General features: G+C 37.9%; 6 protein-coding genes across 7 annotated transcripts; 3 read left to right on the top strand and 3 right to left on the bottom strand.

Annotated features, from left to right (window-relative positions):
- Positions 1-6120: 6120 nt before the first annotated feature.
- LOC138907186 (uncharacterized) lies at positions 6121-9896 on the bottom strand. Its single transcript, XM_070197538.1, has 2 exons — positions 9630-9896; positions 6121-9105 (listed from the first exon to the last, which is right to left on the bottom strand). Exon 2 carries the CDS (start codon positions 9086-9088, stop codon positions 7526-7528), a length of 1563 nt encoding a protein of 520 aa, XP_070053639.1. The 5' UTR covers positions 9089-9105; positions 9630-9896; the 3' UTR covers positions 6121-7525.
- An 18600-nt stretch (positions 9897-28496) lies between these two features.
- On the top strand, positions 28497-29385 carry LOC104110247 (probable calcium-binding protein CML15). Its single transcript, XM_009619696.4, has one exon. The coding sequence runs from the start codon at positions 28682-28684 to the stop codon at positions 29219-29221; it is 540 nt and encodes a 179-aa protein (XP_009617991.1). The 5' UTR covers positions 28497-28681; the 3' UTR covers positions 29222-29385.
- A 419-nt stretch (positions 29386-29804) lies between these two features.
- Positions 29805-44773, bottom strand: LOC104110248 (G patch domain-containing protein TGH). The gene is made up of 16 exons (XM_009619697.4): positions 44440-44773; positions 43752-43842; positions 43545-43639; positions 43013-43113; positions 42359-42420; positions 42203-42277; positions 40319-40470; positions 39201-39276; positions 39036-39122; positions 38837-38914; positions 37786-37930; positions 36270-36759; positions 35512-35793; positions 35305-35433; positions 32118-32336; positions 29805-31072 (listed from the first exon to the last, which is right to left on the bottom strand). The coding sequence occupies exons 1-16, from the start codon at positions 44572-44574 to the stop codon at positions 30272-30274; spliced, it is 3018 nt and encodes a 1005-aa protein (XP_009617992.1). The 5' UTR covers positions 44575-44773; the 3' UTR covers positions 29805-30271.
- A 2698-nt stretch (positions 44774-47471) lies between these two features.
- On the top strand, positions 47472-51356 carry LOC104110249 (protein Dr1 homolog). The gene is made up of 6 exons (XM_009619698.4): positions 47472-47860; positions 47974-48035; positions 48882-48971; positions 49720-49814; positions 50545-50613; positions 50935-51356. Exons 2-6 carry the CDS (start codon positions 47981-47983, stop codon positions 51100-51102), a joined length of 477 nt encoding a protein of 158 aa, XP_009617993.1. The 5' UTR covers positions 47472-47860; positions 47974-47980; the 3' UTR covers positions 51103-51356.
- A 1035-nt stretch (positions 51357-52391) lies between these two features.
- Positions 52392-53574, top strand: LOC104110250 (protein MIZU-KUSSEI 1). The gene has a single exon (XM_009619699.4). The coding sequence runs from the start codon at positions 52515-52517 to the stop codon at positions 53352-53354; it is 840 nt and encodes a 279-aa protein (XP_009617994.1). The 5' UTR covers positions 52392-52514; the 3' UTR covers positions 53355-53574.
- A 3225-nt stretch (positions 53575-56799) lies between these two features.
- On the bottom strand, positions 56800-62202 carry LOC104110252 (kinesin-like protein KIN-8A). 2 transcript variants are annotated; one of them, XM_009619700.4, is made up of 7 exons: positions 60995-62202; positions 60037-60310; positions 59729-59779; positions 59545-59637; positions 59098-59463; positions 57712-58392; positions 56800-57141 (listed from the first exon to the last, which is right to left on the bottom strand). In XM_009619700.4, exons 1-7 carry the CDS (start codon positions 61846-61848, stop codon positions 57043-57045), a joined length of 2418 nt encoding a protein of 805 aa, XP_009617995.1. In that variant the 5' UTR covers positions 61849-62202; the 3' UTR covers positions 56800-57042. The 2 variants fall into 2 exon arrangements, with proteins under 2 accessions (XP_009617995.1, XP_009617996.1); XM_009619701.4 differs by having other exon boundaries at positions 56800-57075; positions 60995-62200.
- Positions 62203-71442: the final 9240 nt, after the last annotated feature.

The raw sequence follows: 71442 nt of genomic DNA, 5'->3' as shown, positions 1-71442 counted from the left end.
AGGTTGATTGTAAAGAGGTCTCGGATACTGTTAAATTGTTCTAAGTTAGCACGATCAATGGTTGACTCATTAAAAACCTTGCCGAAAAACCCATTTGGGATAAAACCGGTCTAAGGAAAAAAGAGTGCAATGCGTGCTTTCAAACCTAAGGCTTTGCGTTGAATGGTCCATCCTTGTTCTCGATTGAACTCCTGCAAGGGTTAGTTTCAAAATATAAACGAACATGGGAGGGTCGTACCTTAGCAGTAGTATCGTTTTAGGTGTGACACATTCCAATTGCTTGGTAGTTGTTTGCCGTTTATAATACTAAGTTTGTAGGATCATTTACCGACGTTTTCGAGTACTTGATATGGTCCTTCCCAGCTCGGACCCAGTTTTCCTTCGTATGGATTTCAAGTGCTGAGGGTGACTTTCCTTAGCACTAAGTCCCCGATTTTAAAATGGCGAAGATTGATTCTTCGATTATAGTATCTTTCGATCCGCTGCTTTTGGGTGGCCAATTGGACGAGAGCGGCTTCTCGTTTTTCATCCAATAATTCGAGGCTAGTATTCATAACCTCATGATTTAACTCTTCTATTGTATATCGATACCTAGCACTAGGTTCCCCGACTTCGACTGGAATCAAGGCTTCATAGCCATATACTAAGGAGAACGGGAATGCCTCTGTACTGGATTTTGATGTTGTTCGATATGCCCAAAGAACTTCGGGAGGATTTCTCTCCATTTTCCCTTAGCGTCGTTCAACCTTTTTTTTAGGTGATAGTCTTGTTCGTCGATTCGGCCTGTCCATTACCATTAGGGTGATACGGTGTCGATAATATCCTTTTTATTTTGTGGTCTTCGAGGAATTTCGTCACTTTGTTGCCGATAAATTGTTTCTCATTGTCACACACTATTTCGGCGGGTATCCCAAATTTACATACGATATGATCCTAGATGAAGTTTATAACCTCTTTCTCTCTTACTTTCTTGAACGCTTGTGCTTCAACCCATTTAGAGAAATAGTTAGTCATAAATAAAATGAACTTATCTTTACCTGGGGCCGATGGTAGAGGGCCGACGATATCCAATCCCCATTTCATGAATGGCTATGGGGTTAGGATTGAGTGAAGTTGCTATCTGGGCTGATAGATCATCGGTGCAAATCTTTTACATTTATCACATTTTTGAACAAATTCCTTTGCATCTTTGTCCATATCTATCCAATAATATCCTGCTCTGATTATTTTTCGGACTAATGAATTGGCACTAGAATAATTTCCACAAGTACCCTCTTGAACCTCGCGTAGGATGTAGTCGGTGTCTCCTGGTCCTAAGCACACTGCCAATGGTCCATTGCATGACCTTCGGTATAATGTCCCATTTGAAGTCAATGTAAATAGAACAACTTTGGTTCGTAGGGCCCTCGAATTTTTAGGGTCCGATGGGAGATTTTCGTTCTTCAAGTATTCAATATACTTATTCCTCCAATCCCAGGTTAAGCTTGAAGAGTTTATCTCGGCATGACCTTCCTCGATCACGGATCTCGAGAGTTGAACGACAGTCCCCGAGTCGATCTCATCTTCTTCAACCAACGACCCCAAATTTGCAAGTGCATCGGCCTCACTGTTTTGTTCTCGAGGTACATGCTGTAAAGTCCATTCTTTGAAATGGTGCAAAGTTACCTGTAGTTTGTCCAAATACCTTTGCATTCTATCATCTCGAACTTCAAAGGTTTTGTTCACTTGATTTACCACCAGTAAAGAGTCATACTTGACTTCAATCACTTCTGCTCCCAAGCTTTTAGCTAGCTCGAGACCTGCAATTATGGCCTCATACTCGGCCTCGTTATTAGTCAACCTAGTAGTTTTGATAGATTGCCTAATAGTGCTACGTGTGGGCAGCTTCAAAATGATGCCTAGCCTGGACCCCTTCACGTTTGAAGCCTCGTCTGTGAAAAGGGTCCATACCCCCGATGATGTACCCGACTTCAACAGGAGTTCCTTTTCAGCTTTTGGTACAAGGGTGTAACGACCTGACCGGTCATTTTGATTATCACAACCTCATTTCCCCATTTACTGCTCAAATTGTACTTTACAGTTGTTGTGTGAATTGTCGGGGTAATTGGTTCGGGTCCGGTGAGCTTTTGGAATGAATTGGAACCACTTAGTTTCAAGGTTTAGAGCTTAAGTTAAAATAGTGATTGGATGTCGACTTATGTGTAAACGACCCCGGAATAGAGTTTTGATGATTCCAATAGATCCGTATGGTGATTTTGGACTTAGGAGCGTGTCCGAAAAATTATTTAGAGGCCCGTAGTGGAATTAGGCTTGAAATGCCGAAAGTTGAATTTTTGGAAAGTTTGACCGGGGGTTGACTTTTTGATATCGGGGTCGGAATCCGATTCTGCAAATTAGAATAAGTCTGTAATGTGAAATGTGACATATGTGCAAAATTTGAAGTCATTCTGGATTGATTTGATGTGTTTCAGCACAAGATACAGAATTTGAAATTTTAAAGTTCAATGATTTTGAATTTAGGTGTAATTCGTCGATGTTGTTATGCGTGATTTGAGGCCTCGACTGGTAGGTATGTTCGGAAGGGGTCCCGAGGGGCTCGGGTGAGTTTTGGATGGTTAACGGGTTGGATTTTGGACTTGGAACTCTACTGGAATTTTTCTGATGCACCATCTGGTTTCCTTCATCGCATTCGCGAGTGGAGCCTCGCTTTCGCGAAGAGGAACTGAGAGGCTGGCAATATTTGCTCTTCGCGTTTGCGAAGAGAAGAATGCGTTCGCGAAGGGTGGATTGGGTGTGTATCGCGAATACGAGAGGTGTTACACGTTCGAGAAGAAGAGAGGAGGCAACTGAGGACCCCAGACAATTGGTCTACGCGTTCGCGTAGTGAGGGGGAACGAAGCATCGCATTCGCGATTGGTTGAACGCGTTCGCGTAGAAGGCATTGAGGCAGAGGCACTTTGTGCTTTGCGAATGCGAGGATGATGTCGCGTTCACGAAGGAGGAATTTGGACGGGAAATATTTTGTGCTTCGCGAATGCGAGGCAACTGACCGTGTTCGCGAAGAAGAAAAGCCTCGACAGTGAGTTTAAGTTCTGAAAATGGGACGAACCATTTTTGACGGATTGGAACTCGGGAAGAGGCAATTTTCGGGTGTTTTTCAAGGAAAACAATGGGGTAAGTGTTCTTAACTCAATATTGGTTAAATTACCCGAATCCATGATTGTTTTAACATTTAATTGGTGAATTAAGTTGAAAAATTGTGAAAATCCTCTTGGTTTAATTTGGAGATTTGAGGGTTGAATTGATGTCAGATTTGAGTAAAATTTATATGGTTGGACTCGTGGTTGAATGGGCGTTCGTATTTTATAAATTTTGTCGGGTTCCGAGATGTGGTCCCCACTGGCAATTTTTGAGTGTAATTTCGGATTTTGTGGAAAAATTAGTATTTTGATATGGAATAAATTCCTATAATTTTTGTGGGCTGAATCAAGTTTATTGTGGCTATATTCGAGCCGTTCAAGAGTTTATGCACGCATAATGGAATTTCTAGAGCATTGTTTAGTTTGCTCGGCATTGGATTCATCTTGTTCGAGGTAAGTAACTCTTCTAATCTTGGAGCTGAGGGTATGAACCCTGAATATATGTATTATGTGAATTGTTGGGAGGTGACGCACATGCTAGGTGACGAGTGTGTGGGCGTGCACTAAACAATTGTGACATAATTATTTCTACGGAATTTTATAGTTAAATAATCTTGGCATTTTTCTATCCAGTTTTATGTGTTAAAGAAATAGAGCTGAAAAGTATATTAAAAATTATGTTGAGGCTATGTGCCAGTATTTTGGAACCCACAGAGGTCATATTGTTGTGAATTATTTGTATTAAATTGAAAATTCATACTCAGTCATATTCATTTCATTACATATCATATCTCAGTCTCTGTTGTTATTCATTGATACATCATATCATCATTTTTGGGCTATTCTCATGATATTGTGAGCCCATGAGAGAGAGACTGGAGAGATTGATGACTGAAGGAGGCCGAGGGCCTAAATGTGAGGATATTTTTGGGATCGGATTGCACGCCGCAGCAGTCCATGTTGGCTTTATATATATTATTATTATTATTATGTGGATCGGGGCTGCCCGCCTGCAGCATACCAGATTGGCTTATTATAGCACGTAAGTTATCTGTGCGGATACAGATATTGATACTATAGCACGTGAGTTGTCCGTGCAGATTATAGCGTTTGGGCTGAAGGAGCCCCTCCGGAGTCTGTACACACCCCAAGTGAGCGCAGGTACCTACTAAGTGCGAGTGTCGAGTGCTGAGTGACTGGGAGGCATGAGAGATGGTGAGGTATGCCCGAGGGGCTATTTATGAGTGATTGTGAGGTAAGCCTGTTGCAACCAAACACACTCACGCAAGTATACGCGGTCGTCAAGTAATAAAGTGACTCAAAGTCGGATGTCGAACCCACGAGGACTTATGATTAACTATTAACTAAATTAGCCTATCTTAATTATCTAAACAAGAATTAAATCTAAAAATATTTTATTCTAACTAATTAAATAAGAAAAATATAAATAATAAACTTTGAACAGAGGAAGAGCAGATTTTAATGATATCAATGTAATGAAAACGATCTAGGGTTATGGTCTATCTAACAATCCTATTGTATTCTTCAATTGAATTGACCGACTAATTTATCTAGCTTATTGGTTGACAGGGTTAATATTGCTCATAAGAGTCTGTCGAGTTCTTACTCGCCTATTCAAGCTAACCTAACGCCTATATGTCTATGGAGTTAGAATCAACAAGAACGCATTTATAATTCCTGTAAATCAACCAAGCAAGGTAATTAGGTATATGTCTATCCTAACCACGAATCCGTTCCCCGATGCCCGAGTTCAAGAACTTGCCCTACTCAATCCTATATGCAATATAGAATTCCCACTTTCGAGTTCAATTCTAGATTCGTAGATAATATTCAATTGGTGATCAAGCAATTAAATAATTAAGCGCAAGATTGAATAAATAAACTAATATGATAAATCAAGAAGTCAAAATCAATATCCGAATAACAATAGTCATGAAAGAACCACAACCCTAGAACGTGAAGTTTAGCTCCACATAGACATGGTAGCCAAACAACAAATCATACAAAGAAACATAAAAATTACTAAGTTTGGTGGGAGAAAGATGAAACTTGATGAATTCCGGCCTCCACAGCTTTTTCCTGGCTTTTTCCCTCTTCCCAATATGTTAGATAACCTAAAAGAGGCGTTTTTAGCTTATATATTGCGTACAAAAGTCGTGGGCCAAAGCTCTCCCATTCCTAGTCCAATTCGGCTTCAGGGATTGATGCTAAGGTGGATGCGACGCATCCACCTTGTCCTCTATTTCTCAGCTTCGCATGCGATGGTGGACGCGACGCATCCAGCTTCACTTCTACTTCCCAGTTTCGCACGCGATGGCGGACGCGATGGCACAACTTCACTGCTAAGGTTGCATGCAGGATGATGTTTTCCTAGGTTGGATGCGACGCATCCAACCCTTCTTCCTCTAGCTAAACCACCTTTTCTTCATATTTTGTACTCCGAACACCTTAAATCGTCACACATAACTTAATTAGTCATCAAACCAATAATTACACCATGTTGGGTGTTTTAAAGATTAAATAACATCAAAAAGTGGTTAAAGCATGGGTAAAGTAACATTAACACATATCGAAATATGCCAAACATCACTACCCCACACTTAAACCTTTGTTCGTCCTCGAACAAACCATCATATAGTAGACGAAACAAAATTAAACTCTTATCGTTCAAAGCACACTGCACCTATGACCGTGGTTATTTGCTACAATTAGGCTCTAGACTATGCATCAACACACTTCCCTTTTCTTATGCCCTTCTTTAAACATATTCGAACAAAGACAACATGCTCACAACAATCCTAACCTCAAAAACCGACTCAATGTCACAATGCACTCATGGCTTGAACAACCAACATCATAGAGAAGTCTAATAACGTTACCTATCCCTCGTGAAACCATGTGCCCTCACAACAAAAGCAAAGAGAGTAGAATCACTCCACACATTCGAATCTCATGCTCACAAAGAAAATCGCTCACTCTCACAAAAAGAAGTCGCATGCATGCAGTTGGTACCATAGGCTTGCCCTTAATGTAAATCTCTACTAATGTAAGCTCGCTCGATCTAAAATCAATTAGGACTTTTTTCATGGTTGTAATGTGGGCTAAGGGACGGGTAGGATATATTTTAGGAATAGTGACTCAACTTCCTAAGCACTTTAACACATCATCAAATAACTTAAGCGCAAATTCTTCAACACCACTTCAATTTCACAAATAATATCACCCCAACAATATTTCCTCTTTCTTTAAGCACTACTTTAATTCATACCCACTAGCAAGAATAAGACAACAATTTATTCATTTATATTTTTTCCAATTTTTTTTTTTTTCAACTATTTTTTTCAATTTTCGCTAGTAGTATATTATTTTACAAAACAAGTGCACCTTTCTTCCTTTTATTGGTTCCACTCAAAAGCCACCCCACACTTAGTCCCTTCTTACTTCTTTTAGCGCTCATTTCACAATTAAAGTGTCTTAAGAGGTAAAAGGATCAAAACAATGTCAATTAAGAATAAAAAGGGTATAGGCTTGTAATGTGGGTACCAAATAAAAGGTCTACAGGCTCAAAAGGTTTAACTAGGGATAGATTTTATTTGTGATAAGCAATAAGCTCAAAAAGATCAAAGAAAGCCTAAAATCATTTTTCAAACCGAGCATCACCTAAAATTTCGCTTCAACTCACATACCGGGCAAGTTCTAGACACAAGTACATTACATGGACTACACAAAAACCTCACCACACATGGCACATGACTCGCTAAGGACGGTCACATTCCGACTCTCAAACAATGCAAGTATTCACGGAGCAACGAGATATTAAGCATTAAACGCAAAGTGAACACAAGTCAAGAAAAATGAGAAATAGGCTGCAACAAAACATGCTATCCGTTTTAACAAGGCATCATCAATAATTTCAGAGTGAGAAGGGAAGATATTACATATGTAAAAGCTTAAATATGCCAGTATCAACCAAGTCAAGGTCACCTAGGTTCATCATTCTTCCTCCTTTTATTCCCTACATTCCTACTCTACTCTAAAAAGAAAACAAAATTACCCGGTTCAAACTACATCCCATGGAAAAGAACCGAGGCACAAAGAAAAACCACAGGGGATTATTACTATCTACAAAGATACTTTTTTTTACTTTTTTTTTTTTTTTTTTTTTTATAAATAAACTAATAGATAAACTGATAGTTACTCCATATAGATGAATTTACTGCTATTTTATGCCATTAATCCAGTGAATATATTAGTACATTCATCCATACATCAAACATAAATCACCCCCACCCCACACTTAGGATTGTGCGTTGTCCCCAACGCACACAAACAAGGTAAAGTAGGGTGAGAAGGACTCCCTGAAGTCAAGGTGGAGGAGCATCTGCATCCATAGCATTCCTATCATCAACAACTGGTGCTGATTCTGTATCAGGTGTTACAGCGACCTCAATAGGCCTGTTGAGTGGAGCCTCGGTGACTATGGGAGGAACAGGAGTGGATGGTCCGGCAGTGGATGATGCAATCAGCTGGGAGATGTCTGTACCTGCACATTGAACCAGAGCTCTGAGGAGTAATGATATCTCCTTCATCATCGTGGCCTGCTCGGTCTGAACTCGGCTTAGATCCGCACGAGTCTGTCTCAACTCATCCCTGGTGGCACTCAACTCGACACGAGTCGCTATCAGCTCAGCCCTGTTCTCTTGCATATCTGCTTGCATATGCTCAAATAATTGTTGGACGGTGAGCTTAGAAGACCTTCCCTTGTTCGGCTCTAGAACATGAGTGACATCATATGGTCCTGGAGCTTTAGCCTCAATGTCATCATTCTCCTTGTCCCATAGTACTCCCCTCTCTGTTAAAAAAGCCGTTAGGGTATTAGCAAAGAACAGCCTCCACTTGTAATTCATCCTGGTTCGCTGCATTTGATCATGCATGATGGCTCCGAAGTTGAGTGGTATCCCCTCTAATAAAGCATATAATACGAGTGCGCGGTAACGAGGGACATCAGTTTTATGTTGGCATGGCAGCAGTCGGTTACAAATGAAATTTAGAGCCACACGTGCTAACGCACTCATGAATTCCTTTGCTATAGAGTGGTACTCCATACTCCCATGCTTCCATTCTGCATCCTTCCTGGTAGGGCATAGGACAGACTTAATGTGTGCATAATCTGGTGTTTTGCATATGGCGTCAAACCTGTCAGTGAGTGTGTGTGGCACCCTTAAGAAGTTATTCAGAGCTTCAGCTGACACATTAATATCTATCCCTCTTACTCGCACAATGTTTCCCCGTGCGTGACGCCAATTGGCGTAGAGCTCTCTAACAATGGTGAGGTTGGCTTTGCCATGACCTTTCAGAATGGGTCCCCATTTTTGCACCTCTCGAATTGACTGGAGAAACTCTGAGTACTTTGTCTTAAGTGGTCCGATGTTTATCGGCTTTTCCGGAATGTACTTCTTTGAAACCAATATCTTCTTATAGGCTCGGAATGCCTTCTCATTAACAAAGTATTTCTCCCAATCAACTCGGTCTATGGGTTCACCTTCGTCTTCATCACTCATGTTGATCTGTAGGTGGTCATTGTCCGAATCGGAATCGGATTCAGATTCTGTAGTAATCTTCTCCTTCCCTTTATCAGTTGGAGCACTCATTCTCGAAGCTTTTCTTTGGTATGTCACAGGCTCTCGTATCTCTATTCCTTTGCTTGGTGTAATACCCTTCTTCACTGTCCTCCGGACCAATGTTTCCTCCTCCTCTTGCTCTGAATCATCACTTAACTGCCTAGGCAGCAGTTCCATTTCCTTCTCCGTCCGCTTCCTCTTTTTCTGTGGATTTGGACCGCCCGCTGCCCTTCCGGTAGGCTTTTTGGGCGGTTGTTTGTTACCATCTTTGTCTTGTTGCTTGGATGGTTTACTCGCTGCTGTCATTTTACGAATCTAAGTACCTGCAATGCAAAGAATTCAACAATTAGCAGATGAAACAGCGAAGTTCAGCCTGAAAGCAATTGCGACAGCTTGCAGACTTCAATTTATTTGTAAAGTCATGCCATTCACTCTTCATGGAATTGTAGCTCATGACTTTCAGCAAGTATGTGATAACTTTCTTCAAAAACTCAATTTCACATAGCCCCTCACTCGACCCCACACTTATTCTCAAGCATACACCAATGTTGCTCGGTTACTCAGACTTCACCGACGCCTAAATTTTTCTCAGGGACAATTCGTCGAACATGTGGTATGCAACAAGTGTGCCTAGTTCATTCTATCAGTTGAGCAGTGCAACTACCCTCCCAAAGTTGGACGAGATGAAGGGAATTATAGTTTATCATCTCTCAACCATTACAACTACCAAGAACGACAGCCCTAAAAATCTTGAAATTGCAAAACCTACTTGTTGCTACCATTGAAGGAGGGAGGAGAGACGAATTTGGAGAGAAGCCAACGGAAGAACGAAGAGGATGATGCGTACCTGTCGCGTTTGATCTTATTGCGATACAATTTCGATGAGAGAATTCTGTTCTGCGTTCGTAGGCGTCGCCAAAACGAGACGAGTGGATGCGTCGCAAGAAACGTTTTTGTTCGAATAGGTTATCTTAAGATGTGTTAAAATATATATTACTTACCTGTGCGTGCGAGCTTTGACGCGACGCATCCCCTTGTCTTCCTTCAAAAATTTTCGGACGCGATACGGGCGCGATAGGCAGACTTCACTGCCTTGAGCAATTGGCCCGTCAATTTTTTTTGCTGAGGGGGACGCGACGCATCCGCCTCGTTTTCTTGAATAAAATCTATGTCCTACGAAAAGAAGGGAGAAAAAAAAATAAAAAAATAAAAATAAAAAAAAAAAAAAACTGACTAACTTGGGTGGCCTCCCAAGAAGCGCCTGATTTAACGTCGCGGACGACGCAACATGTTCTTCATGCCTCCACTAAATCCATTGTGGTCTTGTGACGTGCAATGTCACCACCCCAATAGTGTTTTACTCTTTGGCCATTTACCAAGAATGTCGTATTGGACCCCTTTTCACACAATTCTATCGCACCATGAGGTTTCACACTAACCACTTCAAACGGACCCGACCATCGAGATTTAAGCTTTCCTGGAAAAAGCTTTAGCCTTGAATTAAACAGTAGAATTTGTTGACCTGGTTCAAACTCACGATGTTGGATATGCTTATCATGCCATCTTTTTGTCTTCTCTTTATACAATTTGGCATTTTCATACGCATGCAATCGAAACTCATCAAGCTCGTCGAGTTGTAGCAATCTCTTTTCACCGGCCAAGTCCATCTCCATATTTAGCTTTTTAATCGCCCAATAAGCTTTGTGTTCAAGCTCGACGGGCAGATGGCAGGCCTTCCCATAAACCAACCTGTACGGAGAAGTGCCTATTGGGGTCTTGTACGCAGTGCGATATGCCCATAATGCGTCATCCAGCTTCCCGGCCCAGTCCTTTCTATTCATACTTACTGTCTTTTCCAAAATCTGCTTGACCTCTCTGTTGGAAACTTCTACTTGACCACTCGTTTGGGGATGATAGGCAGTAGAAACTTTGTGCTTGACTCCGTATTTTGCAAGAATATTATTCAGCAGTTTGTTACAAAAGTGAGTTCCCCCGTCGCTTATCAACACTCTTGGGGTCCCAAAACGTGTGAAGATGTGCTTCTTTACAAAGCCTACCACAACTTTTGCGTCGTTAGTAGGAAGAGCTATGGCCTCTACCCACTTAGAAACATAGTCGACCGCCACCAAGATGTATCTGTGTCCGTTAGAATATGGGAATGGTCCCATAAAATCAATCCCCCAAACATCAAAAAGTTCTACCGCCAGTATATTTTGCAAGGGCATCTCGTGCTTCCTCGTGATAGTTCCAGTTCTTTGGCATCTATCACAATTTTTAACGAAGGCATGTGCATCCTTAAACAATTTTGGCCAATAAAAACCTGATTGTAGCACTTTTTGGGCGGTTCTATCCCCGCCGTGATGACCTCCATATGGTGACGCATGGCAGTCATGTAGTATAGCCTTCATCTCTTCCTCAGGAACACACCTTCTCACCAACTGATCTGCACACTGCCTATATAGGAATGGCTCATCCCACACGTAGAACCTTACATCATGTAGGAATCTTCTTCTATTGTCAGCTGTCCACTCTAGTGGCGTTACCCCACTTGCGATAAAATTCACATAATCTGCATACCATGGGGCTTCACCTGAGGTGATTGCCAATATTTGCTCATCCGGAAATGTTTCTTTAATTGACCCTCCTTCAGCTACATGGTTCCGGCTCTCTAATCTGGATAAATGATCGGCCACTTGATTTTCTGTCCCTTTTCGATCTCGGATCTCTAAGTCAAATTCTTGCAAGAGGAGGACCCAACGAATCAGCCTCGGCTTGGCGTCTTTCTTTTCAAATAGGTATCTGATAGCTGAATGATCTGTGTAGACGATGACTTTGGTTCCCACTAGATAGGATCTGAACTTGTCAAACGCCCACACCACTGCAAGCAACTCCTTTTCAGTCACTGTATAATTCATCTGAGCTGGATTCATAGTTTTGCTTGCATAATAAATGGAGTGAAAGATTTTATCCCTCCTTTGCCCCAACACCGCTCCAATTGCTATGTCACTTGCATCGCACATCAACTCAAATGGTTGTGCCCAATCGGGGCCAATGATAATTGGTGCAGTCACCAATCTTCCCTTCAGCTCCTCAAATGCTTTCAGACATGCATTATCAAACTTGAAGGTAACGTCTTTCTCTAGAAGCCTGCACAAAGGGGAAGAAATTTTCGAAAAATCTTTAATGAAACGACGATAAAAACCTGCATGACCCAAGAAACTGCGAATGCCTTTTATGGATGTCGGCGGGGGCAATTTTTCGATCGTCTCCACCTTTGCTTTATCCACCTGTAGACCATCTTTTGAAACCTTGTGCCCCAAAACTATACCTTCACGTACCATGAAATGGCACTTTTCCCAGTTTAGCACCAAGTTCGTCTCTTCACACCTAGCTAGCACTTTATCAAGGTTCATCAAACAACTATCAAAAGAACATCCAAACACAGAAAAATCGTCCATGAATACTTCTACATATCTTTCAACCATGTCAGTGAAAATAGCCATCATACACCTTTGAAAAGTCGCAGGTGCATTACAAAGACCGAAGGGCATTCTCTTGAACGCATACGTGCCATAAGGACATGTAAATGTAGTTTTCTCTTGGTCTTCTGGGGCTATAGCAATCTGATTATACCCCGAATAACCGTCCAGGAAACAGTAGTATTCCTGGCCAGCTAATCTATCAAGCATTTGGTCAATAAAAGGCAGGGGAAAGTGGTCTTTCCGGGTGGCATTGTTTAGTTTTCTGTAATCTATGCAAATTCTCCATCCAGTTACAGTTCTTGTCGGAATTAAGTCATTATTTTCATTAACTACTACGGTTATCCCCCCTTTCTTCGGCACACATTGAACGGGGCTTACCCATTTACTATCAGAGATTGGAAATACAATACCTGCATCAAGCCACTTAATCACTTCTTTCCTTACCACTTCTTTCATGATTGGATTTAGTCGGCGTTGGTGTTCTACACTCGGCTTGTGTCCGTCCTCCATGAGGATTTTGTGCATGCAGAAAGCTGGACTAATGCCTTTAATGTCAGACATTGTCCACCCAATTGCTCGCTTGTGCTCACGTAGCACCCTTAATAGCTTTTCTTCCTGTAATTTAGACAAGTGAGCAGAAATAATAACAGGTAAAGTGTCAGAACTTCCCAAATAAGCATATTGAAGGTGAGGGGGTAGGGGTTTAAGTTCCAAATTTGGAGCTTTTTCAATTGACGGCTTTGGTGGGGGGCCACTTGGCCTATTCAGGGGCTCAAACGGGATTATTCCTTGCATGTAACCACATGATGTATCTAGGATTCCCTTTATCTCCTCAACCTCATCATCCATCTCCAAGCTATCAAATAGCATGATTGCTTTTTCTAAACAGTCGCCTAGATATACACTCGTGTTAAGAAGTTTCTCATCCACCTCCACCACAGATATCATAGAGAGCTCCTCATAGTGGCGGGGGAGTTGGATTGCTTTGTAGACATTGAAGACTGCCTCCTCGTTGTCCACTCTCATAATCATTTTCCCTTCTCTCACTTTAATTATTGCATCGCCAGTAGCCAAGAGAGGTCGTCCCAATATGATTGGAACTTGTTCATCAGCCTCGAAGTCTAGAATAATGAAGTCAGCTGGGAAGATGAATTTTCCAATTTGCAGCAGCACATCTTCAATCACTCCTTCAGGGTAGGCTATGGACCTATCAGCTAATTGCAACATCACGGTGGTTGGTCTCGGAGCTCCCAGACCTAATTGCTTAAACAAGGATAACGGCATCAGATTTATGCTTGCACCCAAATCACACAGAGCACGTCCCACGTTAATATTACCGATTTGTACTGGAATAGTGAAGCTGCCAGGGTCCTTAAGCTTTTGGGGAAGCTTGTTTTGGACCCTTGATGTGCACTCCTCAGTAAGTGCAACCGTCTCGAACTCAGTCAATTTCCTCTTATGAGCCACTATGTCTTTTATGTACTTAGCGTACTTTGGAATTTCACGAAGTACATCCACTAATGGAATATTTAATTGAACCTGACTCAACATGGAGAGAAATTTGTTGAACATGCGATCGTCATTCCTTTTCTGCAATCTTTGGGGGAAAGGTGGTGGTGGCCTTGTAACCTCCATTCGCTCTGAACTTGCATCATCTTCCTTTGACTCTTGTGTTGCCTTAGGTGTCAACTCCCCCCCAGGTATAGGTTTTTCTTTTATCTTCCTTGGCGCTTCCTCTAGTTCCCTCCCGTTTCTAAGTGTAACTGCATTAATTTGAGGGTTCTTCTCTGTATCACTGGGAAGTGAGCCTGTAGGTCTAGTATTTTGGTTTGCTGCTAACTGCCCCATTTGCCTCTCAAGATTTCTGAAATCGGTCCTGAGCTGTTGATTGTCTAGTAACAACTTTTTCAGCAAGTCATTCGTACTTTCTTCCATTTGTTGGGGTGGCTTCTGAGGTTGAGTAAAATTCCCTTGAGGCCTATACTGATTCTGTTGACTCCCGCCCCATGAGAAGTTAGGATGATTCCTCCAGTTTGGGTTGTAAGTGTTCCCATATTGCGCATGTTGATTCATAGGACCTCTGTTTTGTTGTCCCACATAGTATATAGATTCAGGATTCGTGGGGCACATGTCAATCATATGACTGTCTCCGCATAGTTCGCAACAAATAGACATCTGCTGTACATGTTGCATTTGTTGTGTTGTCATTCTATTCATCTGATTTGCCAATTTTGCTATATCGGCTCTCATGGCGGAAAAGTCATCAAGCTCAATCAAACCGGCGGCCTTCTATTTAATTACCCTTCGTGAATCCCCCTCTCCTTGCCAATTATGGTCATTAGCAGTGAAATTATTTAGCAGGAGTTGTATTTCACTATACGGTCTTGCCATGCAACTACCCCCACAAGCTGAGTCAAGATTCATCTTTGATGCTTCATCTAACCCATCAACAAAAGTGTGACCCAATACCTCATCAGTTTGACAATGATGCGGGCAGTCTCTGAGTAGTTTCTTGTATCTTTCCCAAGCTTGACGAAGTGTCTCGCCATCCCGTTGTTGGAACCCAAGAATTTGGCTCCTCAACGACTTTGTCTTCTTAGTTGGGAAAAACTTGATCAGGAATTTCCTTGCTAGATCATCCCAAGTGTGGATAGAGTTCGCGGGCTCCTTTTGCAACCATTCTTTAGCTTCCCCCAACAGTGAAAAAGGGAATAGTGTCAGCCTGACATAGTCCTTGGAGACGTTCGGATAATTGTAAGTGTCCGTGATTTCCAAGAAGTTCTGAATATGCCTCTGCGGGTCCTCATGAGATAGACCCACATATTGTCCTGTGGACTGAATCAGCTGTACCATGTACTGTTTGAGTTCAAAATGCCCAGTGATATCAGGCTTCACAATAGCCTGAGTCATATTCGCAAGATTGGGCCTTGCGGCTTCGATTACCGGACGCTCTTCATTGCCTGCCATATCTATTGGCTGTGGTTGGATTGCGATGTCCAAATCTCTTTCTATTCTCGTTCTAGCTTCGTGTTCCCTTCTCACTCTATGTAATGTTCGTTCGATTTCTGGATCAAGAGGAATGAGGTTGTTTGCACTTCTACTCCTCTGCATTCGAGAGTAAACCCTGCGTTGACACAAACCAGGCAAACTGAAAATTAAAACTTGAAAACAAATATCTAATAAAAGCTTAACTTAGTCACGTAGCTAATTTCTAAGTCCCCGGCAACGGCGCCAAAAACTTGTTGCAACCAAACACACTCACGCAAGTATACGCGGTCGTCAAGTAATAAAGTGACTCAAAGTCGGATGTCGAACCCACGAGGACTTATGATTAACTATTAACTAAATTAGCCTATCTTAATTATCTAAACAAGAATTAAATCTAAAAATATTTTATTCTAACTAATTAAATAAGAAAAATATAAATAATAAACTTTGAACAGAGGAAGAGCAGATTTTAATGATATCAATGTAATGAAAACGATCTAGGGTTATGGTCTATCTAACAATCCTATTGTATTCTTCAATTGAATTGACCGACTAATTTATCTAGCTTATTGGTTGACAGGGTTAATATTGCTCATAAGAGTCTGTCGAGTTCTTACTCGCCTATTCAAGCTAACCTAACGCCTATATGTCTATGGAGTTAGAATCAACAAGAACGCATTTATAATTCCTGTAAATCAACCAAGCAAGGTAATTAGGTATATGTCTATCCTAACCACGAATCCGTTCCCCGATGCCCGAGTTCAAGAACTTGCCCTACTCAATCCTATATGCAATATAGAATTCCCACTTTCGAGTTCAATTCTAGATTCGTAGATAATATTCAATTGGTGATCAAGCAATTAAATAATTAAGCGCAAGATTGAATAAATAAACTAATATGATAAATCAAGAAGTCAAAATCAATATCCGAATAACAATAGTCATGAAAGAACCACAACCCTAGAACGTGAAGTTTAGCTCCACATAGACATGGTAGCCAAACAACAAATCATACAAAGAAACATAAAAATTACTAAGTTTGGTGGGAGAAAGATGAAACTTGATGAATTCCGGCCTCCACAGCTTTTTCCTGGCTTTTTCCCTCTTCCCAATATGTTAGATAACCTAAAAGAGGCGTTTTTAGCTTATATATTGCGTACAAAAGTCGTGGGCCAAAGCTCTCCCATTCCTAGTCCAATTCGGCTTCAGGGATTGATGCTAAGGTGGATGCGACGCATCCACCTTGTCCTCTATTTCTCAGCTTCGCATGCGATGGTGGACGCGACGCATCCAGCTTCACTTCTACTTCCCAGTTTCGCACGCGATGGCGGACGCGATGGCACAACTTCACTGCTAAGGTTGCATGCAGGATGATGTTTTCCTAGGTTGGATGCGACGCATCCAACCCTTCTTCCTCTAGCTAAACCACCTTTTCTTCATATTTTGTACTCCGAACACCTTAAATCGTCACACATAACTTAATTAGTCATCAAACCAATAATTACACCATGTTGGGTGTTTTAAAGATTAAATAACATCAAAAAGTGGTTAAAGCATGGGTAAAGTAACATTAACACATATCGAAATATGCCAAACATCAAAGCCCGATGGGTTGTATATGAGTGATTGTGAGGTATGCCCGAGGGGCTGTTTATGATTTTATCGCATTGGCATTCACACATGACATACAGGCATAGAGATGTATTTTTCTCATGATGTACAACATCACATCATTCATGATTTTTCACAAAATTTTTTAACATATGGGCATAGTGATGCATTTATTTTTACACGGGTTATCTGGAAAGAAAATGAAACATCTCTTTTATTATTGAAAGGATTTTTGGGAAAATTATTGCTTTCAAACTTATTCATATTTTTGAAAATTTCGATAAACAATTTGAGTTTTTCACTGATGTACTTGAAAGGAAGAACTATTTTTGAAATCATGATTTAGCTGAGCATTTTATTTCTGAGTTATTTCTTATATTATTTACTTTACGTTGTTATGGACTGTGGTGAACTATTGGTTTTGGACCTGACCTTGTTAAAAGCTCGTCACTGCTTTCAACCTAAGGCTAGATTTGTTACTTACTCAGTACATGGGATTTGTTGTACTGATACTACACTTCTGCACATTGCGTGCAGATATTAGCTGTTGTTGTTGTTGTGCTCGATGGTTGCCGGATTTGAAGATGTACTTGCGTTCCTGTTGTAGTTGTCTCTTGTTCATGGTAGCCTTAGATTTATAAAAGTTCTGTTTATGTACTATTCAAACAGACTATGTATTTATTTTATTTCCGCTTTGTAAACTCTATTGTTAGAAGCTCATGATTTGTACTACCAGCCCTTGGGAAATGTATAAGATTAAGATCTTTATTTACTTAAATTGCTTTAATAATTGCTATTGGAATTGGATAATTGAAAGTTGGCTTACCTAGCGGGTTGGGTTAGGTGTCATCATGACTAGTTGGATTTTGGGTCGTGACAAGGGTTGGCGTGAAATCGGCCACGAAGTCCGCTAAAATTTGAGACTTGATGGTCGTCTGGGGTTGATATTCGATATCGTACCCACTGAGTTCGACGGCCCATTTGGCCAATCGGCCTGATAGTTCGGGCTTGTGCAAAATATTACGAAGTGGGTAAGTGGTTAGAACGCATATGAGGTGACATTAAAAGATTGGTCTTAACTTGCTAGAGGTGCTTATCAGTGCAAGTGCCAATTTCTCTAAGTGTGGATATCTAGTTTCAGTTTCCCCTAAGGTTCGACTTACATAATAAATGAAAAATTGCGTACCTTGCTCTTCTCGAATTAGGATACCACTTACTGCTATTTCAGATACCGCCAAGTACAAGTAAAGTTTCTCATCTGCCTTTGGAGTGTGAAGCAGCGGTGGGCTCGATAGGTATCGCTTCAATTCCTCTAATGCATGTTGGCATTCTGGGGTCCAGGCGAAATGACTCTTCATTTTTAGTAAAGAGAAAAATTGGTGGCTTCGATCTAATGACTTCGAAATGAATCGACCTAAGGCAGCTATCCTTCGGGTTAGCCTCTGTACGACTTTTACATTGTCTATGATGGTGATGTCTTTGATGGCCTTGATTTTATCTGGGTTGATCTCGATCCCCCGATTTGATACCATGAAGCCAAGGAACTTGCCCAAACCGACCCCGAAAGCACATTTCTCGGGGGTGAGCTTCATATTGTATTTTCTTAAAATCTCGAACATTTCCTGCAAATGAATCAAATAATCCTCTACGCGCAGGAACTTAACTAGCATGCCATCAATATAAACTTCCATTGATTTACCTATTTGTTCCTCGAATATTTTATTTACTAGCCGTTGGTAAATAGCTCCAACATTTTTTAGCCTGAAGGGCATTACATTATAACAATACGTTCCATACTTGGTGATAAATGAAGTTTTTTCTCGGTCCTCCGGGTTCATTTGGATTTGATTATACATAGAGTAGGCATCGAGAAAAGTAAGGATCTCGTGGCCAGCTGTGGCATCGATCATGCGATCGATGTTAGGTAGCGAAAAAGAATCTTTGGGGCACGCCTTGTTTAGAACCTTATAATCTACACACATTCTAAGTTTGTTCCCTTTTTTAGGGACTACAACTACATTGGCTAACCATTCGGGGTATTTCGCCTCCCAAATGGACCCTATTTTAAGGAGATTGGTTACCTCGTCCTTTATGAATGCATGCTTTACCTCGGACTGGGGTCTTCTCTTTTGCTTCACCGCTTTCAACCTAGGGTCCAGGCTTAGCCGATGCATCGTTATATCTGGTGGGATCCTTGTTATATCTAAATGGGACCAAGCAAAATAATCTATGTTATCGATAGGAAATTGAATAAGCCTCCAGTTCTTCAATCGTTGATTAGGTAGTGTCGGAATCATCGGGGACCACGAAGGATCGAGGGATCATTTGATCATCATCTTCGTCAATCTTCTGATTTTCTAGTTGGGTTGAAGCTGATGTCTGTGATTGCTATTTGGCATCTTGTTCCCCTTTTGAGTCCGACCCCTGTATTGATGAAGGTGAGGATATCAGAATTGCTTTTTTGACGGCAAACATTTCTCTCGCGGATGGTTGTTCTCTGTAAACTGTTTTAACTCCCTCCGATGTTGGGAATTTAAGAACCTAGTGGAGGGTCGAAGGCACAGTTCTCATATTGTGGATCCATGGCCTTCCAAAAAGGGCGGTGTACCTCATGTCGCCTTCGATTATGTGGAACTTCGTTTCCTGGATGGTCCCGGCCACGTTTATCGGTAGAATTATCTCTCCTTTGGTGGTTTCACGTGCCATATTAAATCCATTTAGAACCAGGGTTGCTGGTACGACTTGGTCCTGTCGACCGAGTTATTCTACAACCTTCGATCTAATAATATTGGCCGAGCTACCTAGATCAATTAACACACGCTTAACTTTAGTTTTATTCATAAGTACGGATATTACCAGTGCATTATTGTGAGGTTGCATGACTACTTCTGCATCTTTATCATTAAAGGACAAGGTTCCTATGGGTGCGTAATCCTGAGTTCGAGATCGCTTTTTTCTCATAACCGATGTCTTAGTGCGTTTAAGCACCGGCCCCTGAGGGGTATCGACGCCACCGATGATCATGTGGATGATATGTTGTGGTTCTTCCTGTTCATTTTGTTTACCTAAATCCCTATTTTTGAAATGGTTTTTGGCCTTGTCACTTAAAAATTCTCGAAGGTGCCCTTCATTGAATAATCGGGCTACCTCCTCTCTTATTGGGGTTCCTCTGGGCAGGATCGGTCTGCATGGGTCGAGGCCACTTAGCGTCTTTGATGCGTCTGATAGCTGACACGATGGCGGATGCATCGATGCTGAAGTTATACTCTGATAACCGTAGTGCTTCCTTAGGTCTGGTAGGCCTGTCAAACCCATTTCTGTTCATCAGCCCTCGAGATTCCTTGACCTCGATCACTCATTTTATTGCCTTATCCGGGGTTACGTCTCGACTCATTAATCTTGTGGTTTCCACTATATGGTCGGTATCGGTCCCTGATCGGACCTTGTTCTCAATTGATGTCCCTTCTAGCTGCGGGTTTAGAACTCGATTGATCATCTTCGAATCTAATTTTCGACTGGTACCGATTATGCACATCGTCCCAAGTAATAGCTGGCTACTCGATCAGGTTATGCTTCAACCTCCATGAAGCCGTCGAACTTCATTCATTCAAACCTTGAGTGAAAGCCTAAACAACCCAATCATCTGTGACTGGTGGCAGATCCATCCGTTCTATTTGAAAATGAGATACGAACTCCCTTAACATCTCGTTATCCTTTTGTCTTACCTTGAACAAGTCCGACTTCCTGGTCTAGACCTTTATGGCCCTGGCGTGCGCTTTTACGAAAGAATCTGCAAGCATAGCAAAAGAATCGATAGAATTAGATGGTAAATTTTGATACCATATCATTGCTCCCTTTGACAGGGTTTCACATAATTTCTTCAATAATACGGATTCGATTTCATCGTCCTCAAGGTCGTCCCCTTTAATGGCACATGTGTAAGAGGTGACATGTTCGTTGGGGTCGGTAGTTCTGTTATATTTAGGAATCTCGGGCATGCAAAATTTCTTTGGGATCGGTTTAGGAACCGTGCTTGGGGGGAAAGGCTTTTGTACGAATTTTTTGGAATCTAAGCCCTTCAATATCGGTGGTTCCCCCGGGATCTAATCAACCTTGGAGCTATATGTTTCCATTTTTTTATCGTTTGCCTCGATTCTCCTTTCTCCTGACTCTATTCGTTTGGTCAGTTCTTCGAACATCTTAGTAAATTCGGGATTAGTCCCCGATTCTATCTCATTTGACCTTACTACAACTGGCTCCGTTCTGTGGGTGATTTCTCAAGGTGGACTGGGCTCCGGTCTGCTTGGTACCTGGGTTTGACACTGCAACTGAGCTATCGCTACCTCTTGAGCTTGAAACATTTCAAAAATCATACGCAAGCTGATTCTGTTTTCCTCAACGTTATGGGTATCTCGAGGTACAGATCGAGTACCTCCATGAATTCTATTTTCAGGCTCAGAACGTTGGTTTTTCTCAATATCCACATGCGAATTAACGTCTAATGGTACTTCGACTCGGGCCTCAACGACATCGACAAGCGGCCTTTCGGCCCTGGTTGTCAAGTTGTTATTTTCTCCTTGAAGGCCAGCTTCGTTGTCGATAGGTAAGGCCATTAATTGAGAGTTCGTTGTTGCTAATTCAAAATCAAAGACACTTTCAGCAACAAGTGTAAGAAGGTGTGTTTAGCAGATTCATACCAAATAATCACTGTTATCCTTAGCCCCACGGTGGGCGCCAAACTATTTATTTAAAAAACGGATAGAATTAAATTTATACGTAGTTCTAAGGGTATGTGGTATAACTTGACACAAATCGTAAGAATGAATAGAAATATCGAGTGTTGATTGTAAAGAATGAAAAATAAGCAAAGTTGGAAAGAATATGATTTATGGATTAAGCAAGATGAATCAATCTATGAAGCTAAAAAGAATAACTCTTCAATATGAGAGTGTATAATATCTCAGTTACAATGTATGCCAAACTTGATCCCTTACAGAAATAATAACAATCCCATTTATAGTGGGGAATCCTACTTTAGATATAATTAAAAATACATAGTGGGAGACCCATGATAAATCAGCTTTTTCATAATTCCTTCGAGGATTCTCTCCTCTAGTGCGGTTGCAGCGGCTCTTGTCTATGAGCTCGATATTGACTCGAGCTCGATATCGACGCGAGCTCTCGATCTTGACTCGAGCTCGATTCTGATTTGGAGCCTTGTATTGATTCGGGGACAGTGTTGGTCGGTCTCTGCCTCATAATCTCGATAACTTCACTTCGTATCATAGTTCGATTAGGGTTCGAGCTCGATAATGATATCGAGCTCGACATTGATCAGTCCCTAGGGCTCGAAACTTGATGACCTGACTTCGGACCCCAACCTGATATTATGAAGACGCTCTTCAATCCAATGCATTACCATTTCGACCAGTTCGTACGAAGGACTAACCGGTTTTGACCGTATACAATATTGTTGGATCATCTACTCCATCGACCGCAAGAGTTGTCCTAGTTTCCGCCCTAACTTTCTCGCCAATGACTGAAACATATTCTCAAATTAAGTAACCATCGTCAGTTTGGCTCTTTGTTGGGGCAGGCACATGATCGCCTTAGAGGAATTTGATTCTAGAACTAATAATCAGATTAAGGTTAAGAGTGGTGTGTTTAATGTTTTTGACACCTTATTAAAAAAATATGGCAAGTCTACTCTCACATTGTGTTATCATTTTGTTGAAATGTTAGTTTGGGTGTTAGAAGGTACAGCTGGATACCAGCTGTATTAAGTTAGTGGAGCATTAGTTAGTTAAGTAGACACTTAACTAATAGCTTACTTAGTATATATATACATCAATGTACAGTGTATTAGCCAATTTTAACAGAAAATGAAGAGAATCACTTTCTCCTCTATATCTGCGTAACTGCTTCTTCATTTCCATAGTTCAGCAGTTCAATCTAGATCTAGGATTTCATCATGGTATCAGAGCACACGTTGAAGATCCACGCATCGTTATCAAATTCCTAGAGTCTTAGCTGCATCCAGTAATTGAGTTGGAGCAAGTTGAAGCAATTTTTTGATATTTTCGAAACTAGGGCTTAATCGACAATCAACGACTGCATTTCCTCTGTTCTTCTTCATCTAAGCTCGATTATTGTTCAGCAATGGCGATCGAGAATGAAGAAATTGATACAAGTGCAGCAACAGTCGGAGGATATCCTATCCTAATCGATCAACATCATCCATTGTTCCTTCAACCATGCGATACCCCAGGTAGTTCTCTAATTTCAGTGAAATTAATTAGACCTGAGAATTATACACTGTGGAGTAGTACAATGCGTGTGAGTTTACTAGGAAAAAGTAAGGTAGGGTTTGTGGATGGTAGATATCCTAAGGAGAAGTTTGATATAACTCTTCATGAATTGTGGGAAACATGTAATGCCATAGTACTCTCATGGATCATGAATTCAGTAAGTGCTGAATTGCTAAGTGGCATGGTGTATGCCTCAAGTTCTCACAAAGTGTGGATGGATCTCATAGAGAGGTTTGATAAGGTCAATGGCTCTCGTGTGTTGTATCTCCACAAACAGATTTCCACTTTGACTCAAGGAATATCCTCTGTGTCATCTTATTTTTCTAAGTTGAAGGAACTTTGGGCAGATTTTGATACTCTTATGCCATGCCCTGGGTGTGGCTGTGAGGAGTCAAAGAAGTATGTTGAGCATTTACAATATCAAAGGCTATTGTAGTTTTTGATAGGGTTGAATAAGTCATATTCACAGTCTAGCAACCAAATATTGAACATGTTGCACATACCTTCTATTAATAGAGCTTATTCCATGATTATTTCTGAAGAGAGCAGAAGATCTATGTGTTATACATCTCAAATTGCTGAAGCAACTGAGGGAATTGCTTTGTTCAGTAGCAAAAATATAGGTATACCAAACAACATCACATGTCTATTCAGTGGGGAAGGTCATAATAACTTAGGAGGCTCTACAGGAGGAAATAACTACTCTAGTGGACAGGTCTATGCTGGAGGAAGTAATTATAGACAGAAAATGAACTCTTTATATTGTGATTATTGCAATTTTAAGGGATACACCAGGGAGAACTACTACAAGCTAAATAGATATCCATATGACTTCAAGAATAAGAAACAATTTGGCTCAGGGAATGCAGTACATCATCATGTTCAGGAGCATCAAATGATACATGAAACAGCCAAACTGCTACTGCTGCTAATTTTGCATGTTCTTCACAGGTACAACATAGTACTACAACTGGACAGGGGACTCAAAATGTGATGCTCAACATTCCTCAATTCACTCAGGAGCAGTATCAACAGATAATTCAGCTACTGGGTAAAGGAAGTGAAGGCAACAGTACAAGTACATCAGGATCAGCAGGTATGGCATCTTGTGTAATGAACTCAGAAATGTTGGCTAAGTGGATAGTAGACTCAGGTGCTTCGAGTCACATGGTGCATAGCCTCAATCTGTTGATTAATCCTAAGTTGATTGCTAATAATAAGGGTGGTACAGTTTAACTTCCTACAGGAAACATAGCTCACATCAACCATATATGATCCTCCTACATTGTTCAGGGTCAGAGGATTAGTAATGTCCTGCACATACCTTATTTCAAATACAACTTACTCTCTATCTCAAAGCGAACTAAGGAGATGAGATGGGTAGTGATGTTCTTCCCTGATTTCTGTATTTTTCAGGAACTCTTCAGTGGACTGGTGAAGGGGATTGGTAGAGAAGATGATGGGTTATATGTGTTCTACTGTGGAGATATCAATACAACTGGACTTCAAGTTCCTAGTACAATTCCTAAATTTGTAGTTCATAAACCACCACCTATAGTAAATATGATCACAAATCACATAATAATGGATGTAGCCTTGTGGCATAAGAGATTAGGGCATACACCTGAAAAGACTTTGAGGAGCATTGCTGTATTTCAGAATTGTGCATGCAAAAACACTACTGAGTCTTGTACTGTATGTCCTTTAGCTAAACAAACCAGGCTTCCTTTTCCTTTGAGCACTACTAACACTAATGTTTACTTTCATACATTGCATGGTAATGTGTGGGGACCATACAAAGTTCCTACCTATGATGGCAAGAATTATTTTCTTACTCTTGTAGATGACTACTCTAGATACTGTTGGATATTCTTGCTGCCTACTAAAGTAGAAGTGATTGTTGCTCTTAGATCCTTTCTTCTAATGAATCAGAATGTGTATTCAGCTTCTGTGAAGATCTTTAGGTCAGATAATGGGAGTGAATTTCTTAACTCTCAAGTGGCTGAGTTATTAAGATCTAAAGGAATTATTCATCAAACCTCTTGTATATATACTCCACAGCAAAATGGAGTTGCAGAGAGGAGACACAGATATATTTTAGATATTACCAGGTCTCTAAGGTTTCAGGCAGTTGTTCATCTTCGATTTTGGGGGGGAGTGTATTACCACAGATGTGTATATCATCAATAGACTTCCCTCAGCTGTGATTCAAGGGAAATCTCCTTTTGAAGTCTTACTTGGTCATGCTCCTTCCTTAAAACAAATGAGAGTGTTTGGCTGTCTTGGTTATGTTATAGAGGTGAGGAAGTGTGGTAAATTTGCTCCCAAAGCAGTCCCAGTTGTCTTCCTGGGCTATTCTATGACACAAAAGGGTTACAAAATGTATGGTATTCACTCCAAGACCTTCACTATCAGTCGAGATGTAGTGTTCAAGGAAGATGTGTTTCCTTTCAAGTTTGCTCATACTACCTCCTCTATATTCCCTATATTGGATCTTACTTTTGTTCTCCTCTCTTCTCCTGAAAATAATTCATCCTCTCAGTGCTCTCAGCTTTATCCTTCTCATTTTACACCTTCTACTCTTTCATCTTCTTCACTTGGTGGTGAGTTTCCTCTCCACACCACAACAGGTGAAACTGCAACAAGTACTGGTGAAACTTTATCTGCTGGTGATCATGATGTTTCAGTGTCTCTACCAACTGAGCCAAGCTTGCCTTTATCTTCACCATTGCCTTCTCCTAAGGCTCCTCTTACCAGAAGATCCGGCAGAGATAGCAGACCTCCTATTTGGATGAAGGACTATATCACTCACAATAGAGGGAAGGCTCATTGCTGCTATCCTATTTCCACATGTGTCAGCTATGATAATGTCTCCTCATCCTTTGGCATTGCCTTGGCAGCTTATTCTGCCATTATTGAACCAAAGACATTTGCTGAAGCTGTCAAAGATCCTAAGTGGGTTGCTGCAATGAAGGATGAAATTTCAGCTTTGGAGGATAACAACACCTGGAGTATAGTTGCTTTGCCTCCAGGAAAGATGCCCATTGGCTGCAAATCGATTTTTAAAGTTAAGTACACTTCTTCAGGAGAGGTAGAAAGATATAAGGCTCGGCTTGTAGCCAAAGGTTACAGTCAACAGGAAGGTCTAGATTACACTGAAACCTTTTCTCTAGTTGCTAAAATGGTCAATGTGAGGTCTATTATGGCCATTGCTCCTACCAAGCAGTGGTTTATCTATCAGATGGATATCCACAATGCTTTTTTGCATGGAGATTTGCTTGAAGAAGTCTACATGGAAGTTCCTCCTGATTTTGCAAGCTAGGGAGGGAAACATATGGCTTGCAAACTTCATAAGTCTTTGTATGGACTTAAACATGCCCCTAGACAGTGGAACAAGAAGCTCACAGATGCATTAGTTCATCTTGGATTCACTCAAATTCATTTTGACTATTCATTATTTACAAAAAGGGTGCAGACAGAACTGGTACTAGTACTAGTCTATATTGATGATCTACTGGTAATAGGAAGCAGTCCAAGTCTGATTTTAAAAACTAGAAATGATTTAAAGCTCAAGTTTAAGATGAAGGATCTGGGTGAACTTAAGTTCTTTCTAGGGATAAAGTTTGCCAGGTCAAAGCAAGGGGTTGTAATGAGCCAAAGGAAGTATGCATTGGAGTTAATTGTTGAGCTGGGACTTGGTGGTGCCAAACCTGCTGGTACACCCCTGGAGACCAGCTTTAAACTTACCTTTGTTGAGTTTGATATTTTCATGAGCAAAAGCCCCTCTAATGAAGCTGATACAGAAGACAAAGAACTTAAGAATGCTTGTCCTTATCAGAGGTTGATAGGCAGACTTATGTATCTTACCATGACTAGAATTGATATCTCATATGTAGTTCAGGTACTTAGTCAGTTTATGCACAGACCTAAGCAGTCTCATATAGATGCTCTAGGAGTTGTCAGGTACATCAAGATAGCTCCAGGACTTGGTCTGCTGATGCCCTCAGAAGGATCTGGGAAACTTGAAGCTTATTGTGACTCAGATTGGGGTGGTTGCTTACAAACAAGAAGATCAGTAACAGGATATGTGGTCAAGTTTGGTGATGCATTGATATCTCAGAAGTCCAAGAAGTAGAAAACAATTGCTAGAAGTTCAGCTGAAGCAGAGTTTAGAAGCATGGCTTCGACTGTTGTAGAATTGACTTGGCTTACAGGATTATTCTCAGAGTTTGGTGTGAAGGTTACTCTGCCTATAGACCTACACTGTGACAGCAAAGCTGCAATTCAGATTACAGCTAATCCTATTCTCCATGAACGAACCAAACATATTGACATTGATTGTCACTTTGTGAGAGAAAAGATTGTACAAGGGTTGATCAAGACACATCATGTACCTACCGAAGAGCAACAAGCTGATTTGCTTACTAAGAGTCTTGGGAAAGCACAACACGACTATCTGATATCCAAGTTGGGGTTGAAGGGTCTGTTTCAACCATCAGCTTGAGGAAGGGTGTTAAAATGTTAGGTAGGGTGTTAGAAGGTACAGCTGGATGCCAGCTGTATTAAGTTAGTGAAGCATTAGTTAGCTAAGTAGACACTTAACTAATAGCTTACTTAGTATATATATATATACATCAATGTACAGTGTATTAACTAATTTTAACAGAAAATGAAGAGAATCACTTTCTCCTCTGTATCTGCGTAACTGCTTCTTCATTTCCATAGTTCAGCAGCTCAATCTAGATCTAGGATTTCATCAAGCGAGTTATAATTTTAATATCCAATCGCTACGTCATGGTATGTGTTAGCTTTTCTAATCGAAAGATAGGAGATACATTTTAAGCTTGTAAATTTGTATTAAAGTTTATATATGATCTCAAAATTAGAAAAAGGTTATGGTGTACTTTGTGTTTGAGTTTAAATTCTATTCATTGATAGTGTAAAAGGTATTTACACTATCAGATATTACATGATAATTACTGGTAAATTTTCTTAGTAGCATCAATTAGTAACTTATAAAAATAATTACTAACCTGCAACCAGCTTTTAGTAGCATGCTAAAATGGTGAGCACAAAATTAAGTCCAGTAGCAGAAACAGGCCACCTCATGGACACAATTGACTTTAGGAAAATTCAAAGAACTGACATACGAACGGTTCTTTCAATTTTTTTCACTTTTTATTTTCTTTAAGGACTGAACTAGGAACGTTCTCCTGAACGATACATTGAACTTCACCCCTCCAACTTTAGGTTAAAAATAAATTAAATTAAATCCACCGACGCCCAATTCTTTAATACAAAATAATCATTACATGGAACCCATATATTGCCTTCCAATTCTAACTGACCAACTCTACGCCTTGACTGAACTCACCTCTCTTTAACACTGCACAATCTCCTCTCATCACCACCAATTTTCTCTTCCTATTTTTATCTCTTTTCCTTTTTCGTATCCTCTTTTTTAGCTTCTCATTCTACTCTCGTTTAGCTAAATAATACTACCAAAAAATATGCAAATGATCAAGCCATTATTATTAGAGGGGGGAAAAGGAGGAAATCAAATTATGTCAATTCTTCAAGTTGATCAACTTGATCAATTAAGAGACATATTTTCAAGATTTGACATGGACGATGATGGTAGTCTCACACATTTAGAACTGGCTGCACTATTACGTTCGTTGGGGATAAAACCATCTGGGGATCAAATTCATGTTCTTTTAGCCAACATGGATTCTAATGGAAATGGAGCTGTGGAATTTGATGAACTTGTCAATGCCATTATGCCAGATTTAATTAATGGAGAAATATTAGAAAATCAGGGACAGCTTTTGGAAGTTTTTCGGTCGTTTGATCGAGATGGCAATGGTTATATTACGTTGGCGGAGTTGGCTGGATCAATGGCTAAAATGGGACAACCGTTGACGTATCGGGAACTAACTGAGATGATTAAAGAGGCTGATGTTGATGGAGATGGTGTTATTAGTTTTAATGAGTTTGCAACTGTTATGGCTAGGTCTGCTGCTGAATTTCTTGGCATCCCTATTTCATAACAATGGCGATGCTTTGATGGTTTAGTATTTGTATCAATCAGCTAAATGTACAAAATCTGATAATTGTCTTGGTATTAATGTTCTGATGACCATCTTAAAATGTGAATATTTTTGGGCTGTTTTGAGTCGATTAATGGGATATTCTTAGACTTTGTTTTATTTTATGGCAAGTGAATATATTAAAAGAAGAATGATGACAGATTGTCAAATTAGAAAGACTATTAGCAATAATACAACGGAGTTTTGGAGGTAACAGGAATTATTTCGACAGTTCGTCGAACTGATCATTATAACTTGTAAAAAGTAAAAACATTTCACCAATGTAAGGTAATATACTTTCTAACACGGATCAGCTTGATATGGAATCAATTACTCTATCAGAGGTTTTTTTAATTTTAGAGGATGGAGAATGCACAGCTCTTTCAAGTAATGCGCCATCAGCTTAACAAGCTAAACTTCCGACAAGAATAAAACCGTTTGTGATGTCCTTACCAGGTTTACATTTGCCATTTTCAGGGCAACTTCCTAAGAAGAAAAGAAAGATGAAAAGGAAAAAGAGGTATCGAAAAATTGAAGCAGAATAGATAGAGAAATCCATTTGCTCATAGAGTAAAAAAGGGAATCACATACAAAGAATGTACAAACCAACTCCCAAGACCCCAGAAAGAAATATAGCTGGTCGGCTTTACCATTAAATAAGTCTTTAAAGCATGAAACAGATATTCAGACCAACCCTACAATTATACACTGTACAATCAAAAGCTCGATAGATGAGATGAGCCGGAACAAACCGAATGAAGATCATTTCTTGCAAGTCAAAGGATTTTCCTAGTGAGATCTTTAGCATCCTGTCTCTTGGCACCCATTGATTGACCAAAGAGCACGAGCTCTCTGCATAGCGCTCAAATGGGCACAAAGCAGTCAATCCAAGTAACATGAACTGATCCAGTAGAAATAAACCATTTATCTGGAATATCGTACATATTCATTCAGCAATGAATTAAAGTAATTCCTTAGCTCCATTTCAATTGGTCAGATAATAGAAATCTTTCAGTCCCTGTATCTACGCTTCTCTCTCTTAGCTTCTCTACGTTCTTTTTCTGAACCACCGTGACGAGAATGTCTACTAGGACTCCGAGAGTCTCTCCTATGTTTATGGTGCTTTGAGTGGCTTCTACTACTCTTTTCCTGAGATGATTTTTTCTTTCGTGACCTTGAACGATGACGGTCTTTATAATCTTCGGAAGAATGAGAAGAGGCAATCCCATCTGGACTGCTGCTTCTGTGAGCTCGCCTGCGCTTTCTATCAATTTCATCTTCTGATGAACCGCTACTCTTATTGTGGTGCTGATCTCCTTTAGCTTTTGCATATACATGTGCTTGAGTTTCCTTTTCAAACCTATATTTTTCAACATCATCCCTGTATCTTTCAGTTCCAGTTCCTCCGCGCCCATTTCTCTGAGAGTTGATATCTATCGTTCCTTCTCTACCCGATCTACCTTCTCGAGAGATGTTCTGATTGCTATTTCCTACTGCCAAAACTGGATCTAAAAAATCCGCATCAACAGTGTGGGAAGTGGATGATGTACCATTACCAGATTGGTTAATGCTCTTTGCTCCCAGATCTACCAGAACAGCATCCTTTTTTGATGGGTTACTGGTTTTGTTTTCTGGCAAAGGCATATCGACAGGAACCTCCAAACCTAGTTCTTTGCCCAATGATTCTAAGAAGTCACCAGCTATTAAGCGATTTAAAGTTGTATTAGCAGTTTCAACCTTCTTTTGAGGATCCTCTGCAACATTCTGATTGCTAGTTTCTGCTTCATCATCTGAATCGTCAGAGAATATAGCCTACAGATGAATATTGAACAATACGATAGGCTGTAAGCTTATGCAAAGCAGATAAAGCACATAAGGTAAATCAATTCATACTACTTGCTCAACAGCAGATTGATCTTACAATCTCTAAGAAAAGGACCCAACCCCATCCCACCACACACCAGGGAACAAAGCACATTAGATAATTGAATTCACACTACTCGCTCATTAGCAGATTGATCTTAAAAACGCTAAGAAAACCCAACCCCATCCCACTCCAACAACAGGGAACAAAAAAAAGAAAAAAAAATGAAGAAAAAACATATCTGCTAGAAACAATAGTAATGCAGTTGCAAAATGAACTACTACTTTTTAAAATAATCAATATCAGCAAAAAATCCTTCTTCAGGCAATGCACTAGGAACTGAACCAACTAATCCTAGCATTAGCTAAGTTCATGAGATTTTCCAACTTGATCCACAAAGCAGGGAGGAATTCCTGAGAACAATAGCCCCAATCAGAAAGCAATAGAACCCTCCACTCACCCATTCGTGGAACTAGAAATTGGGAAGAAAATAACCCATCCGAACCCTTCATCAATCAAAGAAAAATGAGAGAAGAAACATTCCACACTTATGATGAGATTCCATTGATACAGAGCCAATTCCAATAGACTTATTGGAGGGTCCCATTGGCACGGGTAACAAACAAGGTTTGGAGAACAACCTAATTACGAAACTATCCCTTTTGACCTCCCTAAAAGTACCACCTATCCCTTTTGACCTCCCTAAAAACACTAAGTAATCAAAAGCACTAGTTTTTTCTAACCTAATCTAAAAGCACTAGTTTCTAACCTCATGCTTGTAACCTCGAGGTTACGATCCATCACATACATCTGATATACCGCCTCATCAAGGAGCAAGTAGAACCAGCTTATCGCAGATATATTATCGTTGTCCCAATAGCAAAATCAGTATTGTGAATATCCCAAATAAGAGAGAACTTAGCAAGAATACTCTCCTTTCAATAAGGAACTACAGTATACTTTAACAACTGATTTGGACAAGAAGACAAATACCTTGTACAAATCAACAGGCCTTTCAATATTTTCTGGTTCTGCCTCAACCTCAATTTCCTGGTCAACCATTTCTTTTCCTTCTTTACGGCCTTCCTGGAGTCGGAGAGAGGATTCGCTCCTATCCCCAGAAACATCATCTTCAAGCTTTGCAGCTTTAACAGAATCAGGCAAAAATACAAGTGAGTCCAATTTGCTCCTCGAGCGTGGAGCTGGGGGTGGCTGCATAATACAAGATAGAACTCAGTCAACTTTGATGATATAAGACAAAAGAATTAGATAAGGATGTACTGAATGACTTCAGAATTAGATAATTACAACTCACTTATTTATATATATCTAAACAATATGCCTAACAAGGACAATATCTAATTTAAAAACTTAACACTTCTAACATTTTAACACTATCACTTAACAAGCTAACACGCTCACACTAATCTTAACATTGTAAGATGCCCCTCAACCTCAAGGCGGGATACCAAATTGAGTTTGCTCATTCTGCAACCGCAATAAATTAAACGCTTGAGAGAATAACAGAGTAGCCAGTATTTCAAAAAAGCTGCTAGAAAAGTTGTCAGACAAAGGCAGGAAGAGCTGCCAAAAGAATAGCAGGAATGGTGGATGGAGAGAGAGTGACTGGAAAGATCACCAGAACAGTGAGTGGTAGACCACTGTCTGATGACAAAGGAGTTTTTTTATTTTTTATTTTATTTTGCTCTTCTTAGATGAGATTCAACATAATCTTGTATTCTCCATCCCTTTCTTTTCAGTCTTTGTAAAAGACATTCTTATGTCAAACAAAGCCTAAATCAACTTCCAGAACAGAAAATTTAAGAGGTGTTGAATGCAAATATAGCAATGACTTTTTTTAATTGATAAATAAAAAGGGACTTTTCGTTTTCGAGAGCTGAAGAAAAAGTTAAAAGATTAAAAAAGGCCACATACAAATAAGGTAAATTCTCCCTGGAAACTTGACTCCCTTGAATCTTGCCATATCCATCAAAAAGGAATAATTTTACTAGGAGGTAAGGCTGTCCAACGGGACGGGCCGTCCCGTCCCGTCCCACTTAATTCTAAACGGGATGGGCCCATGTTAAATGGGACACGGAATGGCCATTTCGTCCCGTTTGTCCCTTCCCGTTTCGTTCCGTCCCGTCCCGTCCCGTCCCGCCTGTCCCTGCTTTTGTGCATTATATACAAGAAACTTATAATCCTGTTTTTCAAGGTTTTTCTAAGACCACGGTTAGAAATGATGTTTTTAAATTTCAAACCAAATATCTTCGTAAAATTTATGAGAATTTAGCAATTCAAGAAAATAAACAACCATCTCTCGAAGACTGCCAAGCTAACATATATTCTTATGTTAGATCAATGTTTGATAAATATAAATCTATGGAAACAGCAGGTGGTGAAACTGCTCCTTCTACTTCTAAATCTAAGAGTAGAAGTTTTATGGGAAGATATGGATGATATAACAGGTTTTGATTCCTCTATTGATGATAAACTTGATTCTTATCTTAATCAAGGATTGGAAAGTATTAAAGACGAAGAAGGCAACGAACAACTTTTGGCACGGTGGAGGGAGCGTGGCAAGACTTTTCCAACACTTTCAATAATGGCCCGAGATATCCTTGTTATTCAAGCATCATCAGTAGCATCGCAGAGTGCTTTTAGCGCGACAAGATTTCAAATCGGAGATCATAGACATTCACTAGCGGAGGACAGCCTAGAGATTTCCGTATTATTCAGAGATTGGATTAATTCAGAAAGAAGAAATCTTGGTTTTGAAAAATTAACCACTAGGGAAGAAGAAGAATACAATAAGATACTTAGCACTGGGAGCGATGACGACATGGAACTCATGGAACATCAATCAACATTGTCAATTCCAGAACAATGTCCGAGAGAAATTATAGATAAGTTACAACGAAGTTATATAAGAGCTTACAAATATTAGTATGATAATTTGTAATTGGCTACTAAGAGGCCTAGTTCAAACAGAACCCTTCCTAGAAAGAGGCTGCGTAGATTAGGTGCTCTTCAAAAGAATTATATTTATATGTGAGATTTGAAAGTTCTATTAATAAAATAAAAGGCTCTAAGCGTTGAATTTTCTTTATGAATTGTCTTACACTCTTACTTAGTTACTTAATGGCTTGAAATTATATTAAATAAATTATAACTCTATTATAAATTTATAATTACTAGAATATTTCATTACAAGTCTTTTGTTTTAATATTTTATAATTCTTTACTTAGTTTCCTAATTTCCGGTTTAATTTTTAAGTTTATTAAATAAGTCAAAAAACTAGTTGTTGCAAACTTTAAAAACTTAGTCATTGTCAAAAGAATAGTCGTTGCCAAACTCAATGCTTAAATAATTATTTTTTTTAAAACGGCACTTAAGGCCCGCGAACCCGCCCCGTCCCGTTCCGCCCCATCCCGTTTGTTCGCGGGACGGGATGGGCCTACCGTCCGTCCCGTCCCGTTTGTTAGTGGGACGGGATGGGCCTACCATTTCGTCCCGTTTCGTCCCGTCCCGCCACCGTCCCGGCTAAATGTCATCCCATCCCGCCACCGTCCCGGCTAATTTGTCCCGTCCCGTCCCGTCCTGTTGGACAGCCATACTAAGAGGCAACTAGGTATCTGCGGATAACAAGGAGACCCTTTATCTTTCCAAGTTATAATCACAGCCTACATCACAAGCAAAAGCCTAAATATATCAGATCCATTAAATTCCATCACTTAGACAAGAAATTCAGAAAATTCCTACACTCAAGAATGTTTACTGTGACAATCAATTACAGTAAAAAAATAAAAATAAAAAAGGAAAACAACCCGTATCACAATCATCTGTCAACTGTCCTCTCATCTACCAAAACCAACCTCACTGCTAGCGAGAAGATGAGCTTAACTCTTAGTGAATTAGTAGGTACATGTGTTAGTGGAAGGTATCAGGTACCCTGTGGATTAATCGTCCCGGACACCACAGTTACCAAAAAAAAAAAAAAGGGAAGGAGCTTTCCTGAGAAAACACAGGAAGCCCAACTGAACTTTCATAAAAAGAAAAAGTTGATGACTTCAACAACTGCAATTTCTTCAGGAGATACCAGTGCCCAGCCAAAGTACAGGGGTAGAGTTTGATAGATTGATACATAACAATCATGAAATATACAGTAATTGTTGGTACCTTGCCCATATAAGGGTCATTAAGATCATAGCGCTTGCAAAGAAGAGGTGAAGGTCGCCACTGGAATTTCTCCCGTTTTGGGTACATTTTTGCTGCCGCTAAACCATCATCTTTACCAAATTTAGGTAGCTGCAACAGACAGCAGTTGAAATCAGGATAAACTGCCAACTTCAAACCATTCACTCAGAAGTTAGATAATGTACGTACCTCAACTCCAGAAGTGAATTGCAATCCTGCAGTAGCTAATGTACTTGAGAAAAACTCATTAGGAGGAACACTTTCTTTTCCCCATTTTCCTTTATTTATTGCCTCGGCTACAGACTCAAATTCTAACCTTTCACGAGCACGGGCAGCTTCTGACATATTACTTGCTCCACTACCATCTTTAGGGCGAAGACCTCCGTGGTATTTTTCCTTCAGAAACTGCTCGAACCTTTCTTGCTTAGCAGGATCATCTCGGAAAGGCTTTGCAGCTTCAGGAAGTTCAGTCTGCAGAAAGGAAGTTCAGAATCAGCAATCATCAAAACAAATTCCAGTGTACGCTGTGGCAAAACTAACCCATGCATGCCTTTCTAACCTCAAATGCATTTTTTTTCATTTTTGAGGTCTTAAACACTAATCTACTAGTTACTCAGCACTAAATCTGAATACAGCTTGCTACATAAACGAGACAACTCTTGAACTAAAAGTGGCCAACTTTGATGATCACTATACATATGATGACATTTTTAAACTTAAAAGTCGAGGCCAAAAATTAAGTTTTAAAAAAAAGGAACCAGGCTCCCAAGTATACCAACCTTTGTCTTGGACACCAGAAAAGACAAACAGTAAGACACTACCATGACCGACCCCTACCAAAGTTGACTTAAAATGGTGCCAAGATAGTTCGTGAAACAACCAAAGATTTATTCAGCCGAAAATGAGTATCAAGCTATACTAAAGCTATCCCGTAGTGAACTACTTACCACTGAAGCAGGTTTAGTAAATGTATCTGAAAGATTGGATGGGAAATTGATCGCATCAGCAGATATACCAGCAGTATTTGCATCTTTCAAACTTCTTTCGATAGGCTTTTCTCCTAATATCTGACCACGGCTTTCTGCGGTCATCTTCTGCACATTCCGAGACATTTTTGCATCCACCTGTTGTTTGCCTTGATCATTACGTTTCTGTCTCTCCTCCCAAAGTTTCCTTGCATAATAGTCATGACCCGTTCCTCCATTCAGGAAACAAAATAGAGGGTTGAACTGATTTTTTTCTCTAGAAATGTCCTCAAGTAATTTACCGGAACGAGCTACTAATGTAGCCAACCCTTCAATCAAGATTCTAAGATTATTATCCTCCGGAGATGGAACATCAGGGGGAGGGATATTGGGAGTTTTGTAATCAAAGTCAAGCGGAGCTGCAAACTTATGATGGGGAACAAAATTCTGTGGAATCACTGGAGGATCAAATCTGTTGATATTGGTGAATAAATTTGAGTTAGAGTTGGAAAAAAAAGTTGACAATGTTTCTATCATATGCAAGTATGCAGCCATACACCTTAAATAACTTAATTTCTTGATCGCATCTAGAGAAATAGCAGCTGTAGAATATATGAGGAAACAAAAAAAACGGATAAAGGAGTCATTAAATCCTTCATGACCACAACAAAGCAAAGTGACGGCCCTTATTGCAGAGAGCTAAAAATTGTTGTGGAAGAACCAAAAATGGTCTTAGGAATTTTGCTATTAAATTTCTTTATCAATGGATTTTTTCATTTTTCTCTTCTTTTTTTTTGGATAAAGACTTATCAACAGATGATAACTTCTCCTCTAGGCATTACCTTCTGTGGGTGCTGAAACTGAAGTCCCACAGTTAGGAGATAAGAACATCTGGCCTTTATCATGTCACCAGCTCTCTCATCTTAATATCTACCTTCGGTTTGTTAGCTCTATTGCAGCCAATGAATGGCGTACAAAACATTCCTTCGAAATCTCATTCTAATAAAAAAAGGGGGACGTTGTAAATTATGAAAGGCATATTTGTCCAGTGGAAGACCAAGACACGGCTTGTTTATCTGCATAGTCTGGTACTAAAATGGACAAACCAAGATAGAAAACATGGGGTATAGCTATAGACAGTAATTTGAACATGTTGGGCCATGCATAATAGACATTAAGTGTACAAAATAAGTCCAAAAATTATTCCAATTACTGTATTACAAAAGCTTTTTATTTACTTCAATAGTGACATATTGGCTGTTTTTCTTGTTAGTCCATCTGGGTGCACCCACAGATGCAGATCCTCTGCTCAAAAACATATCCTTCATCCATCCAAGGAAAAATAAAATGGCATGCTTCAACATTATATACACCATCTGATTTTCTTTATCTTCTAGATTGAACTGCGTTCAAGCGGGCGCAATGAGATAATTAAAGGTGGAGAAGATACAAACAGCTTGAGTTTCTTCGGATAAAAGAATAAGTGTCATGAGAATACCTTTCCAGCTGATAATCGGACTTTGAAGCAGCACTAAAACCAGGTAAAACATCATGCGCCTTCCTGTCCAACAGTTTCAGATTCTCCACCTTTGGTCTTGAAGGCTCTTCAACTTCCTCGACATACGTCTCTTCGAAGTCATAACCTGTTAAGAAATTATAGCCAAGATAAGAAACTTTCACGCACAACCACGTTGCACTATTACGAGCTGGAGGGGTGCGAATAAAGACATAATTAACAGGGAAGTTATAAGATCACCCGACATTAGAAGATAGAAAAATAGTGTTTATACTTTGCAGTTTCCAACCTGCAAATTGGACCAAACGAGCATGCAGGACAGCACTTGACTGTATTCAGGAAAAGTCTACTTAGAGAGGGAACAAAAGTACTGCAAATCCAGGATGGCAAAACGAAGCTATAATCTCTAACTTATAAACACTACTTCTTTCTTGATAAGTACAAATGGGGAAAGAAAAATAGAAGGTAGTAAAGACATTTTGCAAATACAAAAGAAACTTAAGAACGGAAGGGACTTCAATAAACTTACTTGAAAAGTGCACCAGAGTGCATTTTGCACCCCCTATAAACGGACTTCTATTAAACCTTACTTATGCCTTTTGCACCAATGAAATTCCCCATTGATAACATATGAATTTCAAACTTTTTAAGCCTCAATTTCCTATCCCGAACTTTTGGTCACCAACCACTACTCCCTCCCCCCTCCCTGGGGCCAGTCAATGAGCATAAACTTTTTTGATAACTAATAAAGAATTTCATTAAAGATCAATGAGCATAAACTCAGCGGTGGTGCTTGGTATAACCATAAGGCATAAGCTGCACCAGAGTTTCTGCAACAAAACAAAGGAATAGACACAACCGAAAAAATGGTCTTGTCTTCATAAGAGAAGAATAAAAGAAGGCAGCAGAGGAATTTCCATAGTCCATATTCCTAAAACTAATTTACTGATTCTTGTACTTATCAATAAAAACCTGACTTTATTTGTTTACTTTTGCGAACTTGATTATGCAGCCAAAAGAAGAAGACATAAACCTGATGCATACACATCTTCATCTTCAACATCAAGATCTTCAAGTGCCCCAATACCAAATCCAGGAGCAACCCTTCCTGCTGATAAAATCAACCCAAATAGTTAAAGAGCCTACATAGATAATGCAGTCTTTGAAAGAAGATAAAAGGTACTATATGGAAAGCAACCCTAAAATCTGAAAACACGTGGAGTAAATCTTACATTTGAAACCAAAGAGGCTGTCCTTCAAGACTTGAGGTTGTCGATGCCCCATTTCCCTACTCTTAGACATCCGTGACCTCTTCTTTTCTGAAATAAGCAAAGCACTTAGTCTGACACTATGTAAGAGCTCAGCTAATGTTTTCTCTATATTGAGACAGAAAGTACCTCTAAACTCAGGAGCATGTTTGTAAGGATCATAGCCTAAACCATGCAAGTCCTCCTTTGGGTTTAGCACATAAACCTAAATAAGTAAAGAAACAACCCCCAGAAAAGTTAGGGAACCAAGTATCCCAAAGCATAAATTAAAAGAGAGAGCATATAAATTTCTGTAAGAATACAAAACCATGATTTTTGTTATCAAAAAGAAAAAGAAAGAATGCAAACAAATGACAATCTTCTGATCTCGCTTACAATCATGTAGTAGGAACGAATGCATCCAACCCAAATGGAGAAATCCCATTTTGTCTTTATCAGTTCTCAAATATTGAAAACTCAAAAGATTTCATGAAAAAGGAATGTATTGAGAAAGAGAGTTTCTTGCCATTGAATGGCATGACAAAAAAACTGTTTCTTGAAGTAACCAATCTCCAAAGGCCTGTGTGCACTTCTTTTTTAGATCTTTAATTGATTTACATCTTATAATGTTGTCTATTGAGGACAGCTTTCGTTCTCCTTTTACTTTTCATTTTCTAAGAAAATTATTTTTGTCAGAAAAAGATGTCGGGCAGAAGAACTATGTTAGGTCGGCAAATACATGCAATGAGTTAGTATGTTGTAATCTAAATTCCCTCCACGTGTAACATGTTCATAGAAGATGTTAATACTATTCATTATTTAGGGTAACATAAGTCAATCACTAGCTTCAATTGACATTCTCTTCTTTCACCAAACAAAAAAGTGAATAGAAGAAACTTGAGAAATCATACAATCAAAAAGTTCGGCAACTGATAACCTGACTTTGTTCTAGTTGAAAGAGAAAGAAAAAACTGAAATCCGCACATCAGGCACTCCTAAAAGGTTAGGGGCATAAGTTATAAGAAACGAATGCTTTAAGAAAATCGATAGCATCATTGTATCGCCCCCCAAAAAAAAAACAGCAAAATCTCGACAGTCTTATACTCACACTGGCCACGCCAGTAACAAAACATACTAAATGAAGCATTACCATGAGGATGAGATGCAATTAATAAGACGGTGAAACAGTCAACTTTCAAAAATTGTAACAGAAATTTAAAGCCCTGGATGATGAAAAAAGACTTGAAGATATAAAGTATCAGACACACCGGTGTGCTCTTCGAAAACTGACTCCCGTCATCAGTTGGTAGATCCACAATATTATCAGCATCATCTTCAACTAGCACGGAGCGCAAAGGTTGTGTGTTGACATCAGCAAAAGAAAATGCAAGAAAAGCTTTTCTTGCCTCTCTCCTAGCATCTACAGATCAAAAGAGAGACGCGTTTACTGAATATACATATTCCAACAAATCCACTAATTTTTATTTTCTTTTGAGAAAGTAATCCACTCAGTTCATAAAGCATGAGAAATATTTAACTTCAAAATAATTGGGTAACTTTTTTGAACAATGATCAAACACTACACCCAAAAAATTACGCCAAGAACAAAGGCAAACAGGTAACCCCAATTCTCTATGAAGGTATCCTTGAACACCAAATATGTACCATAAATGTACAAGAGAAATGTTAGGCGTCATTAAAATAACTCTCAAGAAACAAAGGAAAAGAATTCTGATGAAACTTGTAAAATAAGTTCACACTCAGCACCCACGGCCTAGTGGTTAATTAAGTGGGAGGAGAACCATGGAGTCTCTACTTCAAGTCACTGAATGATTTCTTCCTATCAACCCAAGCTTTAAAGGGCAGAACTACTGGGTACTTGTATTCATGGGAGGTAGCAGGTATCCAATGGATAGTCAAGGTGCGCTAAAGTTGGCCAGACACCATTGTCACTAAAAAAATAAGTTCACACTTCCTTCCAGTCTAAATAGCTTTCTTAAACCAGTGCAAAAGTACTCTAGTAAGGTCAATTTGTCAACTCCGATATTTTTGCTTCTGACAATCTGTCAAGAACTGATTGGACTATACAAAATTTTCAATATCTAACTAAAGTTCTACCAGAGCCAAACAACTAGTTAAAGCATTCTGCAAAAACTAGTGGAAATTCATGACGGCTTCCTCCCGGTCTTAACAGTTATCTTCTAGCAGCTTAAAAGCTGCGCCCAATTAAGTCATTGCTAAAGTTCTTTTCGCGCTTGTTTTTCAAAAGCTCAATAACATACTGGTCTAGTATGTTTAAGTGTCCCCGGCTGTCTACTGAACTCATCAAGGGACTCAACTACTAGATTAAACTTCCAAGGACAAGAATTGTAAATTCATACTAAGAGAATATAAGGATACCGACCAGGATTACATCAAAAATTACCAACCCGCATCACCATATACACATTTTGACCACCAATGTTCCCTAATGAGGGCGATATAACCAGCAGAGAGACAAGAACATGGTCCCGAAAATCAGTCACAGCTTAGTTGAACAAACTTTCACTGAATTTCATTGACTAAAAATGGAAGGACCTCTGAAGGATCCTCACAAAAATAGAGATGCATAGAACAATTGTGGTTTTTGCTGGAGCGGTACATAACAAAGTTCACAAATGTTCCAAAACCTCAAGTTATGAATCTTTAGCTAATCATGTCCCTTTGGGTAATGACTTTAAACCGAAGCTTTCTATATGAAAACGTGAGCATAAAATCTTTCTGGAGTCCAGAAAAAGAAGCCATAAGAATATTTATCACTTGATTGAGCACCACACTAAAAAGACCTAAATTACATTCAAATTCCGAAATTTTCAAAAGCACAACTAAGGCTATGAAAATTGAATTTTCAGAATTCAAAAGGAATACCATCTTCTAGTTGGATTTTCCACTTCATATTACCTTCCTATATACACATATAAATATGGAAAATAAATATCTGTAATACTCCCCAATCTTGCCCAGCCAACCAAAAAACATAAACAATTTGAAGCACGTATGGCTAAATTACACCTGAGCCCAATATTGCATGCGGGGAAATGCACAGTACATTAAAAGTATTCAGCAGACTAAGCATGACATAGGGAAAAGGGATTTTTAATGTAGACGCATACTATATATCGAATCAGTATGTGAGTCCTTAATTGAGCGACCACGTCGCCATCCCATCTTCTGCAGTAATTTGAGCCCTGCCCAAAAATAAGAATACACAGTGAGAAATTATTCTCTTCACGAACGAACGGCACTTCTCAATGGGCATAGAATCAGACCAATGGACTCTGGCGCTGGAAGTACCACTTCGTCCGGAACTGGTCCAGGTATAGCAGAGGGCCTGCAGTACAAGCAAGATTTTAGAAGTACCAAAAAAAAAAAAATGAAGGAAAAGAGTAATTAAATTAAAGCACAAAGAAGGGAATTTAAACATCAAAGGTTCCTTGAATCTAGTTCTACTCGAGTGCAGATGGAACCAACACTAACGAAAAACAGAGAATAAAAGTTTTAACACAACTATTAACTGAGTCATGTTGAATAGGGTAGGCTGGCACGGACAGCATAGGTAAAAGCAGCAAATAAGGGAAGCTATACTCCTGGTACATCGAGAAAATTATTCATTTGCAATGTCATCTACATCTGTTGCTGAGAATAATATCTGTACATCAAGGAGGAGACTATCTCACCCATTATGCGGTCATTTAATAATCACAACCTTAAGGAAGATGCAAAGCATATATGATATAGTAACGAGAGAACATGCCTTAATGTAAAATGGACATAAAATCCTTTCAATAGTGATAAAAAATTGTGCAGAAAGAATGCAAGAAACAGGGTTGCACTTCATGAGGTAAGGATATTTAGATTACAACAGTCTAAGCTAACAGACTAACAATTTTATACATACGAATCAGCTAAACACAATAGAACACCTCTGATTTTGCTCCTTCTCAGCTTGTTTACGAGCAACTTCAGCAGCAGTAAACCCAAATGTATCATATTGCATCGAGGTCCCCAGACGACCCTCCATTTCCTATGATGTAAAACTAGAGTAAGCTTATAGGGAAACAGAAACAATAACGAACGGATGATCAGTACCAGCTCAACTCAAAAACATGTCATTTTACGCTTCCACACAATTCACAAAATGAGCACCATGAAGCCGTAGAAGCTAGAATTGCCAAGGCAACAGTGGAGATTGTGTGATTAAACAGTAAACGGATATTCTCTCAAAAATTCTCTGTCAAAGTAAATAGACCGAGTTTGTTTTTGCAAGAGGACGTTAACTGATAATAAATTATCTTTTGAGTAAGCATAGCATCCTTCGCTCTCTCATATTTCCAGACAAAAGCTGATGTTTTGTCAGCATTTATTGAAATTTCTAGGTGTAACATAAATGCAAAATAATATACCATTCAATATTCTTATTATAACTATGATGAAAGTGCAAGAAAGAGAACATACATCTTTCTCATCATCATCCAAGAAGTTAAAGAGACTCTGTTGTTTGAATTCAGCTCTGTTTTTCCTGGACGACGTAAATGACTGCGGAGTCCATCCTACAACATTGTTATAAATGGTTCAAAAGGAATCTCACATCAGTAGGTCCAATAAATTTATCAAAAGTCACTGAAATGAAGCTCAACAATAAAATGGGAAATTACACTCTACCCTCTTTAGAGCCAACTGTATTGTAGTATCCAGCAGAAAAACCGCCAGTAAATGCCCCATGAAATCTCCTCCGTCCCTCTTCATCTGTGACCTGAAAATCAATTTGTCTAATAAGTAAAAAAATCAGATGGAAGCAGATAAACAACAAAGCTTGTGCGGATGAACAACTTTGATCAAGCACCTATTTTAATCGGCATGGACATGTGTTTAAATGGGTTACAGGTATTAATAAAGTAGTAGGTCATTTGGTTATCAGGATAAGGATACTAATAGCGGAATAGAATTTGGGATTGTATTTATCCCATGCTTGGTTATGGGTATTAGTTAATACCGGTATAAATTTTATACCAAAATGGTGGTATTAGCTATCCCATATAGAGGTGGGATAGCTAATCCCATGAGATATCCTTGTCTATCCCACAATTGAACCAAACGACCCTAGGTTAGGCAAAAACGTAAAAACAAATTATCAACTTTCTTATACTATCAGTGAAAACTACCTTAAACTCAACAAGGTACACATGATATTTACACCCCCCCCCCCCCCCCCCCCACACACACACAAAAAAAAAAGGTGCTGCACAATGTATAAAAAACGAGGTTACATTGCTAAACTGGAACTCAAGTAATTTCACACAAGAAACGAGCAGAAAAAAATTGAAACTCATTAATCCATCAAATCGAGTACCTCTTGTTTCCATGGGGCAAGGGTTCGCAACTGGCCAGAGGCCTCAGCGACGGCCTTCTTCTTGCGGCTGGTCACATCTTCTTCTCGTTCTATAGGTGTTCCGTAGAATACGAAATCTTCCTCGTCGCCGTCCATTGATTCAAGAAATTTGCCTCCGATGTGCGGATATACAGACAACGGCGTGAATTCTACAGTCTACTACGGGGCTCAGGGCCTCGGGCGGTTCGGTTCTGTCACATTACTTGACTGGTCTTTTATAATCTCTACTAGTACAAACAAATTTGGAAATAGAATATGGCTTTCTGAATTGTTAATCAACCTTTTATACGTTTGGCGTATTTTAATTGGGGTTTCCCCTCCTCTACCGAGCACAAAATGCTTCTCTCTTTAATAATCGACAATCACCCTATGTAGTCCTTTTTGTATCCTCATACTCTAATACAAGAAACACATTTTGATATTTTATGGCAATAAATTAATACTTTTTTCACCTTAAGTGATTTGTCTATAGTTCATATTATAACATATTTTATTTAAAATTATATTCTTACGATCATTCAAATATATATGAAAAAGTTATTTGATGAATTTGTTAAATATGCTATGGATATTTCTAAATGACTGTTGTTTAATATTACGTGTATTATAGATGAAATTTTGAATTTTGATTATCACTAGCAAATTGATGACATGAGTAGTTTTTTAATATTTTATTATTATTTTCTTTAATTAGTTAGATTTATTGACCAATAGCATTTGAAATTCTTTAATCAGAGTTATATTTCATTATAGGCTATTGCCTTATTTTTACTCCATGAATATAAAATAATATGTTATATAGGCAAATACCAATAATATAGATTAAACAATTGTGATAATAAATTATACAAATGCAAATGTTGGTGATCTAGATAATATAACAGATGTTGCATTTATAAATTCACCAATCAATTACATTTGAATTAAGATGTGCCACCAATTTTGTTGGTACATATTCACAAAAAGGTTAATAATTTTATGCCAGTTATATGAAAGCTAGTTCACAATTGAAGGCATTTCTAATTCTAAAATCTATTATCCATCAACATGTAATACAATTTTGATACTAATAAGAAATGCACAAAGTGGGCAAAAATTGTTTCTCTGTTGACATACTTACAAAATTTATTGTCAAGGCAAAAACATATTAAATGTAGTGTTTTAAAAGGTGTGGATATGTGGCGAGACGACGAGACCTAAGCCTTGTGACGCAGGGCTAAACTCCATGGATATTTTGGTTTTAATATATTATAAATTAATAAGATAAATATATAAATAAAAATGCAGTAAACTTATAAAAAAAATCCAAAAATTATAAAATTAATAGAAAAATAATATATATTATAAATATACCATTATGTGCACGAACCATACAAAATAATATTTTATTTAACTTCACAAAGTAAAAGATGTAAAAATGCCTATAGCATGACTATGATAAAACATACTTGAGTTGTAAAACTGAATTTCTGGTTGAAATTACCTTTTCTTTTTCGGTCGTTCTCTAGCCGTGGATCTATCGGAAACAGCATCTCTGCCCTTTTAGGGGTAGGGGTATGACTGCGTACATTTTACCCTCCTCATACCCCACTTGTGAGAAACTACTATTTTTTTTGTTGTTGTTGCTGTTGAGTTATAAAAATAATATTCTAGTTCCTAATAATCCTAGGAATGAAAATGAAAATAGTATAACATAATTATTTAAAAATAAAACTTATTATGTGCGACATAATAGAATCTTTAAATGAATATATAAACTAGAACGAAACGTCTTCTAAAACACTAATTAAACGAATACTCTAAGTTTATTATGTTTGATTCCTTATTCACTATCAGATTTAGCTATTAAAAATAAATGTACAAGCGGAAAGTATAAATATTTTTCTTATTTGAACAAACTTTATTTATGATTGTCAGGCTGCATATGTAAAACTTAACACTTTGCAGTATTGACATTTCGACAAGTACTTTTCCAGTAAAGACTTATTAATATAATTAGTAAAAATAAAGCTAGTTTTTTTTTATCACAAACTTTTATCGATAGAACTTGTTCAGCGTAGAGCAAATATTTAATTAATTAAATATGTGGCGCTCAAATAGGTTGTGTAATGTATACTTTGAAACTAAATCTACGTTTTAATCATACATTTAACTTATGCAATTGACCTAGTGGTGGAATAAAGCTAGAAACTTATTACAACTAGTTTTCGATCGATCTTGAAAGAGGCAAAAGCTTCTCTATTTTTGTGTGTTTTAGGACTAAAAATGTTCACTTTCTCTATTTTTGTGTGTTTTAGGACTAAAAATGGTCACTTTTCACATACGTTGAAGACTATTTAAGTTAAGAATATATATCAAGGACCAAAGTAGTCCAAACTCTATATATTAAAGACCATTTTGATCATTTTCTCAAGCCAAAAAGGTCTTAGCCGAAATGACAGATTTGAAAGAAGAATTAATTTAGATAGCCAATCATTTAGCCACTTAAACTAAAAAGCAGGAGTGTATAATTAGTGTATAATCTAAGAACCCGTTTGGACATAAGAAATTTTTTCTTTTTTCCAATTTTTTTTTTTTTTTTTTGAAATCAGTGTTTGTTCATAAAATTTTCAATTTTCACTTGAAGATGCATTTTGAAAATTTTTAAAAATTTGATAAACTCCAAAATGTTGTTTTTCAAAATTTTCACTCAAATCACTCACAAAACTTCAAAAACAACCCAAAATTATATTCATGTCCAAACACAACTCTAAATTTTAAATATTATTTTCACTTAGAAATTTTTTTTCCCCCTATTTTGGAATTTTACAATTCTTATATCCAAACGCCCACTAAATATATCAGTTAAAAAATGTAAACAGTAAATTCGTCCAACTATTTGTGTAATGATTCTATTCCAAAATGGAGCCCCGAGCCCAACTACAGAAGGCCCATATTGAGCGAAATGGGGTTGGCATCACATAATTGGCAGATCCAGCAGAGTCGGAAAGTTTCTCGTCTCCTCTCCCTTTCATTGGCAACCACTAACTCCATCCACCCGACCTTTTTTCGTTTTGCTGAAAACTATATAAGCAACATACGTCACATGCTATCCCACACACTTCGCTCATGCGTGCGTCCCACGCCCCATTTAGCATCCACAAGAATAATGGGACCCGTGGATTATACACGACACCTCCCGCTTCGCGCGTGGAGAATCCCTCGTTGAATGCGCTTTGCCCTAGTCGTCTGCGGACACATCCTTCTCTCTATATCCACCATGAACCACCACCGTCAGCGACTCCGATCACCTACTTCCATCCCTTTCCGATTTCTTCCAATCGGCCGATTTGCTGCTCAATTTTCTCGTCAATCTGCCAGTTTCGCAGTGTCTCCTTGTAAGGTAAAAATAATTGTTTCATATTTGGTTTCAGGTATCAGCTGTTGTCGATTTCGTTTATTTCTAAAAATTTGTGAATTTGGTATTAAATTCGAGATTTTGATTTGGTTTTGAAGGGTTAAAATGGATCCGATGGATATCGTTGGTAAAACGAAGGAGGATGCTTCACTTCCCAAAGGTTTTCCTTTTCCTTCTCTATGTTATCTATGAATATGTCTGGTATATATTCATAGAATGATATATATTTCTCTGTTTTTGTAGCTCTTGTGATTATGTTTTTTGATGGTTTTTTTGGTGAATTATCATGTTTTCCCTGTTTGGTTGGTGTTAAATCCTAATATTACGAGATTTTGAGCGGATGTATAGGGAGTAAGCAGAGAGTGATATTAATTTCTCTTGGAGAAGGGATTAGGGTTACCAAAAGCCATCCTAGCAATTTTACAAGGCTTGAATCATATTGGCGGAGCCAGAAATTCATACAAGGGTTTCAAAAAAAATTACTGAAGTGTCATACCTCAGATATGAACCTGTGACCTATAGCAATTTTTGAACCCCCTTAAGCCCTTTACCACTACACTAGAATCTTCCCTCGGGTCAAAGGGAAACAGTTTATATGGAACAAAAAAAATTGTTTTTGGGTTTTTTCACACTACAATTTTCTGGAAGGGGGTTCAATTGAACTGTCTTGCCTCCCTTTAGCTCCTCCCCTGCTGGGAAAGGGGATTTTGTGAAATATTTTCAAAGAGGGTAAAAATTGACTTGTGGGTGACTTAAGTGATACTAACTGCTTCTGAAAAAAAATCTAATTTATTAGATAATGAGATTGATGATTTCAGTTGCTAAAGCCAAACAGTGGCAATATTGATTTTTTTTGTTGCTTCTGGTCTCACCTTATGCCCTGAATTTTTTTTTGTTTAAATCACGTGGTTCTTTTTATTTGATAAATATGTGAGTTTGCCTGATGGCTTACTTATCTGTTTGATTTGCTGAATATTGTACTGATAGTACTATTTTCTATTCTCAGCAACTATGACAAAGATTATTAAAGAGATGTTGCCTCCTGATGTCCGTGTTGCTCGAGATGCTCAGGATCTTTTGATTGAATGTTGTGTAGGTGAGTTGATTTGAATGTTGTCTGATATAATTTTTGAGTATAGTTTAACGTTATGTTAGTGTGCTAAGCTGTTGTCAGTAGCGTTTGCTTTTAATAGCAGCTATGCTTCTCTAGAATAGTTGGGGGAATAATTAATAATCTGTATTTGCATTGGAGGGCAACAGCTGACTAGGAAACTTTTGCTCTAGTTGTTTGTTAGCTCTTGGTTGTCACTCTGCCGATTTAGTGTTTTGAGACACAAGACAGGGGATGTGATAAGCATAAGTTTAGGACATAGTTGTATAGTACTAGTAACTAAAAAGGCATTCAAGTTCTTCTTAACTCATCTTAAGTTGTATTCCGTAGATTACTCCTGGTAACTCGAAAAGAGAGTTCTAATGAAACTTGATACCTATTCCTTAATCCTTTTTTATAAGACAACAAATCTTTTTGTTCATTCAAGGTCTATTGGGATGTGGTTGATAGAAATGCAATGTAATAATTTGTTTTGTTATACTGCTTTTGTTTACTTACTTTGATGTATTTGATAAGCATATTTCCGTTAATGTTTTGGTTGGTGATGTTTGTTTGCTATTTGAACAGCACTGAAGTTTCTCCTATCTTCTTTCCTTCTACTATATTATATAATATCATCTCTTTACATTCCCTAAAAAAAGGTCATTGCTTGACTTCATATATTGTCGAATCTTCTTAATGTGGTTCTATTTTTAATTTGCATGGTGTCCTGCCTTTCATTGTTATTGTGCAGAGTTCATCAATCTTATCTCATCAGAATCAAATGAAGTTTGTAATAGAGAAGATAAACGAACAATTGCACCAGAGCATGTACTCAAGGCTTTAGAGGTACTTCTTGATCCTGCAGTTTCTCTATTATGGTCATCATCTTCATCTTGCTCTGTTTGCATTTCTCTGTCTTTTTCACCTATAATCACTCTTAGCATGAGTTCATTTGAAGGTGATTTAAAGAAGTTCAAATCTACTTCTCATCCTAGCTCACGAAGTTGCACAATGCCAATAAGGATAATGAAATGCAAATGTTGTTAATTACTTTCATGTTTGGGTTTGCTAGTTTGTTTCTCCCCCGACATGATGTTAGGCCACATCAATTGCAGAAATCACATTCTAGTTTCTTTTGGTCTCTGGGAACAACATTTCACTGTGAAACCCATTTACCAGTTTTAACTTTTAACAACAACAACAACAACAACCCAGTATAATCCCACTAGTGGGGTCTGGGGAGGGTAGTGTGTACGCAGACCTTACCCCTACCATGAGGTAGAGAGGCTGTTTCCAATAGACCCTCGGCATCCTTCCCTCCAAGAACTCACCACCTTGCTCTTGGTGTGACTCGAACTCACAACCTCTTGGTTGGAAGTGGAGGTTGCTTACCATCAGAGCAACCCCCAGTTTTAACTTTTAAGTGTGGTACAAATACTTCTTCAATTGTTAGTGTTGAATAGCAAGAAACTTTAATTAAAATAGTTTACCTTTATGTTATTTTAAAATGTTAACCTGTAAAAATTTGTTGGATTCTTCCGTTTCCTTGGAATTATGAACAACTTTTGTCTTTCAGGTTCTTGGTTTTGGGGAGTATATTGAAGAAGTTTTTGCCGCATATGAACAACACAAGCTGGAGACTGTGGTACGTAAGGGCTCATTTCTGCCTTTTCACATGAGTTGGAATCTATGAGTGGCCTAAAATTAGGACGTTTTAATACATCCTTCTGCTGTTGAAAGGAAGTATCCGACCTTTCTTGGATGCGTCACAAAGTGTTATATTCATTCCTCTTTTTTTCGCCTCACCTTTGATCCCTAAACCTCTGCATATGGCTAGAGAATTTAGCCAATCGTCTGCTAACCGACAGTTATTTTGAATCCGACAATTTTTGCAACCATGTGAAATGATTTAATGGTGAAAAGATTTTCATTGACAATTGCCCTTTGCTTTTTGTTTCTTCCACAGGATACTGTGAGAGCTGGGAAGTGTAGCAATGTAGCTGAAATGACTGAAGAAGAAGCGTTGGCTGCGCAACAGAGGATGTTTGCTGAAGCACGTGCTAGGATGAATGGAGTTGTTACAGCTCCGCCCAAACAGCAAGACTCAGAAGCAGATCAAAGATTGGATAGCTAACTTTAGGACCTTTTTTTTTTCCCTGTAGGCAAGCATCTTTCAGTCGTTTTAGAGGTGGTTTCTCTTCTATCATGTGCAAAAAGCTCCTGGCACCTGCGCTGGCTTGTGGACTCGAGCTCAATTTGTACACTTTTAATTATGTCCATATGTTCTGTAATTAGTGAATTTGCTTTAGAATGTCCTCTACACTCAACAAGTGCTTTTAGTATATTTATATTAGTCAGAGTGGAAATTGCTAGTGCTCTTTGTCATCAGTTGGCTCTTCACACTACCACTCAGCCCCCACCAGGACACCATTGTCCGGGTTTGCATCTTTATTACTTTTACCTAATAAAAATTGTAGGACGAATGATGAATGTGATGGTCGCTATACACTTAATTGGTCATTGCTGTAGTGGCTTTACAACTCAACTTAGTGCTCACGGTTACAGTCCTTGTAAGTTGCCTAATTGGTATTCGTTTTGATCCACCTTTATACCTAACTGTCTTCGTTTTTACTGGCATTTGAATCTTAATCTCCTATAGTTTTCACACACTTCTTTGTCTGCTGGGTCGCAACTCGCAAGTCTTTTCCCTTACCTTGGACTCTTGGAGATGGAAACTAAAAGAAATTAAACACTGAAATGAAAATAAACATGCCTCTGTTTTCCCATTTCATTCAGGCCCACAATATCAGTTCTGGAGGTTGGCCTGGTGATATCTAAAAAACAAAAGGAAAGAGGATGAAGGAACAGTAAATCCTGATCAGATTGTCAGCTTTGATGCACTGCGTATCGCAGGTTACTGTGTCTTGAGTCGAAGCATAATATTTCATGTTTTTTGTATGGTATGAGAATCTAAGTGATTGCTGAGCTGAGGCAAACATCATCACGGTCTGTTTCCTTTTAGATATGGGGTGCAGGTTTATCATACGAAACAAGACATGAAGCAGAACGTTGTGTTGGGAGGATGTCTACTGCAAATAGTGATGTTTCTTTGGTTCTCTCTTTCACTGTGATTTTTGTGACCACCTCCTTTTTTTTAAACATTGTTCTTGTTCAGGTCAAAAAGAGCCAGTCAAGCTACTTCTTTCTCACCATACCCCACAAGAAAGTGAAATAACACATCTTATGTCTCCCTTAGATTCCTTTCTTTATTTCAAAACATTTACCTTTCTCTCCCCACACCCTCCTCAAGCCTTCTGCCCTTTCCCTATTGTTTTGACACTCCTAAGTCCCAATTCCCACGACAGTATGTGGGGACGCTTGTGTCAGATTCTTATTTGCTCGAACAAAGTAGTAGAAGGGAAAACAAATTAGAGAAAGAAAAAGGAAATCCATTTAATAAAGAAGAAACCAGAATCTTTCTACCCCTCCTCAGCCCTCACTCTCCACTTTAAAGGTGCAGCCTACTCTTGATTTTTCTTTTCTCAGATGAAGACAATCATGGCAAAGAGTTTCCAAGACTTGTCTTCTAAGAGGCAGTTTCACTGGACAGCTAAAGTCAGCAATGAAGAAGAAGAAGAAGAAGTAGCACTAAAAGATCCATCTCCAAAACCCTCCTCAGACATCAACAGAAATGAAGAAGGGAAAACAGAGAATATAAAGTCTTCTACTTTGAACGCTATACATGAAAACAAGACAGAGGACAACCAGTTAAAACAAGAATCAGCTTCAGCTTCAGCAACAAGGAGGAAGCTGCAAACTATAGCAGTGGCCAGGCTAAAATCTGTTCTAACTTCATTCGGACGAAACAGAACAAACTTCCAACAAGGCCTTGGAACCAGAGTTGTAGGTACCCTTTTTGGTCACAAGCGTGGACATGTACATTTTGCATTTCAAAAAGATTCCACTTCACAACCAGCTTTCTTAGTTGAGTTAGCCACTCCTATAAGTGGATTAGTCCGAGAAATGGCGTCAGGGTTAGTTCGAATTGCATTGGAATGTGACAAAGAGGAAGAGAAGAAAGCGACTAGACTTACAGATGAGCCTATATGGAGAACTTACTGCAATGGAAAAAAATGTGGTTTTGCAAACAGAAGGGAATGTGGGCCAAAGGAAATGCAAATTCTAAAAGCAGTGGAGCCAATATCAATGGGTGCTGGTGTTTTGCCAGGGAATGGTGGAGAAGAGAGTGCTGATTCAGGGGAGATAATGTATATGAGGGCTAAGTTTGAGAGAGTTATTGGGTCTAGAGATTCTGAGGCATTTTACATGATGAATCCTGATAGTAATGGAGCTCCTGAACTTAGCATCTACTTGCTTAGAGTTTAAGGTCTTAACCACTTATTAGAATCTTAGATTAAGTCCTGTTCAACTGAATATAATCTTTTCTTGAGCCATGGTTATGGGGGTTTAGCAATGTTCTATGTTTTTTATTTTCTTTTTGTCTTTTATTTGGACAACAAAATCTGGTTGGAGAATGGAAACTGGGTTACTGTATTTTTCACTTTCTTGGGTGGAATGGAAATATATGTTACTTATATTACTGAAATATATTAGCAGGTTCACTGGCATAATATCCCCGTATGATCAGATAAGACAAATATTTATTCTTTTTGTCTTCTAATTCTCTGTTGATGCCATGACATTTTGGCTCAATATTTGTTCTTGTATCCATCAAAGTTGGCATTTTGCTATAGTAATTGTTTTCATTGCTTTGTGGCACGGCGAAGGGGAGGTTTGGAACATCGATAAAGTTGTTTGAGCGTGATTTTTAGGTCATGTGTTCGAGTAGTGGAAGCAACCACTACTGTTTGCATTAGATGTAGGTTGTCTGTATCACACCCCTTGGATTTGGATTCTGGAAGTTCTAATGACTAAATAAGTTCTTGAATTTTTTACCACAATCATCTCTTTACTAACTTCTTCTTCATTTTTTTTTTGAATTGTGATAACAAAAGTTATTCCCAGCAGATGAGAGACTGTAATAGGGGGCTTTGTTTTTCTTTTTCCTTCTTTTGTTGACTGCTTTTTTCCTCAAAACTTTAAAGATTTGTTGGGTTCCTTTTCCTGGCAACTAGCTTGATAAAATACCTCATAATTTTGAACTCCATAATTTTCTGTATCTGATCAAAAGGGTATAAAAATTGCATGTTCCAATCATTGGTTTTGGTGCATATCTTTGGTCTGGACTTGATCAAAGTAACATGAGAATCCCAAGAAGTTAAACTACTACTACTAACGCTCAATCATAGAAGTCCTCAAAAGCAAAAATCAACTCAAACTTCCTTCACTGACTGACATGTTACTCAGCTTCCGAACTTAGCTTTCCCTTTACACCAGTAGAAGTTTCAAAAAAAATTCCAGATTTTTGTATCTTTTATTGATAGACATCTAATAAATAAGGATTAGATCAAAATCTTGACAAAAGAAGAGCATAGAATCTAAACCGTCCCTCAGTGTTTAGGAGCTCAATAAAGAAGGTTAAAAAAGGTAGCACGATACACTGAACTCTTACTATGCGTGGAATTTGGGAAAGAACCGAAATTACATTAGGTATATGTATGAAAATTATTTTGTATTTATGCGAGAAACTATTTTCGCAACTCGATTCCGTGACTTTTGGTCACAACAAGACAACTCAATTGTTGCGCCAAGATTCATTTGAAAGAGAAGGTTAATATCATGTAACTAAAGGGGCAGCGCGGTGCACAAAGCATCACGCATTAGGATTCGGGGAAGGGCCATACCCCAAGGGATGTAATATAGACAATCTTCCTTAATGCAATCATTAGTGACCGTTTCCACGGCTCAAACTCGTGAACGATAAATCATACATAGACAACTTTACCGTGACTCTCCTCGTAATGTAACTAAGGGGTAGGTAATATATGATGCTATTAGAACTTAATTACGAGGAGAAAAGATATATTCATTCAAACAAAAGTTTGTTTACAGTATGCAATGATTATTTTCCTAGTTTCAAGGCTTTCTATTCATTTGTATTATTTTTGGTATGCTTTACACAAAGTGAAAAAGAGAAGGTTGATGTCTGAGGGGCCATGATCTTAGTGGATGTGTTATGGAGTACAACAATCAAAGGTAGAGAACAAATTAAGATTATTACATTTCACAGTACCCGAGGTTTTCCTTTGATCATGTTGTTATCATTATTCAAAGTTTCAACAGTTGTTTGATACACATAATTTTTTTGGTTGCTGGCGTGCTGCTTTACTTAATCAAATCAAATTTTAAGGAGGATAAGCTCAAAAATTGCTGAGGAATTCTATTTTTTGCAGCATGTCCCATCTAATCATGTATAATAATTTGCAAATTCTATTGCAATTTGATATATATATATATATATAAGGGAGAAAAATACTAACAAAAATGAAAATCTCAAGGATTTCAGAGGTCCTAGCAAGATATGACACAGTTTGGAGTGGGGCATAAACATCATTTTATCCCTCTTTCCCCACCAAGTAGGTATTTTGGGTATGTTATGATTATTTTCAGCCTGCTACTAATTCTTCAATAATTAGGAAAATGTACAGTGCATTTTACTTTTATTCATTTGGGTCATTGCTTGTTAAAAAATTGCTTTTTTGGTGCTTATGCACCATACTGTTTAAACATTTCCTTTTTTTTGCCTTCACACCAAAAATAAGTGTGCCATGTAGGGCCAAAAGGGTTTTAGGACCGTTGATAAAAGATCATTCAAGAATTTAGGTTTAAAAGGGGAAAAAAAAATAACGTCGGACCAGGTGATTAGAATTCAAATCTCACCACAAACAAAAAAATATTTGGTTATTTCTTTTCATCTGACTAAACTTTACTGTCAGAATTGCCTAATACACGTCGTCCTTATGAGAGAAGTAGGTAATGGTAAAATAATCACATTGTGTCCCATCCAAGCACAACGTTACTAAAAAAAAAAGGATAAAAGAGGAAACATCATTCATAATGATGTCAATGGGTTAACCAACTCCTAATTAGGCTTACACCTGGTATATTAGCTGGATAACTTTCTAAGTTTTAATTCCTGTTAATCTTATTATTGTTCTTTGACAATAACCATTTTTTTCCCTCTCTTTAACTGGTTGTAGACTTGGTAAGTAATATTTCAACGTTAAAAAGGAAATACGGAAACATGAGGAGTTAAATTAACTGCAAGTTGGTTGGTAAGCACACATCAAAAGCAATTGATTGTGGACCATTGAACAATAGTAGGCAGCTTACCATTTCGGTCGGATCATTGCCAAAAATTCTGAAAATAGGTTCTCTTTTATTACCTTTACAAACTTATAGTAGTAAATTTTAGTAGGTAACCGTGGTTAGTTAGCTGCTGCAAAATTAAAGACCACTGCTCTCCAACTTAAAAGTGAAGAATAATTTGTGGTATTTCGTACTCCGCCTATGTGAGCTTCATAAGTAATAGGTTGATGGCAAGCTTAAAATATTCTGAGTAATTTGTTTTGTGTCCAAATCACAATTCACTTCGAGTTAAGTTTGATAGACAGGGCCCTCTAAGAAAATTCTTCATTCAACAGCAAGATCCATGTTCAATATCTTCACAAAATCTTTTTTTGGTTTTTGTTAAATTATTCCAACACTAAAACTCGCCTTCTAAGATCACTCAGAGCTAGTCCATAGTATGTTAGGTGGTGCCATTGGTCAAGTTTATAAGACATCTGTCAAGAGTCAAGACATGGTCAGCCTCTAATTTGGGTGGACTTGGAAAAACACACAATTCACAGAAAAATGAAAAAGACGGAAATTTGAAGCAAATGCACTTCAAGTATTTCATAAAAGACGAAACAATGAAATAATATTAATAGCATGACTTCAATAGCCCACGCAATCTGAAAGAAAAAGAGAGAAAAAAGACACAAACAACTAGAGATATAATCACTGTTAGATACAAGTGTCTGCTGTCAAATACAAAGTGAATGCCTCCTCCATTGCCTTGCTCCGCGTGAAAGATGTAGTTTGATTGAAATTGCCAAGTGATCTGCCTTCTTTAATGCTTTATATTCTGGCGAGCAAACCCTGGCTGAGTGGTGCAATTGAAGACATGTGGCCCAAACATGAACACAAACCAGAAACATGGATATGCAAGCTGCATCAGTTTGCAGAAGATAGAAACTCAAAGGTACACTTTAAAGCATGATTATGATGTTGGTTCTTGTGCCAATAGAACATGCAGATTAACTACTAGTGCAAGAGAGACTAATGTATTTATAATATTGCACTGAGACGGGCTTAAAATGTAGGGACATGGACTGTGAGGATTCATATGGCCAACCTCACTTGCTTCAGATTGAGGGGTAGTTGTATTATTGTTGTTGTAGTATGATGCTGGGGATTTTCAAGAAACATGTAACCTTTTCTTTAAGCTCAAAAATTAAAGTCTATGGATCATTGTTCAGCTGTTTACTTAAAAGAGTCTATATCTAACACATAACTCGAGTTGATGAGCTCAAAAATTAAAGTCTATGGATCATTGTTCAGCTGTTTACTTAAAAGAGTCTATATCTAACACATAACTCGAGTTGATGAACTAATATGGCCATGTGAAATGAATGTAGACGTCTAGAAGATATGAAAATATACCTAAAGAAGCATGGATAACCAAAAACTCGATGAAATAAATGCCATGTGAAATGAATGTAGAAGGTATCATATGTACCTGGAGAAGCATGGATGGAGCAGCTGTTGTTTCGGTGTTAACATGGCTTCTGGTCTTTCTTCCATTTAAAGTGACAACTGATGGGCTATTAGCTGTTGTTATATCCCAGAAGCTGCGCTTTTTAGCTGTGGGAGCTGGAGACTGAAAACGATGACTTGGACTCTTCAAATCAGCATCACGTGCTTCCTTAGGCCGCAAGCTTGCCCTTGTGATGATCCTTTTTACACCCACTTGTGCCCCTCCTGCTGGCTTTGCACTCTTTCGTGACAGCTCACAGATTGTATCATCTTTCTGCTTTATCTCCAATGCGTGATCCTTTTTCAGTCTCTCAATTTCTGCCTCCAATCCCTTAACTGCCTTTTTAAGATCTCTAACGGACTCATCTGGACCTCTTCTCTTGGATTCTGGGGTAAAACAATTTCCACCAAAGAAAGAGGGTCTTGCTTTTCGTCTTTCATTTAGCTGAGCAGAAGACGGTGCTGGTGATAAGATAGAGGAAACTGTAGATGGGCTAGGGGAACAGTTTTCAGCCAAATTTTCCTTCTGGATTGTAATCAGTTTTTGCTGCTGACGAGCCAAACGCATTCTCAATTCGCGATTCTCTTTTTGCAGCTCAAGCAATAACTTGGCCTGATCTGTTCCAGAATCAGGCACTTGTATTTCCTCATGCGCATCATAAGCCTGCAATTGTTAGAAGGAGATATTAGGACAGTAACAAATCCCTAAATACTTAAAATTATAGATGCTTCACAACTAATGTATATGTGTCAACAGCATGTCATTATAGGCTGCGCCGCCTGTGAAAAATTTGGAGTATGAAATAACTTCCAGAAACACAATATTCGTTTTTTAAAAAAAAAAAAACTCATGATATTGCATGAAGATAAGTAGCATTACACACACTGCAATGTATTAGAGTACATAGTAAGCTGCAGAAAGTTAGTGCGACCTCAAAGGGCCAGGGATTTAGTGTCTAGTAACTTCTAAAATGATAAATTGCATTAGAGGCGGTAAACAATGAATGATAAAGCAATCAATCACACCTTAATATCTTCTCAAATAAATAAATAAATTAATTAATTTAAAAAAAATCAATCACGCCTTAATTCCAAACTAGATGTTGCATAGTGAAGGCAAAATATCATGATGGCCACTAAGAGCACTTTCCTTTTTTTTTTTTTTTTTAAAAAATCCCTCCCAATTTAGGAGGATCTATAGTGTTTCCACACTTCCCCTCCAGCGTGACTCGAACTCGGGACCCGACGGTCGTGGGTGGAGGTGCTTTACCAACTGAGCAAGCCTCACTTGTCACCAAGAGCACTTTACTTATTATGAGAACCAGGCTGCAAAACAATCTTGCAGAGGAGTAGTTTTGAATGCTCTAACCTTTGTTCGGATCTCTTTCGCTCGGTCAGCCCAGTGCAGTGTATTTTGGGTCTCACTAAATGAATGACTACTTGGGCTAATATTGGCAATCATCACAGTGTTGCAAGCACCACCCAGTGAGTCCTTGAGCAGTTGAGTGAGCTTAGAATTTCGATAAGGAATGTGTTTTTTTCCCTCAACAAGGGCATTGATGCAGCTGCTCAGTGCGAGAAGTGACTTATTTATATTAGCACCTTCAAGTGACCTCAAGGTTCTCTGATCAGTAGCTAGAGCTCTTTCTGATCCAGCAAGGTCAATAAGTGACAGCTTTCCAACTCGGTTTACAATGTTATTTGAACTATCTTTGACAAGGTATTCAAGCGCAACCTGTGTTGAATAAAATATTCATTAAAAAGTCAAAAAATGGCTGTGGCGCATGATTTAATAATATGCGAAAATTGCAGTGACCTGAAGAATAGCATGAGAGCGTGACGACGTCTCATTGACCCGGGTGGGCTCTGTGGTTCTGTTTCGGTTTCCTTGTTGGAGCAATGCCATTACCTGTTCTCATAAAAGAAATACAGGTCAACTACTTTGATCCAGCAACTAATACTCTACTATGACCAATCTAAAAGAAAACTAGGATACATACTTCATCTGTGGAGTATGCTCTATACTGAGTTAGCCCTGCTGCCACTATCCCCTGCATTATAAGCAGCGAGAAAATCTCATCATCCTTTTGCTAATTTTTTATCTTCTATATATGTTGAAGAATCAACATTTCAAAAAATGTCTCTCAGAAAATCTGGTGGAGAACTACTACAACTACTACTCGACAATTATAAAAGGTGCACAATCAAAGGGAGTACATATCGAGCAGTATGCAGTTTACCATTTCAGAAACAAAGGGGAAACACTAATGTTTGTGAGGATGATCATTCTTTAAAAATAAGCACGGACCTGTTTATCTTCTCTTAAGACCAGAGGCCTTCCCGGAGACAGCAAATCTCTTACAGTTTCATTGTAGACCTCTAGATAGGAAAGGTGAACCACATGATTCCCATCAAAGCTCCTTTGCCTTATCTTGCTAAAGAGATCCTTTATTGCTAATACCATTACCCCTGGGTTCTCAATGGTACCGAGCATTGTGTATGTCTTTCCAGCACCTGTGGCACCATAGCAAAACACAGAACCATTCCTTCCCTGCAAAACTGCTTCCACAAGCTCTGCTGTTCTGGAAAATACAAGATTCCAAGTGTTCAGTTTTATCTACATTTTATCAATGAAGAGGAGTTAAGAGTCTTACCTCTGATAGCAAAAGATTGATCCCAAGAAAATAAAAGAAAAGAAAATCCCTTCTCACCAAAGAAGCTATTAAATCTCAGAATCTGTCAAGCTTTGACTATTTTGATGATGTCTACTTTTTCACTATGTTGAATGAATCAATCCCTATGACTCATTACCAAATCAATTGGGGTCTGATATGTGAATAATCTATATTCATTCCGCTCTCTATTTAAATCCATTTTATTGCAATAGTTCAGTGTAAAAAGCCTTAATATGAGAGTACTTAGCCTACCAAAAGTTACAACTAGTAAAATCTGCTAGACAGACAATGTACTCCTATTGCAAGAAAAAACTGCTTTTTGCTCAAGAAAGACTACAGAAAGTCATAAGCCTTAAACAAATGCCATCTCTATAATGCTAGAAATGATACTAAAAAGATGCCTACATAAGTGAGATGCCTTAAACAAACACCTAGAAAAGATACTAGAAATGACACAGCTGGCACAAACTATCAAGTTACTGCGACTAAATTAATCATAGTACTGATAAATTTGACAATTGTTCAAATTTTTTCTTGATCAATGGATCATGGAATTAACAAAAAAAAGCTTGTTAAGATTTTCGAACTCACGTCGTGGAATAAACATCATGCTGAGTAGCGGTATCAGCAAAGGAGGCATCAAAAGTGAAATGGCGACCCCTGAGCCTCTTTAGCCTAAGGTAATCATTCAGATCAGTAGCAAACTCAGTGAGATAAACATCTCTTCCATCCACAATTTTCACACAACAACCTGCTCCAGCTTCTCTCTCCTTTCTTGAAATTGGCCTTAGCCTTACAAATACAAGAATTCTACTACCACCACTATCATCACCACTACTTCCCTTGCTGCTAACTTTCTCAAAAATTGTATTCAACTCTTGTACATTCTCTCTAGTGTTCCTTCTAGTTGCTTTAGGCTCTGTATGCGGTGGCATTGCTGAACTTCCCATTGAAAGCTTTCTTGCAACAGTACTGGACGCATTCGCCCTTTTGGGGTAAGAAAACCCTACTATTCTATCACCTCCAGCCGCCACCGCGACATTCTCCTTCGCATCCTCCGCCACTGAAGGCGGCCGTGGCGCCACGTAAGTTCTGGTCACAGTTGAATTATTATGCATAGTGTTTTCCCTCATCACATGACTAATAATGGGGTTTGATTGTTTTTGCTCTTTCTCAACTTTTCTACCGGAGCTGAGTAGGTCTACACTAGGATGAGTCGAAAATCTTGGCTCTTCAGGCTTGAAATATTGATTCTTGGTAGCAGCAGCGGCTTGTTTTTGCTGTTCATATAAAAGGGTAAGTGCTTTCATCTTCTCTTTCAAACCATGGTGTGGATTTCTCATATTTCTAGACATTTGGGAATCTTCTTGATCTGTTCTTGGCCTAATTCTTTGATCATTTTTTACCTGAGAGTCAGTAATCTGAGATCTTGTGGAAACTGGCATTTTATGAATAAAACCTTCCTATTCCAAACATGCTCTTGCTGATTCCAAGTAATTTACTAGCTAAAACTGTTTGGGTTGTTAAAAAGCTGAGATTTTTACTAAGAAACTTCAAGATTATTGATTGAAAATTGAGGAATGGAAGCTAAAATTGAGCAAACAGAAGAAATGAGAAGTTGGGAGAGAGGGAAAGAAGAAGATTGTGTATGATTTTGGGGGGATAAACATAGGCCGTTGATTTGAGAGAAATTGACGGTTGACAGTAAAGCGAGGGAGTGAGTTTTATGAAGAGTGATAATAGCAATCCTTTTGTTACTACTCTCACTCCGGATTCTACTTTCAAAATAAAACAAAGGAGAACATTGGGTATCTGCTCAAAGCAAAAGTTGGAGTGGCAATAATGTGGGCCAAATTTGAATCATTTTTAAAAATTATAATTTGTAACGGTCAAATAGTGTCAGATTGTGAAAGGTCCGTTATAGCGAGTATTGGGGTCCATCACGGAAAATCTTACCTTTATTTATTACTATATGATACCTATATTAAAACAGAGGAAAATTTTACATTATATGGTGTTGAAGAATAGAATTAGGTTAAAAAATTGAGTTGTTATAAGGTAGTAATCAAGTTTCAAGGACGTAGCATATTTCGTAACACTAGTTAGTATTTATCAACTTGGTTTCAAAATTATAAAAGATGAGTAACAAGAGCATACATTAACAAAGTTTCTGGATTATAACGAGTTTTGATGTGGCGTGTAAGGATATGAGATTTGATATTTACAATCAAATTGATCTTAAGAATTAAATTACTAGCTTAGATGATTCATTTCGTTTGTACTTAACTTTGACCATTTTTTTTTTCACAGTACAAACTGAGCGAATTCAAAATAAAAATTGCTCAAAAATTCTTCTTGGGCTTCAACCATTTACTTGTTCTATTTCAATCATTCTTAAAGTCTCATTCTTTCATTTCACTAAAGCCAAGAGAGATAGTTGTGATAATTCAAACTCATTATGACGCTTTTGCTGGCTTAAATAAAACGCCAATATTCTGCTCATGTCTACTCATACATATATTTTTAAAATCTTTGATATAAAACTCAATAAAGAAAAATCACTAATATTCAATCACAATATTTGAAATCATAATTTTGATCTCTCTCTTTATTGTGCAATTTAACAGTTGTCCTCCCACATATTTATTGTATAACTAGTTTCTGGCACGTGTGTCCCATGTTAATTTGTAAAGACTTTTTAAAACAGTAATTTAAGGTGCTGCCAAATTATGGGTTGGTCGGAGCAAGATGAGTTGACAGCGGCCCATATTTTTACCCATGCATGCAATGTGCTGACATATTCTTCCTTAAGGTAAGCTGTTTTATAACTAACTATTTGTAAATAATTTCTTGTTCAGTTAGCTCGATAACTTAAATATAAGCATCTTTTGTAAGACTTTATTGGGCACAGTAGAGGCACCTCCACGTGGCATTGTAAGAAAGTACCCGGGAGAGGTGATTAGGTAAGGCAAGACATGTCATTGCTTCACTTCACCGAGGATATGACTCTAAATAAAAAAGTGTGAAGGTTGAGAATTAGAGTTGAAGGTTGATAGAGAGCCGAGGGTGTTTCTTAGTGTTACTGATAGTATTAGTAATATTATTATTTCCTGTTCCTAGGCCTTTTTATTATATATATTTCTTTCTAGCTTATTGATAGTATTAGTAATATTTTCTTATCTCTAGATATTTGTTAGTATACGTGAGTCCTTGTTTTTATTTTTCTCTTCTTTTCTTGTTATTGTTATGGTTGATTGTTTCCTTGTCACTGTTTCTTGAGCTGAGGGTTTATTGGAAACAGTCTCTATCTTCACAAAGTAGGGGTAAAGTCTGCATACATACTATCCTTCCCATACCCCACTTGTAGGATTACACTGAGTTTGTTGTTGTTGTACTTTTTTAAAACAGTATAGATGATATTAAAACATGTAATAGTGAGTATTTGAAAATTTGAAAGGGAAGTACAAACTAGAATGGATGAACAGTAAGCCTATTCGAATTATCGAATGGCTTGATTGTCACTCACTATCACAATTCGTAGCTGTAAAAAATCAACTGAATTGTTACAACCCTTTTTTTTATGAAGTTCCTCTAACGTATCAAATATTCAGGTTGACAGTTTTCATATTTTTTGATATCTCATAATATCTTATAGCAATATATATCACTTTTACTGTTTAAGTTATGTAGAATAAGCATCCAGAAATTGCATATTTTTAAAAATACTGTTCATTTAACATGAATCATCTCTCTCCTATTTTTTTTAAACATGAATCATCTCAATACACCATCTTATATATCAAGCTGATACTAAGAAAATCTTTCGTATAGCCTAGGCATTAACCAATTGGAAAATTAACAGACCTAAGAATGTATGTTTAAAGGAAAAAATTAAAGGGCAGTGTCTGCCTTAACTTCGTAAGCCCTTTAATATATTGTAAAGTAGGACCTACTCCTCTGTGGGAAATAAAATAGAACAAGGAGGCTCTAAAATATAATGCAATCAACAAAAATTGAATTGGTCTAGCAAAAAAATAAAAAAAATTTACCTATCAAGATGGTGTTGAGCAAAACACACATCAACCGGTTTTTGAGATAAAGAGAATTTTTTAGAAGGAGAAGAAAAAAGAATAAAATGATTTGACACTTTTGTTGAGCACTATTATATAGTGCAATAAAGGTGTGAAAATGCTACATATAGTTGTTATTATCGGTGGTAACTCAAAGGACAAAGCAAATAAAGCTTAGAATGTGAAAATGCTACAGTGTAAATAGTATAACAATTACTGCAAAAACCTGTTAATGGAAGATGAAACAATTCTCTGCATTATTCAATTCAAATGCAGCTGAAATTAACACTTAATAGAATGATTTTTTGTTTTTGTTTTTTATAAGGATAAAATTGTCATTTAGTTTTTGAAGGATATTTTAGTAAATTAACTTTACCCCAAAGTGTTCATGATTATAATATAGTATGATCTAACCATGATAACATTCAAATATGCCAGCAAATATGGATGTTGTAATCTAATAGCCAGCAAAATTCAGGAATAATAATGTAAAAAGAAGTTATTTAAATTAAAAAAAAAGTTGGGTATAACGCAGAGCCTCTATTTTCGTTGGTCCTATTTTGAGGATCATTGGTACAGAAAAATATATTTCAAAAGTCGAACAAAATGATCGACTTCCAATAAGAATATATATCATTGAAGCATAAATAACGCAGAACTTAACGAGTTTTGGGCCATGAAATTTTTTTTCGGGCAAAGTACACAAACTGACTTTCCTATTCAGGGATTAGTTAGTATTTATCATAAAAATTTGAACTAAAAATGGTAATATCTCGACAATCCAAGCCAAAAACTTGAACACGTTTGACTAATTTCTAAATAGTAACTCCTTAGAGTGACTACAAAATGTTATTTGTACGTTTTTTTGCACGGCCCATAAAGGTTTATTGAGCTTGAGTTTTGGCCCATAGGCCCCTAAACTGATTGTTTTGCTGTCTAATGCTATGCCCTTACTTTTCAATCTCTGTCGAAAAATCTTAAGTTTTGATTAAATTCCATTTTGGAAAAATATGTATGAGATTTGTCATGAAAAGCTTATAGAAAAGCTTTTGACGATAAAGTGCTTGGGTTATTTCTTTTGTGAAAATATTTTGACAATATCTTTTGGATAAGTTTTGAATTTAAAGGCGAAATCTGATTAAATTATGGAAGAAGGTTCACAAACAAATCTTCAACTTTGGAACACTTTTCGATCTTTTCGAAACAATTCTTCTTCCCTTTGATCAAAATAAGTTGATTTTAGATTTAGAAAGCGTTTTGTACTTCAACAAAATTCAGACACCAAATATCTCATCCTACTTATTTGTTTAGTATCTTTCCATTTTATTGTTAATTTTGCCAATTCCGCCTTCACTTTATCTTTTCACTAGTCATTTTCTTCGCACGATCTAAAGATGTTAAAAAAGTCTATAAAATAATTAGTTGGTCATTAACAAATTTAAATACTCTCTCTATTTTCTATGAAAAACACACACACTCATAAACACCATGATTTCGGGGTTATTTAGAACATATATTTTGTAATTTATAACAATTAATTTATATATTACAGATAAAGATTTTCTAAGCTTATCTATGTATTATCTAACTAAGAAAAATTCAAGGAGTATAAAAAGAACAAATTCTTAAAAATAAATTACATAAATTTGATATTCTAACTGCTAATTACCATACAATTAAAACCATTTAAATCATTAGTAATTGTATATCGAGAAGATAAAAATTTATATAAATAAAACACAAACATTTTGATTAATAGCCAGAAAAAGTTTTCTGAGGAAACAAAATCGGGTCAAATTTTCGTAGAACGCCACCGTGTGCAATAGCCACACCAGCAAGACATATTCCAGTGGCTCATCCTTCCTCACAAACAAAAGAAGATGTGTTGAAACAATTATGTCCTTGTTGATATTAGGGTTAAAGTACTTTAAAACACAACTCCGTCATTTTCATTTGCACCGAATCTCGAACTCTTAAATCAGATAAATTTAAAATTTCATTTTTTCCCTTCAACCAAAACGTTAGCTTCAAAATAAACTTCAATAATTTCAGAATAAAACGAAAGATCCCGAATTTCACATAATCTACACATGAGATACCACTAAGAAGGGAGAATTAACAACTTTCTTTAGCGGGGCCAATCAAGAAGAAACGATCAAATAAATCCAGCACATGATCCAACACAGCCAGACTGACGATATTTTTTTCGGTGCCGAAAATTCTATCAACCAACAATTGGAGACTAATATTAACAAATAACTTTTTAAAAAAGTTTTAAAACAATTAAACGAATTCGCTTTTTTAAAACTCAGCATTCATTTAAAACAAAGGACATAATAGAAGGAAAAATTAAGAATATCCAAAGAAAGAAGAATTACCTCTGGCAAGTGGAAGAAAAATTAATAATTCAATCATCCAGCATTGTCATTATGCACAAGTTGCGTTTTTCATGCCAATCTCACATAAGTCTTAGCGGTTAGTTACTCTTCTATGTCTTAATTAATGACTCCACATTGACCGCAATTCTCACGTCTCCAATAAATTTACACATGATTATGCAATGCAAACTAATTACTCAAGTACCATAATTTTCGAAAGACATTTTGTTTTCTTCAAACTTTGTATACTCCCTCTGTACCATACTTTGTTTTCCAAACTTACTCAAGTACCATACTTTGTTTTCCAAAAACATACAGAGAAGGCACATATTTATCAGATTTTGAAATTATGGAAGCCGCTAGAACAACCTGGAACATATACAAACATTTTGTAGCTATCATTATAGTGTTGTTAAAATCAATTACTCCTTTCGTTTCAATTTAGATGAGGTAAAAAATCGTTACAAAGAAGTAATAAAGAAGATATGAAGATTAATTAACTGAGAGGGAAAGGAATCCTAAGTTGAGAAAGAGACGAAAAAGGAGAATTGAAAATAAAAGTAAAGTGGAAGCAGATGTCCCGAATAGGTAAACACGTATAATAATCCAAAAAAGAGGAAAAGTGAAGGACTACATTTTGAGTGTACACGTGGGCAAAATATTCATTCACCAATAATGTAAAACCAAGTTTATAGTACAACACATAGTACATTGTGTACAATCTTATATTACAGTGTTCGTCCCCATTCTGTGTCTTACAAATAGTAAAAACTTCTTAGTTGATATTTGTCGTCTTCTCCTTCATCCTCCATTACCGCTGGCCTATTAGATGGAAAATAATGAATTTACTCAGGGCTTCCATAGAATTTCTTTAGCCTTTGGCTCTTTTGTTAACTGATCTTGCACATGCATGTGCTCATTCATTATCTTGTGTCAATTTTGCAGCTGCTAATTGTATTAAGAAGAATATAATGAGAACAAAGATAAGGTCTATGAATAAAATTCCAAAAAGGTCAGTGTTACATTTTTGTCCAGTCAATTATGTTTCCTTCAGCTTACTTGTGATATATGTTGGAGTAGGCAGGACGAGTTACTTTAGCTTTTTTATAAGACATTTTCCCCTATTTTTTTATACTTAAATGGAAAAGAAAATTAATTGGTCTTGCAATATGGGCAACGAGGTTGATGAAAGTCGAGATGAGCAAGATAAAGAGTAGATCATTTACGCCATCACGTTGTATTCCTGAAATTCTATGTTACGGGAGAAAGAACGTTTAATAGGTTCTTATTTTTAAAAATTTATTTTTAGTATTTATCTATGTATTTATGTGATGAACTTGTAAGAATAGTTTTGGAATTATAGTTGGAAGAATGGCCAATTAAAACATAACTGCTTTGGTGATTACTAACTTAAGTTCTGATCGGTTATTTTAAGCTAAATTTAATTTCACTGCTCATATGCTAAAGGAAATGAATTAATTGCTGGTAATGAGTAGAATTTGCAGGGATTCATTTTCGTTTATGGAGAGCAAAAGGAAAAGAGAGAAATGGAAGCTTAGAGACTTGACTAATTTTTGCTATAATATGTAAAATCACATTTATCTAAGTACAAAAGAGTTGGCTTGACAATGAGCTTCAAACTGCAGAGAGGGAATTGTTGCATTTGGATCTATTATCAAGTTCTTTGAATTTTCGCTCATATTCATGAACTTTGAGGAGTCATGTTTGATGCACCTTCGAACGTCAAGTTTCTGTTTTTTTTTTTTTTTTTTTTAATTTATACAATTGAGGAAGTTACATATGATGATTAGTCGCCAAAAAAATTAACTGACTCATGTTATCAAACAATATCGAAGTTGTTGTAGCTAATAGCAATATCATGGTACTTTTTATTTTGTGTGTGAAGCATTTTGAGGAAAATCATATGAATTTGGCCCAAAGTAGACAATATAACATTATATTAAGAGTATCTTTCAACTGGTAAAGTTGAGCCCAACAACTATTATAAGTAAAAAAAATTATGTCAAGAAGATTCAACGACTTCAAAGTAGTTTGTCTAATATTTCGATTAGTCAAAAAATAAAAATAAAGTACATAAATTTATTATATTTGTCCTACTAGCCCGACAACTATTATAGATTTTATGTCAACAACTCTGTTGTACCGACGACTAAAATTCCGACTGAAATAGTCAAAAGAATTGCATAAATTTGTTATATTTGTCCCACATTTTTTCAGCTGTTTTGTACAAAATTCTATGTTCCTATATTTTGATTGTTCTTGTCGGAATAGTAAAAGTTTAAAATATATTTTGACCAGTATTCCGACTACCGCAATAAAAAATTAGAAAATAAATTACTTTAAAAATCTAGCTTCTTCTGTCGGAAAAAAACATGAGATCCCAACACAATTTTGTTGTGGCCGCAATGCGGTCCGCACAATTTCATTTGCGGCCGCAACTCTGAAACCCTAAATATGCCAACTCTCTGATGACAGAGAATTGGCTGATGTGCGGCCGCTACATGATTTCTGCGGTCCGCACAATTAGACATGCGACCGCACATTTGAGTACAAAGTGTAGACTCTCTGATGACAGTAAAAGGGCTGTTCTGCGGCCGCAATGGGAATTTTGCGATCCGCATATTTTACCTTGCGGCCGCAGACCCCTTCTTCACTAATAAAGCCCTAGAATTCATTTCTGCGGACCACACAATTAGACATGCGGCTGTAGAATTCAAAAACATCGAATAGTTCAGTTGGGTCATTCTAGGTTTTGCATTTTTTTGTGCACAATTCGACATGGTAACATCATAGAGGCATGAAAATGTGTTGACCCAGTCCCCAATGAGCATATATTAGTTAACCCACTACAGATTTACCCCCACATGAATGTACAATTGAGTTCTACTGACAAATAGCCTAAAAAACTACAAATTAAACTAAAAATGAAAAATTCAAATATGGAATTTAAGCATACCAGATGTGAATGGGTGTAAGAAATGAGTAATCCAAATTATTGGGCGCGTGGACAGATGAAATCACCAAGAAATTTAACAGAGGACTATTTTTTATGCTCATAGAGTGAAAAAGCTTAAAAAATGCCCTAGTTCCTCTACTTATACCATTTGGTCGGCTAAGAGGGAAGAAGGTCGAGTGCGGCCGCACAATTTCAAGTGCGGTCCGCACTCTGTTACCTGGGTCTTCGATTTTGATTCTTCATCTGCGGTCTGTAAAATTTTGTGTGCGGCCGCAGATTTCCTTTTGCGGTCGTACATCGACCTTTTTTCTGACAGACTAAACTTCAGAGAGTTTGCATTTTCACCCCTTCATTTGTGCGGTCTGCAAGATAATTCTGCGGCCGCAGTGCAATTTCTTGCTGCAACAACTACCAATGTGCGGTCCGCACAGTTCAACTGCGGTCCGCAATTCTTGCAACACTTAGCCAGATTTTTGTCCATAATTCTTGTAAGTCACACTCAGCCGTGTAGCACACTTCAAATCAAGTTAGCAGAAAAATAACACCTAACTACAAAAGAAAAAAAAAAGAAAAGAAACATGGGTTGCTTCCCAAGAAGCGCCTGACTTAACGTCACGACACGACGCAGAATACCATCAATTGAAATGAATGACCACCACGACGTGACTATCTCCAACTTTTCCCAAACAGTGTTTCACCCGGTGACCATTGACTCAGAATACTTCATTGTTTTTGTTCTCCAAGTCCAATGCACCAAAAGGTGTCACATCCACAATTTCAAAAGGATCGCTCCATTTAGACTTTAGCTTTCCGAAAAATATCCTTAACCTTGAGTTTAACAACAATACAAGATCGCCCACCTTAAACTCTTTGTTCCAAATGTATTTGTCATGAAGGTATTTCATCTTTTCTTTGTACAGGGACGAACTTGCATAAGCATGGTACCGGAACTCATCCAATTCATTCAAATGTGCAACCCTCAAGTTAGCGGCTACATCCAAAACAAGATTCAACTTCTTTAGAGCCCACATGGCCTTGTGCTCTAGTTCCACAGGAAGATGACAAGCTTTTCTGAACACCAACCGGTATGGAGACATTCCGATAGGAATTTTGTAAGCCGTCTGATAGCCCATAGTGCATCATCAAGCTTCTTGGACCAATCCGTCCGATTAGCATTTACTGTTTTAGACAAAATATTCTTTATCTCCCGGTTGGAGACTTCCACTTGACCGCTAGCTTGTGGATGATAGGGAGTTGTCACTTTATGAGTAACACCATACTTTCCAAGTAAAGTGTCGAAAGTCTTATTACAAAAATGTGAACCCCCATCGCTTATAATAGCCTGCGGAGTACAAACCTTGTGAAAATATTCTTTTTCAAGAATGTCACCACACTTCTCGCCTCATTGTTGGGTAGAGCAGCGACCTCAACCCATTTGGAAACATAATCAATCGCGACCAAGATATAGGTGTTTCCACAAGAACTCACAAAAGGACCCATGAAGTCAATACCCCACACATCAAAAACATCAATCTCCAAAATGGTAGTGAGAAGCATTTCATTTTTCTTTGAGATTCCGCCGACCCGTTGACATTCATCACATCTTTTCACTAG

Source organism: Nicotiana tomentosiformis, chromosome 3, assembly GCF_000390325.3.
Source record: "Nicotiana tomentosiformis chromosome 3, ASM39032v3, whole genome shotgun sequence".
NCBI lineage: Eukaryota > Viridiplantae > Streptophyta > Magnoliopsida > Solanales > Solanaceae > Nicotiana > Nicotiana tomentosiformis.
This window is presented reverse-complemented; position numbering and strand designations above follow the sequence as displayed.

Coding starts and splice junctions, on each gene's coding strand:
- LOC138907186 (XM_070197538.1), bottom strand. CDS start 9,088: ATGACAGCAGCGAGTAAACCATCCAAGCAACAAGACAAAGATGGTAAC.
- LOC104110247 (XM_009619696.4), top strand. CDS start 28,682: ATGCAAATGATCAAGCCATTATTATTAGAGGGGGGAAAAGGAGGAAAT.
- LOC104110248 (XM_009619697.4), bottom strand. CDS start 44,574: ATGGACGGCGACGAGGAAGATTTCGTATTCTACGGAACACCTATAGAA. Junction 37,931..38,836: donor TGAAGATGTGTATGCATCAG/GTTTATGTCTTC, acceptor ATTTCTTAACAG/GTTATGACTTCGAAGAGACG. Junction 35,794..36,269: donor TTACTAAACCTGCTTCAGTG/GTAAGTAGTTCA, acceptor TCCTTTCTGCAG/ACTGAACTTCCTGAAGCTGC.
- LOC104110249 (XM_009619698.4), top strand. CDS start 47,981: ATGGATCCGATGGATATCGTTGGTAAAACGAAGGAGGATGCTTCACTT. Junction 48,972..49,719: donor TTTGATTGAATGTTGTGTAG/GTGAGTTGATTT, acceptor GTTATTGTGCAG/AGTTCATCAATCTTATCTCA. Junction 49,815..50,544: donor ATGTACTCAAGGCTTTAGAG/GTACTTCTTGAT, acceptor TTTGTCTTTCAG/GTTCTTGGTTTTGGGGAGTA.
- LOC104110250 (XM_009619699.4), top strand. CDS start 52,515: ATGAAGACAATCATGGCAAAGAGTTTCCAAGACTTGTCTTCTAAGAGG.
- LOC104110252 (XM_009619700.4), bottom strand. CDS start 61,848: ATGCCAGTTTCCACAAGATCTCAGATTACTGACTCTCAGGTAAAAAAT. Junction 59,464..59,544: donor GCTCTCATGCTATTCTTCAG/GTCACTGCAATT, acceptor TATTCAACACAG/GTTGCGCTTGAATACCTTGT. Junction 58,393..59,097: donor CGAAAGAGATCCGAACAAAG/GTTAGAGCATTC, acceptor TAACAATTGCAG/GCTTATGATGCGCATGAGGA.